Genomic DNA, 69,938 nt, shown 5'->3' with positions numbered 1-69,938 from the left:
GAAAAACAAATTATGGACCAGGCTCTTCCACTGGCATTTTGTATGTCCTCTCTATACACAGATGCACTGCCTTCAAGCTTCTGCTCAAACCTCCCCAGAGATGCTCCCCCAGAGCACCTTATTTGTAATAATGCCTCCACCCACACAGATCCACACCCTGCCTTATTTTCCTTTACAGCGTTATCAATACCTGAAAGTATCCTATATGTGTGTTTATTTTTTATAGTCTTCCCCCAACTAGACTCTATGAGGGCAGGACCCAGGTCTTGGTGTATTTTAGTGCCTGGATGACATTCATCATAGGTCCTTAATGTTGGCTCAATAAGGAATCAAATTAAAGAACTCTCTCATCATATCCTCACCAGGCATCTGTACGGTAGGCCCTAGGATCCTCATTTCATTGAAGAAACTAAGGCTTAGAGAAAGTCCCAAATCTGCCCAAGCTCACCCAGTTAGTAGGTAGTGAAGCTGGAATTTGAACCCAGGCCAACCTCCTAGCCCTGCCTTTGTTTCTAAATCTCTCCCTGCTCTGTGGCCTCCCAAATTACCTTCACAGCTACCCTGAAACTCTAGTTCTGGAAATTCCCAACTCCTCACTGAGCTGAGCTGCAGTATCATTTTTGCCAGCAGGTGTCACTTAGAGAATTCCTCAAGGCCCCAGTCGGAGGTCCAGCACTCCAGAGCATGAACCTGCCAGAGTTTATTTAATCACCTTTAAGGATACTTTCCAGTTTTGGGTCCACAAGCCAATCTGCAGCTGCATCCTTGAAACTGTGTTCATGGGCTATGAGGTGAAAATTTCTCTGAGAATGGATTCCTAGAAACGGAATTGCACAGATCAATGAAGAACTTTAAGTTATGTAGATTCCACAAACTTGCTAAGACTGGATTACAACCAAGGAATGTGAGGCACAGAGAGGGCATGTGGGTTCTCCAGGGGCACACAGTAAGCTAATACAAGGTCCAGGTTTGAGTCTGTCTCCACTGGCCATGAATTTTTCCAGTGCACTTGGAAGGTGCTTCCACCTAGGCTCAAATGCCGTCTTTGTGCATTTTTACGTTTGTGGCCTGGATCTGACTACTCTTTTCATCTTTTCAATCATCCATTTGTTCATTTAACAAATGAGTTGGTGAAATACAGGCTCAATGCTGCAAGAATGACTCAAATAATAAATGTCTTCCAGACAAGAAAATAGTTTCTTTTCCCCTTTCACATCAATCTGAATGAAAGCAGTCCAGAGTTGGATGGTAACTTTATGGTATCAGGGATCCAGACTCTTTCTATCTTATAACTCTTCTATCTTCAAACAGCAGTTTCCATCTCATGGTCTAAGATGGCTGCTCTAGCACTGCCATCACATCTACACTCCTGCCAGTTGGAAGTTTTAAAAAAGAAAGTAAAGGTCAGCCTCTTTAAGGGCACAAACCAGAATATTTTGTGCCACTTCCACTCTCATTCTATTGGCTGGAATTAGTCACATGTCCTACACTGATGCAAGAGAGGCTGGGAACAATAGTCACTAGCTAACATACCTGTGCAACCACCACGTTGTCTTCTAAAACTCAGGATTCTATTACTAATGAATACATTGTCCATTCTCTGCCACCTATACATTTTCTGAGTACCTACCATGTATGGGAGAAGGTGTAACAAACTGGAAATAGCACAGGCTTTGGAAGTTGACTCGTCTTGAGTTTGAATCTCAACTTTGCCTTTCCTAGCCATGCATCATGACCTCTCTGGGCCTCAGTTTTCTCATTTATAAAATGGAGACATTTATAAAATGGAGAACAAGTGTGCTCATCCCACATGGGGGGCTTGTGAGAGTCATGATAGAGAATCAGCACTGAACTGGTGTGCAGTTAGCACTAAGGAAATGGCAGCTGCATCAAACTCCAATGTGTATTTTGTGCTTACAGCACATCTCAGTGCAGACAAGCCACATTTCAAGTGCTCAGTAGCCACTTGTACTGTACTAGACAGCACAGGTCTAAATCATCAAATGATATATGTTTTAAAAGAAAGAAAGGAAAGAAATGACAGCTGCTTTTAAAATGAGCCAGACCCTGAGCCAGACTCCCAGGGGCCAGAGGTGACTCAGCAGAGGCCCTGCCCTTGATTCCAGTGGAAAGACATTCCAGGGCAGCCTCCTGTCAATAAAAGCCCAGAGACATGTCCACGCATAATCCCAGTGCATCAATCATGCATGAGTCAGAGCTGTTATGCCCATAAGTCATAAAGCAGCAGCTGGTCCCAGGATTCCTGGCGTCCTTCCAAGCCCATCTCCCTAACCCCATCTTCCAGAGGAGCAGAGTCGAAGGAAGAGCTGTGAGCACAGCATGACTACACTGTTTTATCAGTTTCCTCCTAACGGGGCTTGGGGGCTGGTTCCAGTTTGGAGCGATCATAAATAGACTTGGCCAGGCCTCCCTATGCCTATAGGAGTGGGGTTTTTCAGGGTAGCTGGGGATAAAGAACTGCTGGGGTGAATTGTAGATCCACAGGGTGCTCCAATTGCAACAGAGGAAGGCATCTCTCCCCAATTTACTTATAGACCACAGTTTCTCAACCTTAGCACCACTGATATTTTGGACTAGAGAATTCTCTGTAGCAGGAGCTGTTCTGTGCATGGTAGAATGTTTGACAGCATCCCTGGCCTCTACACACAAGATGCCAGTAGCATATCACCACCCTCAGCTGCGATAACGAAAAAGCCTCCAGACATCACCAAATGTTCCCTAGGGGTCACAGTCATCCCCAGTTGAGAATCACTGGTCTCAGTGTACAGAGCCTGCAAGTAGGATTTCTAAGCACAGATTCTTTAAGCAGATTTGTGGATGTTACTGATTTTCTCCTCTTTGGGCAGGGTGAATGTCCTATCTCTTTGGAAGGGGTCCATGACCTTGGTAGTCGCTAGTTTAAGAATAAGGATTTCAGGTCGTTATTGGAATAACAATGGGATTTGAATATGTACAATAAGAATGATATTATAACATTGTATCAGCTTTAAATTTCCTGATTTTGAAAACTATACAGTGGTCTTGTAAGAGACTGTCCTTGTTCTTAGAAGATGCACACTAAAGTAATTAGAAGTAAAAAAAAAAAAATTATGTCTGTAACTGCCTCTCAAATGGTTCCGAAAAATTACAAAAACAGAGAAGGAATGATAAGACAAGTGTAGCAAAGTGTTGACAATGGAGGGCTCTAAGTGAAGGAGATATGGAAGTTTACTGTACTATTCTTGCAACTTTTCTGTAAATTTGAAATTATTTTTTAGACATTATTGTTTTAAGAGGGTTTTTTAAATCACCTATGTTTTATTCTAGTTTTTAAAACATGGTTTCAATCTGTTGAAACCCGCTCCCAGAAAAAGGATGCATGCCTGTGCCCAGAATCCAGGCCCCATTCAGGTTACAGTCCCAAGAATATCCCAGAAAAGGTTCTCTTTGCGTTTATTTGCATCTGTCAAATGCCCAGAAAGGAATTCCACCCAACATTAACAGGGGTCAGTAATAGCCCCTACAGGGCCCCAGTTTTGTTCAGATGGCCACGCCTCCTCCAGGTAGCCCAGGTGCCTCAAGGAAGTGACCCCCATCTCCAGATCCTTGGAAAGGCTGACGGGTCTAGAGGGGATCTTATCTCCCTTGCCAGTGACTGGTCCAGCAATAGGCATGTGATGCAAGGGAACCCATGAGAAACAAGGAGGCTCCAGGCTGATTTTTTATTTGTTTAAATGAATAAAATGCAAGGAAGTGATTTATAAGATATCCAACCCTGGGACTCTTGGATACTGCCCCAAGAACACCATGGAAAGAAGCCAGTCTAGCCTTCTGGAAGATGAGAGGCCCCAGTCAACAAGCAGCACCCACTGCTGGACGTATGAATGAGGTCACTGTGGACCTTCCAGCACAGCTGGAAGCTGAATGACGCTGCATGAGTGAGACCAGGTGAAACCAGCAGTGGAACCATCAGCCAATCCACGGAGCTGTAAGCAGTCATAAATCAAAACGGTTGTTTTAAGCAACTGTTTGGAGGAATGATGTGAAGATTTAATGAGGCTATAACAGGACCTGGTACACAGAAAGCGCTCAGTAGATGCCGGTCATTATTGCTGACCACGTATTACTGCCCCAAACCCATGGTGATCACTCCCTCCTGTCTCTCCATCTAATGAAGCACTCCCTATCATCCTCCACCCATCTCTCCATCCTGCTTCATGTCTCCACACCATCTGTCCCGGCCTAACGTTAGATTGTTTTTTTACCTATTTATTATCGGTCCCTCTTGCAACTGGGACGGCAGGGACCACTACTCTATGGCCAGCATTTTACACAGCATCTGGCCCACAGCAGGTCTCAGTAAAGATTTGGTGAATAAATGAATGGGGCAGTCCAGCTCAACATGACTTGCAGCAAGTCATGGGGGATCCATCCCCCAGCGCTGTGGCTGACACCTTGGGGCATGTCCATGTCAGGCAGCTTTGCAGCCTGAGTCTCAACTCTAGGAGGAGCCAGAGAACAGAGAATTGAAGGAGAAGGGACCAGCCACCTGACTCTGGGGAGAGCGCACACCAGAAAGTAGGTACATTTGGGGAAAGGTTTGGCAGGATGACAGTGGGAGATGTCAGGAGATGAGGCTGGAGAGTCAGCAGGGCCTTAACTGTCAGCTAAGGATGTGGATCTCACCCTACCACGTTCACAGTCAAGTGTAACAAACAGGGGAGATAACAAACATTTCTGCAGGTTCTCCTGCCTGCCAGGTACTGCAACTGTCACTGTGCTCACTGTGAACCTGACAACGAGACTAAGAAGCATCATTCTTTCCATTTCTGGAAGGAAAATAGACCCACATTGGCTCAGAAACACAGCTGTGAGACTCCAAGCATCAAAGGTCAGGCTCCTTCCACTGCCCATCGCTGCCCTTGGCCGTCACCCCCATTTTAGTGTGTAATTCCGCCTCCTCCTTTCTGTCTTTCCTCTGGTTTGACAAGCAAAATCACATGTCATTCTCTACACCAGAAAAACTTGAAGCCCGCTTGACGTCTCTACTTGACATCCCACATGTAGCAGACCCAAAACAGAACTCCTGACCTCCCGCTCCCCAAACCTGCTCCCATCTTGTTCTTCCCCAGCTCAGTCAACGGCACCTCCATCCTTCCAGTGGTTCAGGCCAGAAACCTGGGAGCCATCCTCGACTTCTCTTTCCCTCACCCCACATTCCATCAAACATTAAGTCCTGGCTGCTCCACCTTAAAAATGCATCCGAAATCCACCATCTCTCCCACCTCCGCAGTCACCGTGGCCTGACCATCCGCTCCTACCTGGACAACTGCAGTCACCTCCCTCTGGTCTCCTGCCGCTGCACAGTCTCTGAGTCCGTCTCCCACACGTAGCCCAGGGATCCTATTAAAATGCAAAGTCAAGGTCACTGTACAATCCTTTATCAGAATTGCCCAATAGAACTTTCTGCGGTGGTAGAAATGTTCTATATCTGCACTGTCTAATTCATTGGCCATCAGCCACATATGACTGTTGAATACTTGAAATGTGCTTAGTAACTGAAGGACTGAAATTTTAGTTTTACTTATCAGCCACACTTTATTGGCAAGGCTGTGGGAAACAGGTACTCTTGAACACAGCTGATGGGAGTATAAATTAGTATATGATTCCAATGGCAATATCTACCTACCTACCTACTGATAGGTTTGTCTGTATCTACAAAAATAACAAAGTAGTTAACGCTTTTTTTTTTAAGTATAATCAGTTTACAATGTTCAGTGTCAGTTTACAGTATCAGTTTCCGGTGTACAGCATAATGTTTCAGTCATCCATATATACACATATACTCCTTTTGATATTTTTTCATTATAGGTTACTACAAGATATTGAATATAGTTCCCTGTGCTATACAGTACAAGCTTGTTGTTTATCTACTTTATATATAGTAGTTAGTATCTGCAAATTTCAAATTCCCAATTTACCCCTTCCCATCCCCCTTCCCCCATAAGATTGTTTCCTCTGTGAATCTGTTTGTTTTCGTAAATAAGTTCATTCGGGTCTTCTTTTTTTTGATTCCACGTATAAGTGATATCATATGGTATTTTTCTTTCTCTTTCTGGCTTACTTCACATAGAATGATGATCTCCAGACCCATCTACATTGCTGCAAATGGCGTTATTTTTATTTTTATGGCTGAGTAGTATTCCATTGTATATATATACCACAACTGCTTTATCCAGTCATCTGTCAATGCACATTTAGGTTGTTTCCAAGTCCTGGCTATTGTAAATAGTGCTGCTATGAACACTGGGGTGCATGTATCTTTTCAAGTTGGAGTTCCCTCCGGGTATATGCCCAGGAGTGGGATTGCTAGAGCATATGGTAAGTCTATTTGTAGTTTTTTAAGGAATCTCCATACTGTTTTCTGTAATGGCTACACCAAACTACATCCCCACCAACAGTGTAGGAGGGTTCTTTTTTCTTCACATCCTCTCCAGCAGTGATTGGTTCTGGACTTTTTAATGATGGTCATTCAACACAGTTAACAGTTGTCACAGTAATTTCACATCAATAGTGTGTCCAGTAGTATAACATCTAAAGATAGGAAATAACCCAAGTGCCCATCAATAAACAAGTAGTTAAATGAATTATGGTCCAGTCACACAGTGGAATACAATGAAGTTATATTAAAAAAAAAAAAAAAAGAATGAGGAAATATGACCCCTAAAGCACAAAGAAAAAATTAAATTCTACTTCATCAAAAGTAAAAGGATTTTTTTGTGCATCAAAGGACACTATCAAGAAAGCGAAAAGACAACTGACAGAATGAGAAAATATTCGAAATCTATATATCTGATAAGGGTCTAGTGTCCAGAATATAACAAGAACTTTTACAATTCAACAACAAAAAGAAAACCCAATTTTCAAATGGGCAAAGGATTTAAATAGACATTTCTCCAAAAATATGTACATGTGGCCAATAAGCACATGAAAGGTGCTAAACATCGTGAGTCGTTATGGAAATGTAAATCAAAACCACAATGAGATACCAGTTCACATCCATGAGGATGGTTACAACTGAAAACGCAAAATAACAAATGTTGGTGAGGATGTGGAACAGTTGGAACGCTCATACATTGCTGGTGGGGATGTAAAATGGTGCAGCTGCCATGGAATAGTTTGGCAGTTCCTTAAAAAGTTAAACAAAGTTACCATTTGACCTAGCAATTCCATTTCTAGATATATATCCAAGAAAAATGAAAACATATGTCCACACAAAAAGTTGTACAGGAGTGTTGATAGCAGCATTATTTATAACTGCCAAAAGTGGAAACAACACAAACTCCATCAATTGAATGTGTAAACAAAATGAAGACTATCCATACAATGGAATGGTAATTCTCACAGAAAAGGAATGAAGTTCTACAACACAGATGTATCTTGAAAACATGCAAAGTGAAAGAAGTGAGACCAAAAAAGGCTATGTCTTGTATGATTCCATTATATGAATACATATATAGATATATTTTCTTTAGAAGCATGTGAATGTCCTATATATTAAAAATAAATTTTAAAAATATACATAAATCAGGTCATGTAATTCCTCTATTCAAAACCCTAGATAGAAGAGACTTCCCAGATCATTTTTAGGAAAAACCAAAGACCCTCTAAATCCTTTCAAGACCCTGCTTTATCTGCCCCTCTCCCTTCCTCTCTGACCTCTCCTCCTCCCACCTCCCCACCCCCACCTAGTTCCCATCTCACTGGTCTCCTTGTTGTTCTTGGACATGGCAAGCATGTTTTTGCCTCAGGACCTTTGCACTCACTGTTCCCTTGGCTTGGAACAATTTGCCCCAGATGCTGGCATAGCTTGCTCCATCCACTTTAGGTCTTGGCTCAAGTGTCACTTTCTTGAACAGGCCTTCCCTTACCCTCACCCCCACCTCCCAAGAGACTCTGTCACGTTCCCTGCTGCTTCCCTATAACAGCCTGGGCCAGGTCGGTGCTTAATGTTATGTTAACATGTTGAGAGAATGAATGAAAAATGAACTCAGATCGTCACTAGGGGATCTCCCAGACATTAGCAGTAACCAGCCATCCCAACCTGCTTGGAGATTTGGGACACTTGCAGACACCTTGGGAGGGTGTTTCCCTGAAATCTGAGATCCAACTCCCACAAAGGCAAGCTGCCTTAAGCATCCAGATTGAAAATCAAACTGTATAAGTTAATAAAAACACAAGGCCAATTTTGCCAGAATTCACTAGGATTTGGGCTGCAACCTGTCTATACCATGGAAGCAGACTTTTCTTTTCTGGGAGGACGTATAGAAGGAAACAGGGAAGGAGCATGGGCCTGGCTGGGGATAGTGGCCACCCAGGGTGGGAACACCCAGGAAACACACCTGGGGTGGCTGGCTGGCTTTCCCTAGTAGCTGAGAAATCCAGGGCTTAACCTTTAGAGAACCAGGAGAGGATAGAGCCTCCAAAAGGCATTCTAGAAGGGATCTTACCTCCCTTCCCTGCTCCCCTTAGGCACCTCTTGGGCCCTTCCCTGGCCTCTATAACGGCTCCCATTTGGTGGCACCTTATGGAATTCAAGTGAGCAATTATTGTGTACTTTGTAGTCAGTTAGGCCTGTCATTTACTTGCTGAGGTCGTAAAGTCATTTGAGCCCTATTTAATTTGGTAAGCATTTCCTGAGATTCTATCATGTGCCCTACACTTTTCCAGAATTGGGGGTTCGGCTGTGAATCGAGCAATTCCCGCCCCTCAGGAGCTTACTTTCTGGCGGAGGAGACATAACTGTAAGTTCACTGCCTATGACAAGCACTGTGAAGACAAAACAGGGTGATGTCACAGTGACTGGAGGAGGGGGCAACTCAGTAGCGTAGTCAGGAGAGGCCTCTGAGGAGGCAACATAATTGGTTATTAAGAGTAAAAACAAAATGCCGCCGTCTAGCTCTTGGCCCGGAGCCTCACAAATTAAGCGCTCACCAAATCTTTTAGTGACTTATTAGCTTACTGTCCTCTCCCTCAGGAAGGCAGGAGCTCCTGAGGGTCAGTCAGGTTCGATGTTTCTCGTCGCCGAGAGCATAACACAAGCTGGCATACAGTAGGTGTGTGCACGGTCCTCGTAACACCTCTACATGTGGTAGGACTCGAGAAGCCAGCCTACTATTCAAAGTGCCCAACAAGCGCTGCCTCCCCGGCCCCGGCCAGGCACCTTCCACTCCAGTTCCGCGCACACAGCAGGCTCTTGACTGTGTGTGCTGAAGAAACGCCCGCTTCTGAGTCCGCCGGCGAAGAACTTCGGCCCATTGCACAGGTCGGTAAACCGAGCCGGAGGTGGGCGTCGACACAGCCCGCGTTCCCCTGTGGTTGGCGCCGAGGCCAAGGCCGTGGCCGGAGGCAGAGCGGATCCTGCCGGGCAGAGACTCGCCGCCGCCCCACGCTTCCCCGCCCAGCTGCGCCAGCTGCGGTCCTGCCTCCCGCGCGCCGCGGTTGGCTGCAGCTCGGAGGCCGCTGATTGGCCGGCGCGGCCTCGGCGCGGGTTCCGATTGGCTATGACGCTCGGCCGGGCGAGGCCCCCGCCGGCGCCGCAGCCGCGCCCGGCGCTGGGCGGTCATTGGGCGGCGTGATCTCGCCGCGGTTCCGCGGCCCTGCCGCTGCTGCCGCCGCTAGCAGAACGCACCCGGCGGGCAGGGCGAGTGGCCATGGCGGGCGCCGAGAACGATCCGGGCCAGCAGCCGGAGCTCGACGAGGATGAGGCAGCGTATTGCCGGCGCTGGGGCGCGCAGCATGCTGGGGCCCGCGAGCTGGCCGCGCTCTACTCGCCAGGTAGGACCTCCGGGGCCCCCTCCAGGCTCCCCTCCGGGCCTGCAGTCACCAGCCTAGGCAGCAGACAGAGACCCTGGATCCCCCATATCGGAACCCCAGCCTCAGGCCCAGATGCAGAACTCCAGCCGCGGCTTCTAACTTGCAAATAGCTCCCCTAACTCCCGGGACCCCACCCCAGTGCCCCTTCCAAGCTCAAGCCAGAATCCCTGCCCCGGAGCTTTCTGGATGCAAAGACAGTCCTCAGATCAAGGAACTGCCATATCAGCTCCTCCGGCAACAGACAGCTCCCATCGCACCGCCAGGTCTGGATCCTAGCCTAGGGTACCCGTGGCTGCAAAGAGCTCCTCTAAACGTAGGGACCTCCCACTCCAGGACGCAGTCCAAGCTGCAGGCAGCCCCGTAGCCACATGCAGTGCCCTCGGCTCCTTAAAAGTCACACCCTATCCCAGGTTCCCCAGGTCTGTAATTCATACTCTAGGGCCCCATCTGCTCCCAGCCAGGGCCCTGGGCTGCAAACAGTGACCTCACCCCCAAATCTGGGCAATCAGGCCCCCTGGTCTGGGAACCCCGACTCAGGGGCTCCCAGCTATCGCGTGCCCCAACGCCCTTCCTCCAGAGCCTCATCCTAGATTCAAAGCTTCAGTGCCTACAGACCACCATCCCCTTCCTGCTCCCCAACTCCAACATTAACTCTCACCCTGTATTTTGGAATCCCAGGATCCCAGGTGGTGAGGGCTCTGCAAATCCTCCAGTTTAAGCGTCTCTCATATACAAGCCTCAACTCCAGCCTTTTCCCCTCCTCCATGTATGTATATTAGCCCCTTCCATTAGGACTTAGGGGTCCCCAGACCAGACCATAACTTAGAGACCCTTACTCTAGTTCTACCGCCAGACCAAGGTTCCTGGCTTCTTCCTGCTGTGCCTACCCTTTATGCTTCGGCAAGCACCAGCCCCTACCCCCTTCTCTGACTTCCACTTGAGCCTGAAGAATCTCACTGCCAGGCCCTGAGAGGGACAAGTATCCCCAGAGGTTAAGGAAGTGCTTTTGAGAACTCCAGAGTCAGGTGACTGGGAGGCCCCTCTGCCTGGGTGTCGCCATCACATCAAGCTTTGTTTGTCAAACATTCTGACATCTCTCCGTTTGCCAGGAGGCAGCAGCCATGTACAGCCCTTGCCTGGGGTGGGTGGGAATGGGTCCACTACCACCTTTGGCTTCCTGCCCAGACTGGCCTGGGTTTGCATACCATCTCTGCCATAACTGTCTGTGTGACCTTGGGCCATTTGCTTTCTTGTTGAGTCCTAGGTCCCCAGAGGCCTTTCTGGACTTGCAATTCCCTGCTCTGGGTGTGATTTTTTTTGTACCTGCCTTGTGCACCTGTCTCATTCTGCCATGGTTTTTTCAGCCTGTTCCCCAGACACCCAGCTTCTGGACTTAAAATCTCCTGTGCTCCCTGGGGCAGGCTGGACTTCGTGTCCTGACTCTGCTTCTTAGCTGTGTAACCTGGGATAAGCCACTTTCCCTCTCTGAGGCTTAATTTCCTCACCTCTAAAATGGGGACAAGATAAAGTTTATCTGTTTTTTAATGTCCGTTGAGAAAAGGAAATGAAATTATTTACCTTGGCTCGGTGTCTGGCATATAACAGGCAATCCCTGTTATTAACCCAATATCTGATCTTGGGTCTTGGGTAAGCTGCCTCACCTCTCTGGTCCTCAGACTCACCACTTGGGAATCAAGGGTAAGGATTCAGAGGCCTCCTCCTTTGGTGTCCAGCTCTGCCCACTTGAGGAAACTCTACCTGCTTTCAACCAAATCATACCTAGGCCTTCTGAGCCTCCCCAACCATCTTCCATCTCCTCTATTCCATCATGATTGCATCTTTGCTTAGTTTCCCTAAGTGCCGCTCACTCTCTGAAGAACAGCCACACAGTCTCCTGGTGCCACAAACCTACAGCCAAGCCTCACTCCTCCTGCCCTGGTGTTGGAAGTGGGAGAGAAGAGAGAAGAAACTGGTTTATCCAGGTTCCATAGGCCTCCCTCTGCCTGCCTCTGTCCCTTCCCAGTGTGACTTTGGAGAAGAACCTTGACCTCTCTGGGCCTTACCTAGAAAATGAGGGGTTAGACTCAGTACACATTGAGCACCCTTGTCCCAGTCCTTGTTCCAGTCCCTGGGGGCAAAGCGATGCACAAAACAGGAAAATGAAGCTGGCATTTTAGTTAGCCCAGTAGCTAAGGGAAATATCTTACTTGCCCAATGGTGGCAAGCGTTATGGAACAAATAATTGGCAGAAAGGGGGGAAGTGAAATGCTGGGGACAATGACATTTTAAAGAGGGGGCAGTTAAGGCCTCACTGAGCAGGTGACATTTGAACAGAGACCAGAAGGGAGGGAGGCATGAAGATATTTGAGGAAGACCTGGTCCAGACCAGGGACACAACAAGTGCAAAGGCTCTGAGGTGGGAGCAAGCCTGGAGTATTTGCAGACCACCAGGGAGGCCTGTGGGCTGGAGCACAGTGAGCCAGGGGAGAGTAGGAAAAGTTTCTAGGCTCCAGGACTGACTTCTTGAGATTCCTGGGGCTAGAGATGGGTTGGCACTGTGACAGTCAGCAGCAATAATAGGACAGTTGACATGTTTGACCTTTATTGAGCACTGTGTACTGGGCATTGCCTTCGTTCGCTCTCTTTTCATCCTCACTACAGTTGTCTTGGGTGCACCCTGATACTAACTCCGTGTGACAGACCCCGTAGCCACCTCAGAGCTCCGCCCCCACGTGTGCTCTTCCTGCTGCTTGTCCTGCCTGAGATTAGGCTTCCACCTGCCCCCACTGGAGGGGAGGGTCAGCAAGGCCAGGGACTGCATCTCTTTGGCTTGCCTGCAGTGCCTGCACCCTGTCATTTCTGAGGCTTTGCAAAAGCGGTGACCTGCCTGCCCACTATCACACAGTTAGCAGGACCAGAACCAGAACACTGGTCGAGGGCATTCTAGGTTCCATGTTCTGAATCTTCACTCTGGAAGTGAGCCAGCCCAGGGTGGGTGTGCGGGAGGGGCGCCAGTGCTCCAGGTCAGTGGGGCAGCATGTGTGCAGGGCCAGCCGTAGAGACGGTGGGCCTAGTGTCGGTTGAGAGCTGTGAGTCATCTGATCGGGGCAGCTTGGGGTGAAGCAGCCAGAGCCTGAACCTGTGGGCCTCGGGTGTCTGGCCAAGGAGTTAGGGCCTTGGTCTGGGAACCGTGGGTCCCAGGAGCCATAGAGGGTCCACATTTGGGTTTCTCAGCACAACCCCACCCTCTGCCTGGCCTCTTGGCAGGCCTTCCCCACCCTCATGGTCAAGCCCAGAGGTGAGGCAAGTGTCCGGCTTCCCAACAGGTGCCTGAAATCTGGCTATGTGTCCCCCACCTCTCAGGTGCCTCAGCTCCGGGGGTGGATCCTGAGGGGTCACTAAGGCCAGCTGTTCACCCGCGCTGGCTCACTACAGGTGCCCCTGCCCTGTGGGACACAGGGACTCTTAGTGTGGGGTCAGGGGAAAGGTGGAAGGTGTCAGGAGTGCTGGGTGGGAGTCCTGGCGTATAGTCCCAAAGCTGAGCCTAGGTTCTGTCCCCTAAACAGGCCTCCCTGAGGCTCCTTCCCGACCAGGCCTAGTCCCTGCCACACTCCTGGCCCTGCTTTCTCTATGTCTCCCTCAATCTTGTTCTTTTTCCATTTCTTTGTCTCTCCTTCTCTCTGGTCATACTTGTTCCCTTCTTCCTCTTTGTCCATCTTTCCTTCTCTCTGTTTCTCCTCTCTGATTCTGTGTCTCTGATTCCTGTTCTGTCTCATCTCTGTCTCTCTGTCCCTCGCTGGTCCCTGCCTTCTCCCTACCTCCTGTCCCCCCATCTCCCCAAGGCCGAGGGTCTCCTAGTGGCCCAGAGCCACCAGGAGTGCAGGTTATCTAGGGCTTGTCAAACCTGATGCCAAGCCTTTGGCGGCAGCCTGCCCCCAGGAAAGCAGAGGTGGCCTCCCCTGCACCTCCCAGTCCTGCACAGCCACCACAAGCCCAGCCCCCTCCCCCGGCCAACAGGCAGGCACTGCTGTAACTCAGCCCAGACCATGGACCCTGGCCAGGCCAGGACTGGCTCAGGGAAACAAGGCTCAGTGCTCTGCCAGAGGTGGCCCAAGCTCTTCTGTCCTGAGCAGAGTCCTTCCCCTCCCTGGGTTCTCAGTCTGCCCATCTGTGAAGTGACACCATTTAGAACACCTGACCATGCAGGCCCTCCCAGGCTGACTGTCCATGCTGTGTCTTTGAGCAAGTCACTTCATCTCTCCACACCTGGTTTCTCCCTCTGAAGGATAAGTGGTCCTCAGCCCATGGCATGTGGCAAGGGCAGGTTGCCATCATCCCTGTCACTGTACCTAGCAGATAATAGGTGCTCCATGAAGGCCACTTTTTATTATAGATATGTTTTTCATGGGTCATAGTTGAAGCACTTGATCTGCAGAAGGGTCCAGCTTCCAGAGGCCAAAGAGAGTTTAGATGGGAAAATATTCAGATTTCAGGACATTCTCCACGGCATGGGGAGAGAGTTGGGCTATCTTTGGAATCGTAACAGTCTAGAACATCTAGGCTAGCATGTCCTAAGTCGAGCCTAGGCTCCAAACCCAGCTCTTCATTTACCCACTGAGCCTTATTTTCCTTGTCTAGGAAATGGGATCACACAGTTCCTCCCTGGAGAGACTAGACTTGAATGAGGGACTATGCTTCAGGCTCGAAAACTCAGATGGTTGCAGGAACCTGACCAGGACTGCCACCAAGGGAACTCATCCAGTATGAGGCCGCAGGGAGGAAGGAGGACTGGGTTTTAAGTGTAGCCAATTTTTTTTTTTAACTAAGAGCAAAATATGCCAGAGGGAGCAGGTCTGCAACCTCTTTGATGTGGGCTGCACCCTGGACCCCAGCCCATAAAAGGCCTCAGTGGATGTTAGCAGCCGTTATTTCTACTTGATTACATTGCTGTCCCTGTAGATCTCTGAGCCCCAGTCCTGGCCACAGACAGGAACCACGAAAGGGAAAGCCCTTCTGGTCTTGGTCACGGTGACCCCGGGTGGGACAACTGGGATGACAGGGCCTGTGGCCCCAGGGAAATAACCCCTGACTGCGAGGCGGGAAGTTAGGGGCTTCTGGGTCCGCTGCTGAGCAATGCTGTTGGGATCCTAGCCCTTTGTGGGCCTCAGTGACCCTGGGCATGTCCCTTCCCCACTCTGAGCCTTGGTCTTTTCCCCTGGCAGCTGTTCTGATTCTGGCTCAGGGTGCGGTCTGTTGCTATGTGGCCTGGACAAGGCCTTTTCTCTCTGCAAGCCTGTTTCCCTACCAGGAACAATGGGAAGCCTTAAATTACCTTCCCACAGTGCTTCTGGAAGGGGTGCCCAGAGACATAGCCTGGCAGTTTTTCTTTACAGTCATGGTTGGAAATTTATTCATTCCACAAGCATTTACTGAGCACTAACTGTGTGCCAAGGCCCTAGTGAGCAAGCCAAGCGTGGTCCCAGGCCTCCTGAGTTCACATTTAGGTAGGGGAAGATGGATGTTATATAGGCAGTAACGTCCCTCGTGATGGGCCCCATGTTGGGGGAGGCCAAGGGTCAAAGGAGGCATCATGGATGGCTTTCTGGAGGTAGAGATTCCAGATCAAGATTTGCAAGAGCAGGAGGGGAAGGTGTAGCTCAAATGGTAGAGCGCATGCCTAGCATGCATGAGGTCCTGGGTTCAATCCCCAGTACCTCCACTAAAAATATACATATATGATAATAATAAATAAATAGACCTAATGACCACCCCCTCATAAAAAAAAAAAAAGGATTTGCAAGAGCAGATTTGCCCTTGGGACCAGCTGTCTGGGAAAGCAGTGTTCCCAGAAGCCCTGTCACCCTTGCAGTGTTTTTATTTCCTTTTGCTTTTTTAAATTTTAATTTACAACTATGAAAAAAGATTTTTGCTGGAGTAGTACATTCACAGATTTTAAATTCAAAAGAGAATGTTTGACTATAGAGTTTTTCTTTTTTTATGTAAATGACTGTTGTTTGGCATTTTTCCATTTGCACTTGCCAGTTTGTCCTGGATGTCCCTCCACAGCCACATATGAACAGTCACCCAGGCTCTTTCCCTGGCTCCAGAGACGCCATGAACCAAATTAATTTGTCTGATTCCCCTAGCAGTGGACACTATGGTTATTTTCAATGTTTTGACTCCTCAAACAAAGCTTCAGTGAGTGACTCAGCTTGTCCGAGCTCACGTGCTATTAAAAATATGTGCCAGCGCTTAAAGAGAAGATTTCACACCCACATCCTGATTTCTGGCTTCTTTTGAGAATTTGAGGCTCTGGTCTCCCTGGGCCCACACTCCCACCTGGCAGTAGTCAGCCAGTTAGTGGCTACTGCTCTGGGAAGGGCACAATGCTGTGGTGTCCTGCTGTCCCCACCCCGCCCACCTCACTCCTTCATAGCACCTGCCTGGCCCCGGGAGACTTCAAGAGTTTGAGATCCCTCACCTGCACAGCCTCTTCTTCCCTGTGGCAGGAGCCCTAGAAGGTATAACCAAGGCCTGTTTCTCCCTGCTTGATATAAGTTGGATGGGATCTGGAATCTCTGGAACTAAAAGCTCTTTGTAGCCTCTGCCTCCAAATAATTATCTACAAAAGGGGACAGGTGATGGGATGAAGACAATTTAAAAAAGAAGCTCATTAAATTCATTAAGGTGTCTCCAGAGAGAGCCCAAAGGGGCCCAGGAGACCAGCATTCTGGTCCTGTCTGCCAAAGAATTGGCTTGTGCAAGACCAGCTTCATGGGCATGTGGCCTGTGCACAGGGGCCTGCGTTCAGAAGGGCCCCACGCTTGGTTTAATGCAACCGGCCCTGAGCGTCTGACCTTGGGAGGGCCCTTCCCCTTCTCCAGGCCTCAGTGACATCTGTGAAATGGTCAGGCAGTCTCTAAGTTCAGCCTGTGGGGAGCACCTTAGACTCATGGAATACAGTTGAAGAGTCCCCATGGGCCCAGCTCTGCCTGGCTCTGATCCTCTACCTTTTGCCACCTGCCCCACACTCAACCTCCTGCCTCCTCTCTCTGCAGGCAAGCGCTTCCAGGAGTGGTGCTGTGTGGTCCTGTGCTTCAGCCTCATCGTTCACAACATGGTCCACCTCCTACTGCTGGCCCGCTGGGAGCACATGCCCCTCGTAATGCTGGGTGTCGGTGAGTGCCCGCAAGCCCTTGCTGCCTGCCTCGGTTTCCCCCAGGGGCCAGGGACCTACCTAGTGTCTGCACCACTCTGATGGCGACTTACACACGTGCCTCTGTGCGCACGAGTTGGGTACAGGCTGTGGGAACCCTGCCTCCCATCTCACTCAGTGGCACCTGTGTCCTTCCTGTCACTTATGCCAAAAACCTGGGCCATCATCCTCAGTTTTTCTCTTTCTCTCACATTCCACATCCAAACTGCAAATACTCTTGGCTCTTTTTTCAAAATGCATCCAGAATTCATCACTCTCCACCTCCACTACGCTCACCCTAGTCCAGCACCATCCTCTCCTGCCTGGACGATGGCAGAAGCCTCCTCCCTGGTCTCCACCTTTGCCCCCTGCTGTCCATTATCCACAGGCAACTGGGAGGATCCCATTAAGTCCTCTTTGGGGTCACACCACTCGTGTGATCTCCCCTGCATACTTAGAATAAAACGCAACTCCTCCACACAGCCTGGCCCCAGCTCCTCCTTGCATCATTTCCCTCCTCTCCTCTGGCTTACCCTGCTCTGACCACACTGGCCACCTCACTGGCCACCTCACTGTGCCTCATCTGTGCTCTGTCAGATACACTCCTACCTCAGGGCCTTGGCACATGCTTTCCCTGTGCCTCAAACTCTCTTCCCACAGCCACCTGCATGCTTCACTCCCTCATCCAGGTCACCTCCTCAGGGAGGCTCTCCCTCAAAAATAGCAACCCTGACATCCCCTATCCCTCACCCCACTCTGTTATACATTCTGTTTCTTTCTTTATTATCTGTCTCCCTTCACTCAGATGTCAGCTCCCTGAGAGTAGAGATTTTTGTCTGTTCACTGTTTTGTCCCTAGCCCCAAGCACAAAGCCTCACACAGTAGGTGCTGGATAAATATTGAATCTGAATGAATGAATGAATGAATGAATGAATGAATAAGGAAGCTGCAGCATGGTAGTGCCTACCAAGCGTTTCCCATCAGTCAGCTCTCACCCATCCACAGCAGGGAGGTGATGTGCAGTTGTCATCATTTTCCAGGTGAGGAAACCGAGGCTCAGAGAAGGGACTGGCCAAAGTCACATGTCAGACCAGAAAGCACTCCAAGGTCCTGGGATGACTCAGTTTCCTTCCTCTCCACACTCTGCCCCTCTTCTCTTCCCTCTGCCTCAGGCTCTCATGCCCTCCCTGGCCTTGGGCTCCCAAGCAGGGCAGCTGTGCCCTTGGCTGCCTGGCCTGCCCTAAGTGTTCAGCTTCCACAATCTCATTAAAAGCATTCTGGTGGCCTAAGCCAATAGTACTCAGGCCAGCTAATTGAGCCATCTGAGTCTGGGGTGGGGGTGGGCATTTGCTGGGGGGCCTTTGCTAGGGGGTGGGACCAGCTGGAGGGGAGGGGATGGAGTTTAACCCATCCAGTGCTGGGGAGCCGAGGCCCCGCCCACAGGAGCCATACTCACCTCCTCTGCCCAGGGGTGAGAGGGACCTGCACCTCCAGCCTCTGCCTCGGGCAGGGGTATAGACAGTGTGAGCCCCAGTGCCCCATCTCAGAGTGGTTACAGGCAGGACCTTACAGACCTGAGTTCAAGTCCCAGCTTCACCACTTCCTGGCTGTGTGGCCTTGGGCAAGTATCATCGTATCTCTGAGCCTCATCTGCCATATCTGTAAAGTGAGACTGCTCTCAGTCCCCTCCTGGGACCATTGCAAGGGCAAATGCAGGTGTGTGTAACTGCTGAGAGGGCCAGTGACTAAATAGAGGTGAGGAGGGGACACCGCCTAACATTCCACTCACCAGGGCTCAGACCTCCCGCCTCAGTGGTCAGTTTAACAATGGATATTTCCCGAGCCTACCATGTGCCAAGCCCCATGCTGGGCTCTTTTAACTCTTGGTGGCAACTTAGTGAGGCGATTCTGATCACCATCCTCTGAGAGGCCAGGTGACTTGCCCATTGGCCCTCACCCAGGCAGCAGCAGAGTCTGGAACTGCATATCCAGAACTGCCCGACTACTGAACCATGGACTCCCTGACAAGGGTATCCAGTTGGCACTGGGAAGAGAGGGTGTTCTAGGCAGTGGGCCCAGTTTGGGCAAAGGATCAGCAGCACCAGAACCCAGTGTGTGTTGTGCGAGCCAGGACGGGTTGGGGAGCCCGGGCAGGTCACCACTTCCCTTCCCTGTTTGGGACCAGAGCTTCCTGCCTTGTGCCGAGCAGATCTCTCACCTACGTGTGGCACCAGCTCTTCTATCCCACACCTTTGCCTCTGGGCTGATAAGAGCAGACAATCCCCTGATAATGGTGTTTGCACAGTTCCTAATCGATTTAAGTAGCTGCCCTGATTTGTGTGTTGACTCGCAGAAAGTAAGGGCACCATGCCAGCCTCCAGAGCCCACCCCAGCCTAGTGCTGTCTCCCCAGAGGTTCTGGTGCCCCTGGCAGGCCCCAGAAATGACGGGAGCCAGAAGCCATGAAAAGGTGCCTAGTTAATAAACACAAACAGATGATGCAATATTGGGAAGCAAAATCAAGATAAGGGAATTGGCAGAGAAGGCTTCTGAAAAAGTGACATTTGCACAGAGACCTGAAGGAAGTGAGGGAGAGGGACAGACAGCTATCTCTGGGCCGGTCCTTCTAGGCTGAGGGAACAGCAAATGCTAAGGCCTTGAGACTGGTGTGTGCCCTTAGCATTTGGAGGATATAGAGGAAGCCAGTGTGGCTGGAAAAAGTTGGCCGAAGAAAAAGTAGTTGGTGGCAGTTCAGAGACGCAGTGGGGGCAGGTGTAGGTCCTTGAAGGCTGTGGTCTGGACTTGGAGTTTTATTCTACAGGCCGTGAGAAGCCATTGGTGGCTTTCCCACTGGGAGCTGACGTCATCTGATGCTGCAGGGAGGCAGATGAGGGCAGGGAGGGCCAGAGAGGAGGTGAAGATGGTGGCCCAGACCCAGTAGGACAGTGGAGGTGGTGAAAAGCCTTCAAATTCTGGGTGAGCTGTGAGAGGTGAGCTGCCGAGATGGAGGCAGGGGCAGAGAGAGCAGCGACTCCCAGGCTTTTGGCCTGAGTGATGGAAGGAGCAAGGTTGGGAAGAGGTTGGAGGAGCTCACTTGAGGGAGGATGCTTGAGCTGCCTCCCTGAGGACCAAGGGGAGGTGTGGAGCAGGAAATCGGAGATCTGGGTCTGGAGTTGGGAAGGCAGCTGGAGCTTGAAATCTGTGCGTCCTGGGAGTAGAGACAGTGTTTGAAGCCCAGACGCTGGCGGAGGACCCCTCACCCAAGGGACTGAGTGTGAGTAGAGAAGAGGCCCAAGGCCTCCACTGCTTCCAGGATGGGAAGAGGAGGAAGAGCCAGCCAAAGAGGCAGGTGGGGAACCCAGAGTGGTTGCAGAGGCTGAGAGGAGAATGTGTTTCCATAAGACGTGGGGTCAACTAGGAGCAGCCACGTGCAGACCAGCAAGACAGGGCAGTGACGGGCCACCGTGGAGTCATTAGAAACCTTGACAAAGACAGTGAATGAGTAACAGGTGAATGGCCCTGGGAGCCCTGAGCTGTTTGTTGCACTTGTGGAAAGTAGAGGAAAGTGTGGGGGCTTGTGAGCTGGGGCTTTAAGGAGTGAGTAGGAGTTTTCTGGCCAACAGAGGGGACAGTGTTCCAGGCTGGTGAATGGAAAGGTCAGCAATGAGGTCAGCAGTCACAGGGCCTTAGGTGATGGCCATCCCCTGGGTCAGGTGCAGGAGTCTCCATGGGATTTGAGCTAGAAGGTGGTAAAGACAGCATTTGGCCTCAGGAAGGTATGGACCAGCCCTCAGCAGTGTCTACTTCTGCCTCAGCCACTCTGTCTCCACACCAGGCCTTGAGGTAGGCACGGGCCAGGAAGTCCCAGCTGGATGACCTATGGGGAAATGGAGGCCCCAAGGGGCCCAGAGGCTGTATAAAGTCACCTGGTGAGTCATCCACCATCTCCCACCCATTCCCGGTTTCCTGCAGACAGTGTGGTAACCAGGCCCAAGCTGCCCACCCCCAGGGTGAGCCAGCCACAAGCACTGGGACAAAGAAGCTTCTGTGTGCTCGCCTCTGCCACCCCACCCCCATTAAGGAGGCCACGGGCCGCAGGCCTGGAGTCCAGCAGGCCTGGAGTCGCTGCTCTAGAACCAGCTCCCTTGGCCCATAGAGGCCAGAGGAGCAAAGAGCCATTTCCTCCCGGAGGGAGGGGGAGGGCTACTTCTCTCCAAAATAATTCCTGACATCTGCCTAAAGCCCACGCCCCTCCCTGCTTGGCAGCCTGAAAAGGCCAGGGGCTGGTCATTTGAGGGGTGACATGGCTGAGGCTCAGAGAGGGGAGTAATATTTAAACTAACTAACTAACTACATTTGAGGAACACTTACTATGTATGTCCCAAGGACCTGCATTTATTGACCCATTGTATCAACTGACTGTAGTTAAGTCAGGTAAGTACTATTCATATCCCCATTTCCCAGACCTGGATGTGAAGGCACAGCGTCACCATGAACAGCCCTCACCGTGGTCACGGTGGCCAGCAGCCCGCACTGCCCCAGCCACTTTCTACCCTGGGCAGTCCTTACCCTCCCGGTCTCACTTCCTCCTCCAGAAAGTGGCATGTGGTGGGGCCTCTCACAACAGATGTGAAGTGAAATAATATACATTTTTTAAAAACAGACTTTATTTTTTAGAACAGTTATAGATTTATAGAAAACAGTAAGATAGTGCAGAGAGTTCCCATATACCCCCCGCCCCCGATTTCCCCTATTATTAACATCTTATATTAGTATCATGCCTTTGTTACAGTCCACGCACCAGCATGGATACATTATTATATTACATATACATAGTTTATTCAGATGTCCTTAGTTTTTACCAAATGTCCTTTTTCTGTTCCAGGATCCCATCCAGGATTCCAAATCACATTTAGTTGTCATGTCCTTCAGGCCTCTTGGCTGTGACAGTTTCTCAGATTTTCCTTGTATTCAGTGGTCTTGACAGTTTTGGGGACAGTTTTGCTGGTATTCTGTGAGATGCCCTCTACTGGAATTTGTCTAGTGTTTTTTTTAGTTACATGTCTTGGGGAGGAAGAGGTCAGAAGTCAAGTGCCATTTCCATCAAGTATAGCAGGGGTATGTGCTGTCATCATGACTTAGCACTATGATGTTGACCTTGACCCCCTGGCCAAAGTGGTATTTGTCGGGTTTCTCCACTATAAAGTTACTGTCCTCCCCCTTTCCATACTGTATTCTCTTTGGAAGGAAGTCACTGTGGACAGCCCATATTTAAGGTATGGGGAGTTTTACTCCTCGATAATGCACTTTTTAACACCTTTAACAAAGCACCCAGCACACAGGAAGCACTCCAGTGCTAACGTGATCACCAATATTGTTTTTGTAATGTTTTTTATTATCATTGTTATCATCTGTAAGGATTAAATGCTTAGGACGATTAAGGAGATAAGATGTGTAACCAGCTTAGGACTGGCCTTGGTACAGTTTAGGGATTAAGAGAGATAAAACATTTAAGGTGCAGGCACAGGGCCTGGTAGCTATAAGTGCTCAATAAATATCAAGTAAAAATAAGTAAGTAGCCAACATCTTTACCCAGAGAAGATGAGGGCTTATGTCTCTACACAGGCTTGTAAATGAATGATCACAGGAGCCTGAGTCGTAACAGCCCCAGCCTATTAACAGCCTAGTTGTCCAACAGTGAAACAGATCAGTGTACTGTGGTACATCCAGACAATGGAATACTACTTGCCAATTAAAAGGACAAACTCCTGATAAACAACTGTCACATGGGTGACTCTAGAAGCATTATGCCACTGAAGGACGCTAGACCCCAAAAAGCAAGAATCCATTTGTGTGAAGTTCTAGAATCAGCAAAACCAACCTATAATTATGGGAAGCAGATATAATTTTGGGAAGTTGTGGGATCGGGGTGGTGGTTCAACTTCTCTGAGCCGTGCTCCTCATCCTAGGAGTGGGGAAAATAAATGAGGCCATCTCAGATGGTGACAAGTACTGTGAAAGTAATAAAGCAGGGAGATGTGACCAAGAGCATCTGCCTGGGAGGATGGCTTTAGTCAGGGGTGTTGGGTGACATTTGCCTGAGTTAGAAGGCTGAGGAGGAGCCAGCCACTCAGGGATCTTCAGCGGGGAGTTGGGGAGTGAGGTGTCAGGTAAAGGAACAGCAAGTGCAAAAGCCCTAGGCTTCTGTCTCCCTAGTCTTCCCCGGTCCTTTCCTCAGCCCAGGTTCACTCTCGCAGCACTGTCACTAAGGAACACAAATGCCCAGCCCCAGGCAAGGCCCTGTATACACGGACCTTTGAGCCCTGCTGAGCCTTGACCTCTTCCCAGCCCAGCCACCCATGCGGTGTCAGCCCCTTTCCCGATCTGTCCTTTGGCCTTTGCCTGTCTCCACCAGCCCACCCACCCCTGTCACCAGGAACTTGTAGGTGCCTGTGTGCAGCTGTAAGTCCCTGCCCCCACCATCTGTCCCATGTTTGGCATATGTAGGGGGGCTGCTCCAGGACCTCTGGAAAGCCTTTATTCATGGTTTAGCACCAGGTGCCAGAACTGCACGTTCAGTGACCCCACACACACACACACTCTTCCCCTCTCCTGGTGAGTCCTGCTCTCCAGGGAGGCATCTAGAGGCTTTTCTCAGCCTCCACAGTGCCCCAGGGCCCTGGTCAGCTGTCATCAAGGGGCTCAGGGCCCCTACAAAACTTGAAGAGCCCTTACATGGCCCAGTTGGACCTTGGACAGCCAGTTCACACTGAGAAACTAAATCTGGGGAGGGGGAGCGTTTGCCTCAAGTCACATAACCCAGTGGACTAATTTGTTTTCTGCATTTGTTTGCAGCTTCCCCGCCTCGTTGCCCCAGTAGACATGAGCTCAATGTCTGACTCTAGAGCTTGGGACACAGTAGGTCCTCACAGAATGTTGCTTGATAGACTAAATGACTGAATAACAATAACAACAACAATAATATGTGTTGGGGACTCACTATGTGGCAAGCATTGTACTTAGTGCTTTCCACTGATGAATTCAGCAAATGTTTACCCAACCATATTATGTGCTAGGAACTGGGATGCAGCCATATACAAAAGACTAAAATCCCTAATTTTGTAGAGCTGACATTCTTGTGGGGGAGACAGTAAATAAAAATGAAGTCCAGGATGATAGGTGCTTGGAGAAGAAGACAGGAGGTAGGAAACACTGGAAGACGCAAGTGGTTACAATTTTAGATCAGGTGTCCCCAGAGGACCTTTGAGGTAAAGATCTGAAGGAAGTGAGGGAGTGAGCTGTATTAACATCTTGGGAAAGAATGTTCCAGGCACAGTGAACTGCAAAAGCTGAGACCCAGAGGTGTGTAAGGGTGTGCAAGGGAAAGAGAATAAATGTTTTTTAGTCACCATCATTCTCATCCATCTAGAAGAAACTGGGGCACAGAGAGGTTAAGTAACATGCCCAGTGTCACACAGCTAGTAAGTGGCAGCTGGAATTTTGAGGCCAGATGTAGCAGCACTTAACCTCTGTATTCCACTGAACCCTCAAGTGAGCGAATAGTTTGGGGGACTTTGAGGGCATCCCACTCCAGTTCTGAACAAATTCAGAACAAAGACAAGGAAAAGGCTGATGGAGGCCAAATTATCACATTTATTGTTGATAAAAACTAGGCTGTCTGGACCTAAGGTATTTCCTGATACCAAACCCCAGGAGGACATTTCCATCCACTGGCAGCACTGGAGCAGGGTGGGCCTCCCTGTGTGGTTCAGAGAGAAGGGGAGAGGCAGCCCCTCATAGGGAAAGGTTGGGCTGATCTGAGCATGCCCGGTTTATTCTCTCCAGACTCACCAAGCGAATGAAGGCTTGCATCTCCCGCAGGGAAGAGCAAGTAAAGGGCCAGATTGAGGCCAGGAATGTTGTACCTGAGACTCCATTCACAGAGAAGAAAGTGTCCCAAGTAGAGAAGGGACACCCTCTCCCCTAACAGATGAGTGAGTGAGCAAGCAAGCGAGTGAATGGCTTCCTGATTTGGGGTGAGGAGTGGGCGGGGATGTCCCTGTTGTCACCCCACTCCTGGCTCACCCTCCTCTTGCCCACAGTTGCAGGGGCGCTCATTGCTGACTTCTTGTCCGGCCTGGTGCACTGGGGAGCTGACACCTGGGGCTCCGTGGAGCTGCCCATCGTGGGGAAGGTGCGTATGTAGACCCATCCCCGAAGCCCAGCCTGTCTCCTCCAGGAGGGGGTCAGGTGGTCTGACCTCAGGTGAGTCCCATTTCCTCTCTGAGCCTCTGCTTCCCTGTCTGAAAGATGGAAACCATCATTCCAGCTGGCTCTCCATGCTTCTCCTCCAGGACTGGAACAAGAATCCCCTGGGATCTTTCTGGAAGCAAAAGCATCAGGCTTGGGACAGTCAGAGAACTTTGATGTGTGTCCACCTTCTTGGAACCCCTTGAATCTGGGGGCCACACCGTGTCTTGTTCTTCTTTGCCTGCCCTGCTGCACCTCACTGTTCATTTGTTTGAACTGAACTTTATTTTGTGTCATTCAGACTTTTTTGGTTGGGATAGAAAGTCCAGTACAAACTTAACCAAAGAAAGGTACTGATTCGTGTACTGAAAGTTTTAGAAGTGGAGCCAAATTAAGGCCTGGCTGGGTCCAGTAGGCTGGACAGACCATATAGTCCTTCTCCATGCCTGTGTCTGCCTTCCTCTCTGCAGTTCCGCTCTCATGTAGGCTTTCCCCGGGTAGGGTGGCCAAGGTGGCTTTGCTGCCGAGACTTCCATCCTCCCAGCTCAGTGCTGAGTGCTCAGATTTATCCCCCTTCCCGTCCCCCTACCCCACCCAGGCTTTCATCCGACCATTCCGGGAGCATCACATCGACCCAACAGCCATTACGAGGCACGACTTCATTGAGACCAATGGGGACAACTGCCTGGTGACACTGCTGCCATTGTTAAACATGGCCTACAAGTTCTGTACCCAGAGCCCAGGTAAGTATGCCAGCTGGTGGTCGGCCTCCAGGGCGACTCTGGGGCCGGGCACACACACACACACACCCCTCCCGTGGGCCTCCTGTGGGTGCGGTGGTGCCCTGCCCATATCCTCTTCCCCATCGGGTGCACCCTTCCCCCGGATGCTGTGAGGGCACTCCCAGCTGCTCCTTCTGAGAACTGCCTGTCTTTCCTCTTGGAATAAGCCTCAAGGTGGTGACAAGAAAAGCGTACAGAAGACCAGCCCCCTTGCCTCTGAGTTGGACCAGCTCTGTGGAGTCATTGACGTTTCAGACAACCCCTCTTTCCACAATGAGGCTGAGACAAGACTCCTCCCACCCCATTTTTGCTTCACTCTTCCCCTGCCCAGTCCTGCTTTCCTCACTCCCTCAAATGTTTCTCCAAAAGAGAGGATCCCCCCATCAGATAAATCACTGGCACGTAAATCCTCATCTCAGGCTCTACTTCAGGGGAACCTGGACAAAGACTTATTCCCATTTTATTGATAAGGAAATTGAGACTCTAAAAGGCAGAGTTGCTGACCCAAGTTCAAATAGTCAAAAAACGTCAGAGCAGGGATCTGGACCCAGCTCTGCCTCACTCTAGAGCCCACATTCTTAACTACTGCTTATGCTTGATTCCATGATCTGCCCACTGAGCAGAAGGGGAGACTGAGGCCCAGAGGGGAGTCTGAGCTTGCCTGAGGCCATACAGGGGGTTGGAAAGAGACCTGGGTGCTGTTCTGGGAAGGGAGCTGCCCAGAGGTGAGTGGTGAGGTCCATGCTGGTGGTGGGCCCCACCCTGTGTGACTGCTGTCTGGGGCCTATGAGTACCCACCCTCTCCCCACCCTGCAGAAGCCCTGGAGCAGCTGTATCCCTGGGAATGCTTCGTCTTCTGCCTGATTATCTTCAGCACCTTCACCAACCAGATCCACAAGTGGTCACACACATACTTTGGGTTGCCACGCTGGGTCACCCTCCTGCAGGACTGGCATGTCATCCTGCCTCGTAAACACCATCGCATCCACCACGTCTCACCCCACGAGACATACTTCTGCATCACCACAGGTGCGACTACAGGATAGTATGGAATAGGCGCCGCCACTCTGTAGCTCGATCCTTAGGTTCAGAAGGGCAGAGGTCACAGTGAAAGGTCATGCAGGCCTTACCCTGCAGGAGCGTTCTCTTAGAACACGTTTCTTGAGCCCCTACTATGTGCCAGGCACTTGGTAATGAGGACACAGCAGTAAACAAGATAAACACACAAACACATACCTCCTCCATAGAGTTGTGATTCCAACCACCTCCATCCAGCAAATATTTACTACCTGCTATGTGCCAAGCACTGTTCTGGGCTTAGGACACAGCATTGAACAAAACAGGCAAAAATCCGTGTCTTCGTAGCATTCACATTCTAACAGGGGATGTTCCAGACTGAAAAAATAAGTACTACATCTGATGGTGTTAACTACTATGGAGGAAAATAACGCAGTGGGTAGGAGAAGGAAATGGGAGGGGCTTCACCCTTACGGTGGTCAGGGAAGGTCTCACTGAGAAGGTGACATCTGAACTAAGGGAAAAAGTCATGCAAATCTAGAGGAAAAACACTCCAGGCAGAAGCGGCAGTATGTGCAAAGGCCCTGAGACAAACACACATGCCTGGTTGATTTGAGGAGCAGCAAGGAGTAGTGAGGGGTGTGAGGGATAGAATGTTAGGAGAGATGAAAAAGTCCAGGTGTGAGAAGTGTCATGGGGGGAAACAAAGCAGGATGAAGGGCAGAGACTCACTAGGGGAGGGAGGTGCAGCTGTTTATATAAGGAGGTCAGAAATCTGAAAAAAGTTTGGGTGTGGTCCTGCAGATAAATAGGGACAGATCAGTCCAGGCAGAGGGAACAGCAAGTACAAAGGCCCTGAGGCAGGAACATGCCTGTTGTGAGCAAGGAATAGTAAGGAGGCCTATATGCCATAGGTAGTTAATGGGCCAGTGCCAAAGGGGTGAAGTAAGGTGAGCAGGTTTTCTGGGGCCAGCTGGGTGTCTTTTTAAGGTTAAGTATACCGCAGATGCCATCAAGTCAGGCCAACTTGGGTTAAACTATCAGTTCCTCCACATGTGCCTTTCAGAGGTTCACAGCCTCCCTGAATATCATTTTTCTTATCCACAAGATGGGGCTACAGCCACCTCCTTCATGTACCAGCCTCCCAGGGCTGCAGTGTGAATGGTGAGATGGCAGATGCAAAGTGCTTGGCACATAGTAGGTACTTGATAAGCTACAGCTACTGGTTTGGGGGTTCAGGGTTTTTTTGTTTGGTTGGTTTTTCCTTTCTGGAAGCAGAACTGAGAGCCACAAAAAGTATTTTTTGTACATCCTAAAGTCAGGCTTTTTAGAGGCAGGTGGAGGGGTTAGAATTTAGGCTGTTTAGTAGATCACTTAAATGGTCAGCCAGGACTGGGATCAATCTTGGTTTAGCCATGTACTAACTGAGAAACTCCCCTCCAAGCCTCAGTCTTCTCACGTTGAAAATGATACTAATAATAGTACCTACCTCATGGTTCAGGTGAGAGGCTGTGATACAGATTAAATAAGATTATGAGCAATATTCATTGAGCACCTACTTTGTGCCAGGCATTCTAGGCACTGGGATCAACAGTGAAAGAACATGGGGTTTTGCTTTGAAACTGACATTCTAGTTGAGAGCTGGGGAGAGAAACTAACACAAAACAGGGAAATGGTGAATTAACGAGAATAGTTACAGGTTATCATAAAGGCTGTAAAGAAATTTAAAAAGGGTGGCGTGACAGGTCTGAAGTACTGCTTAGGCAGTAATCAGAGAAGGCTTCCTGGAAAAGGTGGCATTAGAGTCATTTGATAAGAAACACTGCCTCCGTGCCTGGCATGTACTAAGCACTCAATAGGAAAGTGAGTGAGGGGATGAAGGCATGTCTGCATAGCCCCAAAGATCAAGCCCACTGGTGGTAAGCACCTGTCCCCAGACTCCTTGGTCAGTCCTTGTCCCCTCCCCTCTGCAAACTTACTCCCAGTTCTTCTGCTGTCCCATATAACCCCTCCCCACACCCCGCTGCCCTATTTCCATTGCAGGCTGGCTCAACTACCCTCTGGAGAAGATAGGTTTCTGGCGACGCCTAGAGGACATTATCCAGGGCCTGACTGGTGAGAAGCCTCGGGCAGATGACATGAAATGGGCACAGAAGATCAAATAACTCCTCCGAGCTGCCACCTCATTGCCAACCTTCCCCAGCTCCCCAAAACCGAAGCCATCTGCCAAATTCCAGCCTCCTTGTGCTGGCCCCTTCAGGTGGAGAGGACACCTCCTGGGCTGGGCCCAGGCACCCCCAGCCCACCCCTTGTGACAGAATACTTGAGCCACTGATTTTTCATTTCCTTTTTTTCATTTTCTTTCCTTGGCCCCTCCCCAGCCACCTGAGCTGCTCTGCCAAGCCTGACTCTGCAAAAAAAAAAAACAGGAGCCCCGCCCTCCTAGCCATCCCTTGGGTTGAGGAGAAGCTCACCCACTCTGCACACTCCTACTGCCCCTTTTCCCCCTGGGGAGCCCTTCAGCATAGCTGGTATTGGGGCCACTGAGTCGTCTTATCTGTTTCTCTTTGTCTGCCCCCAGTGGTCTTAGGAGCCCCCAGGCACACCTAAGTGTCCCTGGAGCATTACCCTGCCATGGCCCTGCAAACTGACCCTGAAGGCCTGGACGGGTAGACAGCCCCAGTCACAACTTCAGCCTAGCTTGTCCACCAAGGATGGCAAACTACAGCAAGGGTCTGGGGGCAGTGGCCAGAAGAGACCAGAATTTCCTGCCCAGTCTGGACCCCCGTCCTCCCCCACCCATCCCCCATTTGCCCACGTGATTCAGCCAGAGCTGACATTTCTAATCAAAGGGCACAGCCTCTGCAAAGGGTCTTGGTCATCTGGAAGGGGACAGTGTTCCCCCTGGCCAGAGGTATGTCAGAGAAGGAAGAGTGGGGCTTTTTTGTTTGGGTTTTTTTTTTTAAAGGTGCTTGCTTGTTTAATGTAAATAATAGAAAGCCTTAATATCTTTTCTGTAACATGGAGTAATATTTTAATGTCATGTTTTGGATGTACATAATATATTTATAACAAAGCAGCAAGAGTCTACTTAACCTTGGCTGCCTCGTGTTTCCTGGTTGGCTGGGGGAGGGGAAGTAAGGAGCCTGGAGGATGAGACCCCACCCCTACCCCATTCCCAGCTCCCACACAACCCTGGGCTCAGGATGGGAGCTTTGTCACCTAAGACAGTGGATTAATGTTGACATCTCCAAATGCTTTTGTAGAGGACCCACAATTTTATAAGGAATGATCTTCATGCAGGAGATCATGGTGATAGAGTAATGAAGGCTGATCCCTATTGGTGAATTCCTTCAGAAAATGTTTATTAGCAACTGGTATGTGCCAGGCTCTGGCCTGGACACTGGGACACAGAAATGAACAAACAAACAAGGACTTACCCTGGTGAAGTGGACCTCCTGGGGAGAGAGACAATAAACACAAATAAATGCACATGGACATTCAGATGGTGATTTGTAAAGAAAATCAAACAGCTTGGAACTGTATCAGAAAAGTAGGGTGGGGCTGCTTTGGCAGGGTGGTCATGGAGGGCTTCTCTGAGGAGGTGACATTTAGGCTGAGATCTAGAGGAGATGGAGCCAGGCGGAGAAAGAACTAGGGCAGAAGTCCTCCTGGTTGGACAAGTACAAAGGCCCTGAGGTAGGAACAAGCCTGGGGTTTTTAAGAGATAGGCTGGAGTGGACTGGAGTGAGCAGAGGAAAAGTAGATGAGGTTTGAACTTGTTATGTGGAACCTCACAGATGGAGGCAAGTGGGGAGACTAGACATTTTAAATAAATTAGTTTCTTGTTCATTTATTCATTGAACAAATAATTATAAGGCACCTCCTATGTGCCAGGCACTGGGATTCAGTGGTGGTCATGACAAGCATTACAATCAGTATTACAATCTAGTCGGCTAGACAGTTTCTACAGTATTAGCCAGAAAAAGACAAAAAGCCTGCTGGGGATAGAGAAGTGACAAAAGACTTTAGAGCAGTCACAGATAAAGTATGTATTTTAATGTAAACCCTAACTTCATTTTCCTTAAAATTTGCCCAACGCTAGACTTGTGATTTGTGGTTGTCTGAGGAAACCAAAAAATGAAGGGATATTAGAATTCATCAACTCTAAGTGACAGAAACTAACTTATGCAAAAATTAATAGCCAAAGTAATCTTATTAGCTCATATAACTGAAAAGTTCAGAGGTGTTTCTGACTTAAGATTTGGCAGGACCCAAGAGCTCACATGACTCATCAGAACTTGGTCTCTGTCTAGTTGTTTCACTCTTGAGTTGAGACTTGACATTGGACCAGCCCAGAATCTCTGTAGAAAAAGTCTCCCTTCTCAGTAGATGCAGCAGAAGCCCCAGGGCAGTCTCTTATTGGCCTGGATGGGTCATGTGCCTACCCTGAACCAACCATCTTGGGGTTGAGGAAGGGTGGTGAAGTGTTCTGATTGGCCAGGGCTGAGATGTCCACCTGAAGTTGCAGGAGTAGAATCAACACCTTCCAAACTACTGAATGAGAGGAGGAAGAGATGGTTCCCAAAACAAAAATTAAGGTATTACCAAAAGAAGTCTACAGCCGGTGGAGCAGACAGCCAAACCTTTCAGAGGAACCAGATGAGCAGCCTTGGGGCTACAGGGGTTGCTTTCCTGTTCCCAGCCCCTACTAGGGGTATTTTCCAGGCCCTACCAACATGTTAGTTCCCCAGAAGCCAGCAAGAAAAAACAGCTTGAATCCACAGAAGTGAAATGACTCACCCAAGGTCACACAGCTATTAAGGCAGAGCCAGGCTTCACACTCAGACTGTCTCCCTGCCTCCTGAATCCCAAGGGCTGGAAAAATAACTTCTCAAACCAGAGAGAGGGGGGAAGAGAGTATAGCTCAGTCCTGGGTTCAATCCCTGGTACCTCCACTAAATACAATAAACCTAATTACTTCCCCTCCAAAAGTAATAAAAACCTGCTTTGTGTCAAGTCTGGGAGTGTTCCAAAAAGTGCCTATTGAGGGCCAGGCAGTGGGAAACGCTAATACCTACTGAACACTTACCACGTGCCAGACTGTGGAGAGCTCTGTGCATGGGTCCCATCCAGCAGTCCCTGCAGCTCTGAGAGGTGAGTACACTTAGCCTCATTTGCAGATGAGGAAACTGAGGCATGGAGGTCAAATAACATACCAAGTGTCACATAGCTGGTAGGTGGCGTGTCTGGAATCAGAGCCCTTGCAGCTTTCACACTTGTATGCAGCCCCAGTGGAGGGAGGGAGGTGAGGAGGCAGGTGTCGGATGAGAAACATCTCCTGTCTCCAATGAGAAAGCAGCAACATAGTAGGATGAGAAACCGCAGCTAATGTTGAGGACTGAGATGCCCTGGAGACGTCAGGCCCCAAACGGCAGCTGCTACTCACATCAGCCAATTAAAGAGGGGCCAGATATCCAGATTTTTCAAATGCTGGCTCTGATTTTTAAACATCATGAACAAAATAAAACAGGTGTATAGGCCGACGTCCGCCCACAACTTCCCACAGGAGCGGGGATGGCCTGCTTTTAGGTGGATTTATGCTGCTGTCTGGTGGTGGGGTGGGGTAGGCAGCAGTGCAGAGCAATAGGTGGGTTTCCACTTCCACGAGGATATGTCATACTCCCCTTCTATGCTGACTTCTCCTTAGAGGGGTCCTGGGCAGGGCGCCTGCCCCCAACTTTAACCCAAACCCCTTTGATAAATCTAAACATTTCTAGCTACCCTTTTAAACATTATTTTGTAATAGATAATGTATCCATAAAGTAAAGGAAAATAAACAATACAGGGGAAAGCTGACTGGGACCAGTGAGCCAAATCCAGCCTGCCTGTTTTTCTATGGCCCCCATGAGCAGTTTTTTCTTTTTTGGTTTTTGTTTTGATGGTTAGGGGAAGAAAGAGTATTTCCTAACACATGACATTCAACCATCAGCGTTAGTCGTGTTTTATTGAAACACAGCCTCGCCCAGTTATTTGCATATTGTCTGTGGCTGCTTTTGCAATACAGCAGCAGAGTCAAGGGACCAAATGGCTTACAAGACCTAAAATATTTACTATCTGGCCCTTCACAGAAAAAATTTATTAACTCCTGGTCTAGAGTGAAGAGTAAATTGCTCCCCACTCATGTTCCCCCAAGCCCTCAGTTCTTCTCCCCAGAGGCCATCACTTCCACAAGACACTTGCAAGTCCCTGATGAAGGCACAGAGGCATATCTGTCCCTGCTCTTTTCACACAACAGGTAGAATATTACATACACAGTTCTGAGACAGTGTTATATCAATGCTTCCTTATTCCGTTTTACAGCTGTATAGCATTCCGACTTTAGGATGGATCTTTCTTTTATAACTCACTGAACATTGAGGTCATTTTCAGTTCAGGGTAGTACAAACTGCATCAGAGAACTTAAGCCTTTACTCATAGGGGCCAGCAGCCCTGAGGGGTCAATTCCCAAGAATCGAATTGCTGGGTCAGGGGTGTCTGTGTGTTACATTTGATAGCTCATGCCAAAATTGCCTTCCACCAAGGCCATGCCCATTTAAACTCTCAGAACTTTTGAGAGTGCCAGTTTCCCCCACTCTTGCCAACACAGAGTGTTATCAAGTGTTTTGTTCTTTGCCAATCTGATAGGTGGTTTTAATTTGCGTTTCTCTTACTGTATTTCATTGAATCTAAGATACCATTGATTGCAGGATGCATCCTGATTTCAGAGATGTTTGAACGTAAAAATTTGCATCTTAGAATCACTGAAATACAATACGTTGAATGAGACTGGGTATCTTATCCCATTTCCTTACTCAGTACATGGTCCTTTTCCTATTTTTCTTGGGAGACAGGACAGTAGTGGTTAAGAGCTTGGGGTTCAAATCCCAGCTCTGCCACTTACAAGCATGTGACTTTGGGCAAGTTAATTAATCTTTCTGTGTCTCAGTCTCCTCATCAGTAAGATGAGTACCTATCTCATAGGGTAGTTGTGAAGATTAAATGAATTAATATATGAAAAACCCTATGTTCCTGGAACATACTAAATGCTCCACTAATGTTTGCTATGGTTATCATCTTTCCTTTGGGATCTTTTTTCTTAATGAGTTGCAAGGGCTCTTTATAAATTATGGAAATGACATCCTTTTCGTTTCCACCTACCCCAAACCCCTGGTTTTTATTCCTTTTTCCTTGACCACAAAAGTAGCAAATGATACAAAATTCAGACATTACAGTTATAAATTGTATAGGAAGAAGCCAATGGAAATGACCCAGATGTCCATCAGTATAGGAGTAAACGAATTGTACCATTACCCACTACCCACACAGCCCCATCACTTTTTGGCTGTGTATTTTAGCAACTACATCAAACATTAAATCTCTTAATGCTATACTTCAGACACACTCCAGGGGGACATAACTCCCTGTATGTGCCATGAAGTGCCACTAGCAAATGTGTCACACACCCCATCCACCACAGACCCCTTCCAGGGATTCCCTGTCTTTTGGGTGCCTGTGACCCTTCCTGTCAACACTTCATCCCCTTTACTTTCTGTAGTTGGTATTATAAAAGCTGTAGCATGAGGTTGGGGTTTTTTCTTAACTATAAACTGGAAATACAAACATAAAACTGTAGAACGTCATCCACAACCTTGCTACTCAAAGTGTGGTCTGTGCATTGGCATCAGCACCACCAAGAGGCTGTTAGAAATGCAGACTCTCAGCACTCCTCACCCCCACAGAATAGAATCTGCATTTAAACAAGATTCCTAGTGATTTACGTGCACACTAGAGTTTGAGAAGTATTGCTCTAAAAAAATTATACTGTAGGTCTTGTAAAGTATATTGCATTTTTTAGATTTTAAATATACTTTTTCAAATTATTCTTGCCTTTCACCTCCCAGAAAGTCCAAAACTGCCTGGATGTTTTCCCACATTTTTGAGAACGGTGTGTTTGAGTGAATGCTATGGAGCAGTCCAAATCCATATATCTCTTTCCTGGCACACTATGCCAGCTTATTCAGCTGCAGATAACAAAAAATTACCTTTAAGAGCAGCTTAAGCAATAAAGATACTTATTACAGAATACTCAGCCATAAAAAGATTGAAATAATGCCATTTGCGGCAACATGGATGGACCCAGAGATTATCATACTAAGTGAAGTAAGTCAGAGAAAGACAAATATCATATGATATTACTTACATGTGGAATATTAAAAAATGATACAAATGAATTTATTTACAAAACAGAAACAGACTCACCTACATATAAAACAAACTTTTGGTTACCAAGGGGGAAAAGTGGAGGGAGGGATAAATTAGGAGTTTGGGATTTGCAGATACTACTATATATAAAAAGGTCCTACTGTATAGCACAGGGAATTATATTCAATAGCTTGTATACTATTGTATAGTAACCTATACTGAAAAGGAATATGAAAAAGAATATTTATAAGTGAATCACTATGTTGTACACCAGAAAATAACACAACATTGTAAATCAACTATACTTCAATAAAAGAAAAAAAAAGATACTTATTATCTCATGTCTCAAGAAGCCCAACACACCACCTCTCTGGACTCCTCACCTGCAGTCTTGCTGCCGCCCAATTCAATTTTCTCCAGGTAGCCAGGCTGCACTTTGTAAAAATGCAAACCCGTCCACGTTTTGCTTAAAACCTCCCAGGCTCCAGCCCCTTCACCACAGAGGAAACAGCAAGTACCCCAGAGTTAAAAGAACTAGATTCCAAACCTGACTTACTCCTTTCTTGTTTTGAAACCCTGGGAAAGCCATCTTACTCCTCCGAGCCTCAGTGTCCACATCTGACAAATGGAGATAACAGCTACTTTGCAAGGGTCTTTGAGAGCATCAGCATTGTCAAAACAATAATGGCAGCAGCAGCTAATACTTATACAGCCCTCGCTCTGTGCCAAGACTTTTTCTGAATTCTTTAGTTCTACTAGTCATTTAAATCTTCCCACCAATCCAATAAAACAGGACTCTCCTTCCGCATCAGCTGAAGCTACCAGCTCAAGCGCAGAGAGGGGACGCGGGGCAGGAGCCAGAGGAATTCTGTACTGGCTGTGACCTCTGGGGAGAGGCGGAGCCTCTCTGAGAGAGAGCTTCAGAGCGGGGAGAACTACAACTCCCAGCAGGCTCCGCGACGCCTCTGGACTATAATAACCAGCCTGTCCTGGGTTGTCGCGTTGATCCCAGTCCTCCGGCGAAGCGCGCAGCCCAGGAATTCGCTTTATTGTCAATTTTACCGCCAGAAATCCCCAAAGAGAACCAAGGAATCTATGCAAGTAAACATTTGTGAGCATTGTAGATAAGAGGCTTGTGTTTTCATCCTCACTCCTCCACCTGTTAGCTCCAAGTCTTTTTTTTCTCATCTCTAAAATGGGGATATTCCTAGGAGTTGTCTCATTGAGTTTGAGGCTTAAAAGCTGGATATGATGGCTTGGTAAATGCCTGCTCGTCTAGTGTCCCCTCCTCCCTTGGTATCAAAGCCTTTGTCAATGCATTTTATCTCCACAGCAACCCTATGAGGTTGATACTATCACACACATACACACCCTTTTCAAAAGGGAAAACTGATGCCAGGAAGGTTCAAGTTTCTTGCATGAAGTCATACGGCAAAATGAGTGGTGAAGGAGGACTCGAACCCAGAAAGTTTCACTCCAGAGGTGAATTCACCTTAGGAGCCCAACTTCTTCCCTCTTGCTACCTGACATTTTGCAGTGACCCAAAGTCCACCCAAATAATTTCTGTGCTCTTCAAGGTAAACTTGAATCACATGTTACGCAGAATAGGATCAAGATGCTTGCGTGTGTCCAGGGCCAGGAAGAAGTTGCATGTGGCACTTGGAAAGCTGAATTTCACCTGGTTGGAGAAATCTGGGAAAGCTTCCCTGAGGGAGATCTGAGAACTGGAGTGGGTACAGCAAAGGCCCTGAGGAAGGAGAGGACGTGTGTTCCAGAGGACTTGAAAAGGACCAGTGTAGCTGAAAAGGTACAGCAAGTCTCAGAGGTTCGGGTAGTGCCAGGGTCAGGGGACAGTGAGGTGCCCCAGTGCACCCCTTGAGTGGTGGTGCAAGCGCGGAGTCAGGATCTGAGAGTGAAAGCCTCTGTAAATTTAGCCGCATCCTAGTCCTGGCTGTAGGTTCAGGGCCTTGTGGGCAGGATGGCTAACGATTCTGGTTTGCCCTACCTACAGAGTCCTGATTCTGCCTGTTGTCTCAGAAAGATTATACAAGGCCCCCTTTCAATCTGATGATTGTCGCTGTTGGATAATAATTCTGTGGCCACTCAACTTGTAGAGTCTGTATTTTTATCCAATGGGAATGGACAGCCACTGGAAGTTTTAGCTGGAGGGTGTCTTGAGCAGACTCTGGCTGACATGTGGAGAATGGAATACGGGGGCTGCTGGGGTCATCCAAGTGGAAGACAAGGGGAGCCTAGGAGAAGTGGATGGAGTAGAGAGATGCTTGGGAGACATTACTGTCAGAACAAGGTGATGAGTTGGATGCACTAGGTGAGGGCTTCCAGCTCTCTTGTTCCTCTACTGAAAGTCATGATCCTTTCTATGCTAGTGTTTAGCTGTGTCACCTTGAGGCAATTCTTTGACCTCTCTCAGCCTCAGTTTCCACATCCATATAAGGGCTTCTCAGACCATTAGAAGAGGAGGAGTCACTTCTTGGATTTAACATTTGCAGATATATGTCCCCAGGGCCTTTGCACATGCTGTTCCCGCTACCTCCTTCTCATCATTCAGGTCTCTGTTGAAATGAGACTACCTTAGGAGGCCCTCTCTGACCACCCCTTCCCTGGTTTACTCTTTCATAGTTATGTTCTTCCTTATTTGTTTACTTGCATTCTATCTTTGACAAGAATGTAAGCCTATGAGAAAAGGGACTTGCTTCTTCAAGGATGATCCATCCCCAGCACCTGTCACAGAGTCTGGCACATAGTAGCTGCTTGGAAAATATCTGATTGAATGAATGGATTGAGTGAATAAGTGAACAAATGAATGAGTGAATGCTTTCCCTACCACCGTAATGCCCCCAAATCATTTAGCTGCACATCACCAAAGCCTCCTCCTGCCTGGGAGCATTGATCTTGGAAGCAGTACATCTGGCCTGGGTTCAAATTCTGACTCAGCCACTTAACAGCTGAGTTTAGATAAATCGTTTAACCTCTCTCGGCTTCATTTTTCACTTTAATCTCGACCTGGCAGAAATGTTGTGGGGATCCAACTAGATAGGAAAATGCCTGAGTGAAAAACGCTGTTTTTTAAAAATACATTATAAATCTGCATCTATTTATTTATTTTTTTAATTGAAGTATAGTTGATTTACAATATTGTGTTAGTTTCAGGTGTCTATCATAGTGATTCAGTTTTGTTGTTGTTTTTTTTTTTTTTCAAATTACATTCCATTATAGGTTATTACAATAGGAACTTTTTTTAAAGCTTTCCTTTCTTTTTCTTTCACAGTCACACCCTTCCAAGTCTTATCACCCTTGTCCTTCTCACCAAACACCTCAATACCTCCCTTGCACCCAAGTCTGGAGGGCCTTGCAGGTTGCTGGGCCCTCACGCAAGCAAATATTTCCTCTCTAAAACGGCAGAAAAAAAACCTTCCCGACAACGGGTCGCGCGGTCCGCGGAGCGGGCGTCAGCGCGTGCGCGCACGCATGCGCAGAAAGGCCCGGGGAACGGGCGGGGGGTGAAGAAGGGGCCGGCCTTTGAGCGACAGCGACGCAAGATGGCAGCCACCACGGGCTCGGGTGAGCAGGGGCGCCGGGCCCAGCCGGCCGAAGGGGCAGGGGCTTGGGTCGGGGGCCGGGGACCCGCAAAGGCCCTTGCTGCGGGGCCAGAGCCTCTGCACTGCCTCTGTCCGCTGAGCTTCGTGGCGGCGACCCGGGCGGCCTGAGTGGGGAGGAGGAGCAGGCGGTGGCCGGAAGCACGGGCGGGGGCCTGACGGGCCTGTGGGCGGCGCGGCGAGGCCCAGAGGCTCCCCCGGGCGGCATGAGGGCCCCGCTGAGAGGAAGGGCCGGGCCCTGCGGCGCTGCTGAGCTGCCCGAGCGGGCGAGGGGCGAGCCCAGAGACATTCCCGAGGAGACTGGGGCTGATGGTTCTGTGGGGGAGATCGAGGGGTCCCCTAGAGGAAAAGGAGGCGCCCCAACACAGATGGAAGTCCTTTATTGGGTGCTGGGTGTCCGGGCGAGGGGAGGAGCCTTGGGATGTCCGTTTGGCGGGGACTTAAGAGAAGCCCCTCAGGATGGATGGAAGAAGGAAGATGGGATCCTGGGGGATGACTGAGAGAATTCCCCATTGATTAAGGGAACAGCTCCAGCGTTAGTTTTGGAAATGGGATTAGCTGAGGAAATTTCTATGTTAATTAGAAAGGGGGAGTCTGGGGGTGGCTGCTTTTGGAGGGGATTAGGGGCATCTCCACAGGATACATGAGAAGGGGAAAAAGATTTCTCAGATTCCAGAGGGATTTTATTGGAGCAGCCGATAGTGAAATGACCCCGTCGTTACCAGGCCCGTATTGAGGAGATAGATGTTAGTTGTAGGAGGCAAGCTCTGAGTAGGGCAGTTGGTGGAAGCTTGCGATATAGGGTGTAGAACAGACGTATTGGGAGCCCTGGAGGTGTCTGTTTGGGGGACAGCTGAGGGAAGCCCCATGCAGCGGATGACTGTGGAAAGGTCAGGTTTCAGAAATGTTTCTCTTCAAGAAGAAAAATCTCCTTTATTGGGTGATGGAAGCATACACTAGGAGTGTCTTTTTTGGAGACTGTCATTCCCTTCCACTCTTTTGGATATTTGTAACAGATATGTGGGTTCAGCTCAGAAGTTCCCCATTGGCTGGATGGTCATGGGGAAAGGAGCAAATAAAATGGAAACCCTTGGGTGACTGGAGAAGAAGGCTGAGCAAACCCCCACTCCTCTGGGATGGGCAAGAGAGAATCAGAGGGCTACACTTCGGGCCAGGGGGAGTTCTTCTAGTCTCTGGTAGGTTAAGGGAAGCAACATTTCTTTTGAGACTGGATTCCCTGTTCTGTGCTCCTAAGATGTGCCAGAGGATCCAATCCTGAAGGGTCTGTTTTAGAGTTAACACTTGCAGTTGGTCATCAGGGGGTGAACACAGATGGCCTTCTGGAGGAAGCAAGGTGAGGATTGGCAGGGAAAGTCCCCCAAAGGACTGATGAGGCAAGAGAGTCTGATCCTGAAGTGCGGAGTATCTCCCTTTTGGTGAGGAAGTTGTTCCCTGAGGTGCTTGGCAGTAAAGTTGGCCAATGAAGTCCTCCCAGATGAGGTGACAACGGGTAGCCTCTGATGGAGGAAGCAAACAGGCCCACCCGCCGGGGTACTGAAATCCTCTGGCTATTTAAGGCCACAGCAACAGCTCTGTTAGGAGAGGGTTGGTGACCTAAAGTGAACAGGGTGAGAAGAGTCTCCAGGATGCTGCTCCTCTAGTATCCCAAGGAGCCATCTTTGATTGTTAGAGTGGGAATAGAAGGAACTGGAAGTAGGAGCTCTGACTGAAGTCACCTACCACAAGCTGCCTTGTACACTCAGAGCAATGGGGTCTTGCTGGAGGACAGAGGAAACCACACATCCTTTTCCTAGATTTTGTTTCTAATTGGAGCAGTGCTGAGTCAATTCAGTTACCAAGAGACTGCCACAGACATTCTCAGCAGAGAGAGGCTGAGTCAGGCCAGACTGCTGTGGGAAACCTCTTCAGTGGAGTAACCCCCCTGCCAGGTTGCCATGAACTGGGGGGTACAATGTGCCCATAGCAGCCAGTGTTATGGTAGTATTGCAACTCAGCCATGTTGGCAATCACTTGAGATTGGCTACCTATAATCTGGTTTAACAGCTACTTAATTCTAACTTCTTGAGGCCTTGCCAACTGAAGAGTGCTTCATAGATGCCATGGTGGCCAGATAAACATCATCAGCTGCTGTCTAGTGGCATACAAGAGCATTTGGCATGGTTTAGAGAACGTGGAACTGGTTTTGAGTTGCCCTAAATGGGCTTCCTAGAACTCCTTGTCTGTTTATTCAACAGGTATTTATTAAGGGTTGCTGTGTCCCGTTGTGAACAGTGAACAAGATGGACATAGCCCCTGTCCTGGAGGAGCTTCTATTTGAGGCAGGAAGAAGTCCATTAAAAGAGAAAATAATTAAGAAGATTTGAGATAACAGTAAATGCTTTGAAGGAAATTGTGTGATGTGATAGAGTCTGGAGAGGGGGTCAGGGAAGACTTCTCCAAGAGGGAGCATTTGGACTGAGACAAACGATGGAAGGAGCCAACCATGCAGTGTGCGTCACAGGTGGGGGCTGGGAGGGGTGGTGGAGTGAGTACAAAGGCCGTGTGGCAGGATCGAGCTTGGCATGTTGAAAGAACAAAATAAAAGCCTTGGTGTGCAAAGGAGGCTTGTTAAATAAATGAGTTAGAGAGGTACTGCTTTACATTTTACTCATTGTGGAGGGAAGCCATTGAATAAGTACCTGGTCTAAAGTAGGCATTCAGTTAAGTATTTGTTGAATGAATGAATGAATGAATGAGAGTCTTAAAAAGAGGGGAATGACAAAACCTGACCTGTGCTCGCAGGCAGTGAGAGGCATGCAGAGTGCTAAGTGTGGAAGCAGAAAGATCTTATTTGGGTTAAACTAAAATGAGTGTACAGGCCTTTCTGCTTTCTAACCCTGGGAAGTCTTTCAGGTGTGGTCAGGGGCCCTGAGGCCTTCCTTAGTCAGGTTTAGAATAAGCCTCTTGATTAGTCTGTGCCCTGGTTGCCAGGAAACAGCTTTGAAGCCTTTGAGTTCCTGTAAGGGCTGAACTTAGTTTTTTGTGGTCACTGCTTTCAACACTTGGTGACAACACCTTCCCACCTCCCTTAGTTCTGCAATGTGTGATTTGTGCATAGATCTTGGAGGGTGAAGTGTGGAAAGCCCACCAGAATCCTCAGGTTGCCCATGCTCTGACAGGTGACTTCCTCCTGCCTTGGCCGGGACTGCAGGATCTTAAATAGTAACCCTTGACTGCCAGGTCTTTCCTCTCACCCAGCATCCCACAGGCTTCCCTGACAGTTAACCCGAAATTGAGTGCCAGAAGAGTAAGCCTTTTACATTTTAAATTTTCATGCGTTGGGAGTGCTGTATACACACACACACTCCACTTATGAACATTTAACCAAATGGGCAGTGGACGTTACGTAGTCTTCCATTCCACTCAAAGATGGAGCTGGAGCTGGGAGGCGAGAACCTGTAGTCTTAGCTGGTCTCGTTCCCGTAGGTCTCCCTTTGTGAGTGTCCTACTGTGCCAGCTGTAGCTAAGTGCCTCTTATACAACATGAGCCCTGCATTGGAGAGAACTTCTTCTTGTATGCTCAGCTGAAGAAACAGCAGTCTGCTCCAGTGATGGAGGGGAAACTCTGTTGGGCCAGTACAACCTCTTGCTCCTCTTAGGGATTGCCAAGGTTAATTTTGATGGTCGTGATTTTCCCCTTCATGACATCTATAAAACCACCCTCTTCCTCCCACCATATTCTTTTCCTCTCTCTCCCTCTCTGTCTCACCTGAAGGGTAGGCAGCTCTACAGTAGTTTGATAAAAGCAGAGTAGAAAATGTAAAGTAAGAAATCTTCTTTAATTCTGAAAGGTCCCAGGGAAGTACAGAGCAGCACATCTGGTGAAGCAGAGATGTTAACACTATTACCTTTATATTATGTATAGTGCTTAAGAGTTCTCCAAGTATTTTGACTTACCTGTTATGACATCTCATCCAACTCTTCATAACCTGGTGAGCTAACCAGGGGAGGCGTTGGCCCCACAGTATTCCTGAGGGACATTGGTGGCTGGCTGAGGAATGGTGACACTCAGATTAGAGCCCAGGAGTTTTTGACTCCAGTTCCCTCCGCAACGTGCTCCAGTACCTTAGGAAGGGAATGGAAGGGCATGGATTTGGGCACATGCTCTTTCTCAGCCTTGGCATGTTTAATCTTGGTGAGAGAACAGGCTTTAATGAGAAGCTTCTGCCACCTGTAGCAGGAACTCTTTACAGGAGCCCTGGCCACTTTTTATCCCATTCTGGGTAGTGTGCTACCACTCTTTTACGAGAGTGAAGTCATTTCTAAGGAAGCTCTTGCTTATACCTTATACTCATAACTTGCACTCATTGGGCTTAGTCTCCCTTCATAGCATGTACAAAGTAAGTTATTGTCTTCATTTACGTGCGACCCCTTCAGACTTCTTTTCAAGCTGCGCTTCTTGGGCTTACTATATGCTAGATGCTGTATTAAATACATCATCTTGTTTCTGACAGCAGCTCTTTGAAGCAGGTATCTGTTATAAGGCTGGGGAAACTGAGGCCCAAAGAGGAGAAATGACTTGCCTGAGGCTAAGAGCCAGTGACTTGCAAACCAGGGTACAGAACCAGCACAGTTCTGCTTCAGGACATATGCTCTGGGCCATATTACCATTTTTCCAGCCCCCATTGCCTGTTCTCCAGCTAGGCATCTCAAGTTCCTTCAGCCATTGGCAGGTCTGTTGACATTCCTGCCTTGGCAGATTAGTCCTTTTGTGGGTAGCTAGTAATGATTGCCAGGTAGGAGTCTTTCTTCATAGTAACATTCACCCCGTCACAAGTCCAGTAGGTGTAACCCCAAAATAGATGCTAAATCCTCCGTCTCTCCATCTCCATTCTTGTCATTCTTGTCCTACCAGAACTGTCTTTCTCTTGCCTAGAAGGCTGAGAAAGACAGTTCCATTCTCCATAGAAGAGGCAGAACGATCTCTTACAGACAGAAAACAGAAACTGCCACTCACCTGCAGACAGCCTTTCCCACTGCACTTAGAATAAAATCCATCTCTTTTCTGTGACCCACGAGGCCTTCTGTGGTCTTGGCCTTACCTACCCCAGACCTCCTGTAATATGCACCTCTGCTCTTGCTCTGCCTGCTTCTTCTTCAGGCCTCAGCTCTCCAGAAAGGCCATCCCTGCCCCTACCCCTTTCAGTATAGTCTTCTCACTCATTATCACATCCCTATTCTGTTCTCCACTAAAGTGCTTAACCTTGTCTGAAGGTTTCTTGTTTGTTTTCTTGCCTATTTTCTGTACCTTTCCAGTAGGGCAGAATTCTGTCTTGTTCTCTGCTATGTCCCTAGCACCCAGCATAGTTGCTGACATATAGAAGATGCTCAATAAATATTGACTGTTGGAATGAATTCATCCAGGGTCTCATCTTAATGTAGCCAAATATATAAATTTGACATATTTGGAGAAACAATGTATCTGATAGAGCAGAAGCAAAAGTGCCTGTTCAGCCTTTCAAAAAGGAAAGCTCCTGTCCTGATTAGTTGATATTTATAGAGGGACTTGAGCAGAGAATTAACTCTGTCCTCTCCTTCCCTATCTGTCCTGACACACTTACCATATCTTATTCTTTGACTCCATCCCCGTCAGAGAAAATTTGATCTTTGGCCTTAGTCATTCTAGCAGCAGAGAAATACAGGGTCTTGCATTTTGTCACCAGCTGTTTGTTGTCACATTGTCTGGACTGTAAAGAATAATGGATTGCCACTGTTTCTTCCCCCTAGCAGTGATTCTCAAGCTAGTGTGCATCAGAACCTGGAGGGCCCGTTAGATTGCTAGGCTCCACCCTCAGTTTCAGATTTGATAGTTCTATGGTGTAGTTAGTATTCTGGTGTGTGGCCTGAGAATTTACATTTCTAGCAAGTTCCCAGGTGATGTGCAGGCTGCAGTTCTGGGGACCATACCTGGAGAAGCACTGCTATAGAGAAGGAGAGAAGAAATATGCTCTTCTGGGCAGGCACTAACTAGGCAGCCAGACTGCACTTGCCAGTCAGTTGCTCAGACATAAGAGTTAACTGCCCCTAACTGTCTATCCACTTTTCAAGAACACTGAATCAGATGTATCACCTTCTAGGCCTCCTTATTTTCCAGAATGGTAGCAGCACCAGACTCCCAGCTTAGTTCAATGTCTTCCCTGAATGGGCAACCAAAACAGTTTCAACTAGCAGCTTTCTTTCCAGGAAAACCTGTGAGGCTCTGCCATTTTAAATCAGGACCCAGGCCAGGCCAGGGTTTTCAAAGATTGGCATATTATGATAGCTGCTGCTTTGTGGCCATGATTTTCCCAAAAAGATGTTTTAAAGGGCTTCAAAATCCCTTTGTACCACAAATATTTTCGTATGTTGCTGTGTTTCAAATTACTGCATTAAATGCTTTACTGTGACGTGGTGTAAAACCCTATCAAGTATTCATGTTTTTTCAACTTGGTTGTCGTATTTTCTTTGTAATATCCTACAGCTGCTGGCTTTTCAGTTTATATTTAGCTAAGAGAATAACTGGCTGACTTTTGATACTGACACAGATCCAGGAAAAATTCTTCTGGAAAGAAGAATTCTGAAGTAGCAGGAACAAATGTTTTCTTTTTAAAAATCTTGGATTTCTGTGATATTTTAGCACCTTGGTGAAATTATCTTAACATTTTCATAGTTAACTTTTTAATAGTTACAGTTTATTAAGATTAACAAGAGTCCATTTTTATATCCTCTGGATTGTCACTTGAAGCTGTTTCTCCAGCTGTCTTTTAGGTGTCAGGTTCACACAGAAATTTTAGGAATCTTAAAATGTAGGTTGATTCAGTGGATTAAAGTGCCATAGGAAGAAAACATGTTAGAGTATTACTGAGTTTTTCTGATCTATTATGGTTTCTGACATATGTGGATTTAATTTTTTAATGCATTCACTGAAATCTTTTGTTCAAATTAATGTATCATGACTTTGAGCTTATTCTCTCCATTTGGGATGGGATGAAATTCTCACTGTGACTGCTACACTCGTAAGGTCTACAGGATCGCTGAATTCCACCAATATTTAGATTTACGTCACTGGAGTAGCCCCTGAGGTTCTAAAGCAAGGGTGTGGTCAGGTCATTTGGAGCTAAATGCTCTTGCTTTGTAGATAATATTAATGTATTAATTTTGTATACAGTTTCTAAATGGCTTGTAATATCAGTAATATTCTCTCATATATATTTTATGAAACAAAGTTTAATTTGTAGTGAAGAATCCTTGTGTGGTTTGAGCAAAAAAACCAGTTGTCCCTCATTAAAAACAAAAAAAGTAAGTTTCCCTAAAAGTCTCAATCACATTTCATTTAAAAATAAAACTACTTATCAAATCTTAATTATCTCAAAATAAAAACCTTAGGTGTCTCAGTTATATGGTATCACTGTCCAATATTTTGGCCACAATAGACTATATTAGAGTTTACAGTAGGAAAGGAAGAGATACTGCTTTTTCTTCAATCAGGAAACATTTATCAAGTATTATTACTTGCCAGGCAGCACACCAGATTCTGGAGAGGTAGGACTGAATGAGTCACAACTGCAACTTGAGAAGCTTCAAGAGTGAGTCAGACAAAAAAAGAAAATGAAATTTAAAGAAGAAGAAAATGTACAGCGGAGACATTATGTGAAGGTGAAGGAACATTGTGGCAGGGAGGATCCTGAGAGGACCTCTGCAGACCGCCCCGCTCCTAATTGAGGATAAGTGTTTCTTCTTAAAATCATCACATTCAGAATGTAATGTATAACTTTCCTTGGGCTATTTAAAATCCATGCTAAGCCCCTTTGATAATCTTTATAATATTAGAGTCCCTTTTAATAGTGCTGTGAATGTTTCCCTGCTGTATTTCCAGAAATAAACCAGAGTTAGAATTTTGAGCATTATTCATTCTGAAAAAATATCCCTAGCTAACACCCAGCCACCCATTCATTCATTCAGCAAGTATTTGAGTGCATGCTCTGGCAAAGCCCTCTTTTAGGTGTTGGAAATTCAGCAGTGAACAAAATAGATGAAGTTTTACTCTCATGGAGCTTGTGTTCAGATGGGAGAACAGACAGTAAACAGCTAATGAAGTGAACATGAATACTGTACATTTAAAATGTCAAGTGGTAATGATGCTGTGAAGAAAAATAAAGCAAGATAAAGGAATGGGAAGTTAGACCTTAGGTGAAGAATAAGGGAGCCAGCCAGCCATTCCCAGCTCTAGGACAGAAAATTCCTGGGTGAGGAAACAGCAAGTGCGAAGGCAAAAAATCAGGTTGCATTTTCAAGAACTTCAGGAAGGCTGGTATGGCTGAAGGAGGGTGAGGGAAGGAGGGTGAGGGAGCAAGGGAAAGGGTGGCAGGAAATGATTGGGGAAGCACGTGGTGCTCTGTACTGAGGTAAGGAGTTTGGATGCTAGTTGTAAGGGGAAGCCAGTGGAGGGCTTTGAGAAGGGGAGTGATGGGAGCTAACTTATCTTTAAAAGGCTCGCTCTGGAGAATAGACGGTAGGTGGAAACCAGGTAAGACCAAGAAACTGGTCAGGAATCTGAGGCGGCATGGACTACAGTGATCACAGTGGGGATGGTGAAAATAATCATATTTGGGATATATTTGGAAATGGGTTGGATGTGGGGTGTAAGGAAAAGATAAGAATTCTTATCATGACTCCCAAGATTTCTAGCCAGAGAAACCTGTGCCATATACTGAGATTGAGGAGTGGGTAGTTTCTGTTTTTTGAAGAGTGCAGGGGAGTTTTGTTTGGGGTGGTTTTAACTGTGTTTGGAGGTCAGGAAGGTGAGGCCAATCAGACAGTGAAGTGGGGACAGAACCTGAGGCTGAGGAAAGAAAGAGTTAAAGGAGGGTGCTACCGAGAGTTCCAAGAACTTGGGGTGGTGGCTGAGAATTGACCATATGAGGGATGTGGCTAGAGGGTGCTGCTTGGTGTCCCTGACAAAAGCAGTTTTGGTGAGTGACTACGTGAAAAAGCCTGATTAGAGTAGGTGTGAGTAGGGTGAAGAACTACAGACAAGGAGTCTAGACAGCCCTTGAAGTTTTTTTGCTAAAAAGCAACAAAGAAATGAGATGGTAGCTAAGAGGAGATACGGGATCAAGTAAGGGATTTTTATTTTTTATTTTATGATGGATATACAGTGTGCTGATGAAGGTGATTACTACTCTGTCAGGTATTTCGCAAAGTGCTTTACAAGTTTCACTTCATTTATTCTCCCTCATTGACACTTGAGAGGGCAGGGAGTGTTGGGATCGTGGTTTTGGTGAGGTTCAATGTAACTTGCAGTCACACAGCTAGATTACTGGAAAGTTGTGGAATAAGGACTTGGTCCTAGGTCTGTGCTCTCAATCCTCTGCTAAAAAATTATAGAATTTTCTCTACAGTGTACTCTGATTCTTATTTGTGGAAGATAACCAAGCCATTACTCCGACCAGCCTTTTTAAAATAGAGTGGTCAGCCAGGTATCCTTACATTCTTGATTCTGCTTCCGTGTCATCGAAAGATCATTTATGTGAGTGCACACACCCAGGGAAGTGTGGTTGACTTTATCTTTCATAAAATGGAATGTGCATACCTTTTTATCCTTTGCTCAATTTTTTGATTTTTTAGCAAATATTTATCCAAAGCCTACCAGGTAAAGGCCACATGTTTGTGTGTGTGTGTGTGTGTGTGTTTCTGAAAATGGGAACCATCACCACAGTTGTGCAAAGTAGTATGTGCTGCCTTAAGTCTCTTAGCATTCCTTATTTCCCACCTTTCTCAGCCTATAAGAAGTTCAGTAATGTGTTGTGTCGTCACATCATTTGCTATAAGCAAATGCTTCTGGCTTTGTATCCTGAGATGTTAGTAGTAATACATCCTAACCTGGCCTCTAATCCTTCAGCCTAGCCTGAACATTACCCAGTAGATTTGCCTTATCTCTTGTCCTGTTGCAGCTCCCCACTAATTAGCCTTAGGATAAAGTCCAGTCCCTCTAAGTAGCACGCACCTCTTTAGCTTTCATCAAATTCAGAGGGGTCTGTGACCCCCCCTCAAAGATTAAGAATCATTGTCCTCTGATTATATTTCTCTCATACGTTTTGATACTGTTTTGTTTTATTGAACTTTGTATACAGTGTATATCTTGTTTCCAGGGTGAGACTTATACTCTGATTGGGAGGCTCCTGGTTTTTTTTTCATAGCACCTATAAGGTCTAACATGGTGTTGAGTAAATGTTTGATAATCATTATACTGAAAGGAGATGTGTGTACATATTTGTTACTGACAAATCTGCGGGTAGGGAAGTTTTGACAACCAGGTAAAGAGCTTAGCTAACTTTTTAAAAAACTGCAGTCCTGAAATGTGTGGATTTTTGCTTGTAAATGTGAGAGGAGCTCAATTTTTTACACATGAAACATGGTGAACCCTACCTAGATGGTTCCTTACCAGATAGAGTTCAGTATACCAGCTAATCGGGTGCTAATCAGTCACTTCTGTTTAAATATCAGAAAAAGCTAAGTGAATCACTGCACAATTTGTAAATTTTTGCAGTTCCTGATTTTTGCTGGCTGTTATTATTCCCCATACTTCACTTTTAATCAATTTTGAGTGAAAATAGAAGTTTATAGCTTAGGAAAAAAATGAATTAAAATATAAGTCCTCTTTAAAAGCTATCCACTTTGTGGACTTCTATTCTTCAAGATTTAGTTACATAAAGATGAACAGTGTGCTTAACTGTCAGATGCCAGATTAGCGCGTTTATCAATCTTTTCTTACCCTCTGACAGAAGAAAGGGTTTAAAATATCCTCTGAGCTAAACCTAGGGTGTTAGGGCGCAAACGGATTTTTGAGAACAATTAAGTGACCTCAAATGTTGTAAAATGATGGTCCATAGCACAATCTGACCCACAGACATTTGGTCAGAGCAAAGGATTGACTGTTCCCTTTAGGCAGGATGTGTATTCTCCAGCTCACCTCGGTTCTTAACACTCCCTGTTGTTGTTGTTGTTGTTGTTGTTGTTGTTGTTGTTGTTGTTGTTTTATTGAGTTATAGTCAGTTTACAATGTTGTGTCAATTTCTGGTGTAACTACCTGTTGTTTTGAACCAGACATTAAAGACATTTGCAGAGCCATACCACTCTCCTCACTGTGTTCTTCGGAACATACGTTATCTTAAAATGTAATGGTTTGTTGTGGCTAGTCTTAAATGAATGAAATATTTTTATAATTTGTCAGTTTTAATTTCTAATTTGGTAAATATCAGTAGCTATCTCCCACAATAAACAAATCTCTTTGACATCTTCAGTAATTTTTAAAAGTGTAAAAGGGTCTTGAGATCAAAAAAAGCTGAGAACTGCTGGTCAAATGGAATAAATGCTTATTGTCATTAATCAGTACATAGTACAACTATTCTGATAGTTATATGTATGTTCCAACTCTTGCTTGGAATATTTCTAGACTGCCCAACAGATATGGCCAATCCAAAGTTTTTCACTTAATTAAGCTGTTTTGATGCCTGTTTTATAGTTGAATCAAATTGAATCATCCTATATGGTCAGTATAGAAGTAACAACAAAAAGCTGATTTTGTCTTCTGTGGTGCTCAGTTACTATTCTAAATACTAACCTAAAGTAAGTTTAACTGACTCATTTTTTGTTGTTCAGTTGTATATATGGGCTTTGCACACTTTGTTTTTAAGTAATTGAATGTCTAATCCAATGGAAATACCTGTTGGAAGTACAGGATTCATTTCTAATATATTTTCCCTACTTCACAATTAAAAAAATCAAACATCAGAAAAATGTAACTTGAATTCACTCCCTGTTTTGAAACTAATACCAATGAGCTTGTGATATTTGGATTAAGATTTCTTAAGCAGACCTGTTTGTTAGATGAAGAGGGAACATTTCCAGCCATAAGGATGTTCTTTGCTAAGGTCTACAAAAGCAACAGTTACACCAGGAGTAATTAATCCAGCCTGGCTTAAAGATCACTCTCTTCTCTCTTCTCTCTTCTCCTCTCTCTCTCTCCTCTCTCCTCCACTCTCTCTCTCTATCTCTCTCTCTCTCTCTCTCTCTCTCTCTCACACACACACACACACACACACAACCACACAATGTTTTTTATGAAATAGAGGTCACACGTGTAACTTCATTCAACAAGAAGGGCTCAGCCATGGGAGCTGTTGTTCATTTGACTTGAACAAGTTTTGGTAACAATAAAAAACATGGACCACTTAAAAGTTAGTCACTTAAGGAATACAATTAAGTGAGATCCCCACTCTCAGAGAATCCTTGATCCTTTAATCAGGTGTCATATAACGGAAGCCCTGAGAAGGAGAGAGTATGACTGATGTAACTTACCTGGGGGAAGAGGGTTCCAGGCAGAAGGAAAGAGTTTTGTTGATCAAATAACACAAGATCATGGTTTAAAAAAAAAAGTCAAAACATAGAAAGGGGGTTGGAATCACCCATAATCTTTGCACCCAGAGATAACTGCTATTACCATCTTAATCTCTATCCTTTCCAAGTTTCTTAAGATGTCACTTAGCATCTGTATTAGTTCACTAGGGTTGCCATAACAAAATCCCACAGCCTGGGTGGCTTAAACAATCAAAGTTTATTTGCTCGGAGTTCTGGAGGCTAGAAGTCCAAGATCAAGGTATCAGCAAGTTTGGTTTCTTTTGAGACCTCTCCTGTTGGCTTGCAAGTGGCTGCCTTCTCGCCATGTCCTCACGTGGTCTTTACTCCAAGCATGTTTGCACCTGTGCTGTCTCCTTTGTACGTCTGAGTTTCCTCTTTATAAGGACACCAGTCAGATTGGATTAGGGCCCACCCTGATGGCCTCATTTTAATGTAATCATCTCTGCAAAGGCTCTGTTTCTAAATACAGTCACATTCTGAGATGCTGGGAGTTAGGACTTCAAGATGTGAACTTGAGGGGGTACAACTCAGCCCATTACACCTTCTTGAACAGGTACCTCAGATATTGGTCAGTCTTCCTATCAGTATGATTCTGTGCTCTTTGGATATTCATTTTTATTAGTTCAGACTTATAAATTAACCAATAGTAACAGCAATAGTAATTCACAGTGGGTTTTTTTTTTCTTCCTCTAAGCCACATTAGTTAGGATTATTAAAGATTTAGATTTAACTCTTTCTGAATGAAAGGCATTGTATTATCTGGCTTTTTGCTTATAATGTCACAAACATCCTTCAATTTTTTGTTTGCTGGAGGAGACTCAGTCCAGTATAGCTGAATAATACAGTTGGCCATTCTGTGGATAAAAAATGCCAGTGTTTTCCAAATGGACCATTCAGGAATGCTTTCAGGTTTTTTTCTGTTTCCTTTCAAGTACCATCTGTACTATTTAATATTATTTTTCAATCAGCTGACTTTTTTGCTTATATTTATTTTAAAAAGAAACTTTTACCATCATTGTAAGTGGAAAATTAGTATAATATTACTTGCCGTAAGTAAGTTGTTCTTAAAAATAAATACATGACCGTAAAATGAAGTGTTTACTCATGTACCACCTAAAATCATCTAATGCACCACTAGCAACTCCATCCTTCTAGTTGCTTAGATGAAATGCCTGGGAGCCATAGTTGACTTCTCTTTCACCGGCAGCTTGACAGCAAATCTTACCAGCTTAGACCTCTAAAATTATGCTGCTTCTCACCACCTTCACTGCTGTCACCATGGTCCGAGCCAGTATGCTCTTTTGCTTGAGTAATTGCAGTAGCCTCGTAGCTTTTTTTGCCCTAGCTGCTTTTACTGTATTCTTCACACAGCAGGCAGGGGGATCTTACTAAAAACTAGTCAGATCCTGTCATTCTTCTGTTCAGGACTCCAGTAGCTTTTTGTGTCACTCAGTAATAGCTGGTGTCCCCAAATTGCCTACTGTACTTTGATCTCACTGACTTGGTTTTAACCAAATTAACATCTTTGCTGTTCTTTGACACTCTGGACAAGATCCTGCTTCAGAGCCTTTGCACTTGCTGTTTCCTCTGCTTGGAAGATGCTCCCTTCAGCAACCATAAGTTATGCTCCCCCTTCTTCACATCTTTAGTCATAACATTTGTTTGCAATAGAGCTTTGCTTGATCACCCTATTTAAAATTGTAACTTCCCCCACCATTGCTCTACTTCAGAACACCACCATCTGTCATACTACGTAATTTGCATAATTTGTATATGTTTCCTGCTAGAATGTAAGCCCTATGAGGGCAGGTATTTTTGGTTTGTTCACTGCTTATCTCCCAGTGCCTGGAAAAGTACCTGACATAAAGTAGATGCTCAGGTATTTATTCCAGTTGAATTAATAGTAGCATGTGTCCTACACTTTGGGAAATAATGAGGATATTCTGGGAACACCTCTCAGTCTTGAGTCTCTCCACTTGGTCTTTCTTCATAGTCATATGTTAAGTGCTGCTTGGCTCCCAGAGTCTGGCCAGCTGGGGGCTCAGTGTTTAACTTGCCTGGATCCTTGGTGTTTTCCAGAGGAAACAGTCTAAATGCTGGGAGAAGAGGGGAGTGGGGGGAGAAGTAGACAGGACCGATTGGGAGAGCAACGTTCCTATCTGGCCCCAGTACCTAGATTCTTCTGAAAGACACCCAGAAACGGTGCAAGCCTCTCCCTGAACTTGGGGTATAGTGGCATAAACCTGTGAGCTGTGTTTGTGTGCTGGCTTCCATGAGCTACTTGCCAGGCTGTGGGGTCTTTGGGAACAAGTAAAGTAGAAAACTGGTTGCCTTCTTTTAGCTTTTTCACAAGTTGAGAGAAGCTATGGCTTAAATACTTAAAGATTTTCATCCTTGCCACCTTCCGTTGATTCTGAGTTGATCAAGAGGACACTGTTGTTACGTGATACAGCAGGGGCGTCTGTTCCTCCTAAGGAACTTTGGGAGTCAGTCCAATAAATGAGCACGCTCTTAGCCTCAGAAATGTGTAGTAAGAACAAAACAAAAGAAATAGCCTCTTTTCTTCCAAGGCACTTTTGTTAGTACTTGGTATTGATGGTTTTCATCACTAGTGGGCCCAAATGAATCAACATTTCGACATGTAAACCCTTTATGAAGTTTGTCAAAACTGTGGGGATGGGGGTGGGGTGTCTTCCTAGGTTTGGTCATCTGGGCCTGGTTTAGTCGCCACTTCACCTGTGACAAACCATGTGTCCTTCCTTCTGGTTGTGCTGGTCAATACAGATAGCTTTGAAAGCAGTAAGCTTGAGGTATGACAGCTTTCAGCAGTTTTTTGCATGTAAGCATCTTTATTCTCAGGTAGTGATAATGAGCAGCTAGCTCTAGGCTTACAAGTTTCCCTGGAGTTGCTAGTATCTTGAATTTCTTTCCATTTATTTTAGGAGTAAAAGTCCCTCGCAATTTCCGACTGTTGGAAGAACTCGAAGAAGGCCAGAAAGGAGTAGGAGATGGCACAGTTAGCTGGGGTCTAGAAGATGACGAAGACATGACACTTACAAGATGGACAGGGATGATAATTGGGCCTCCAAGAGTAAGCGTCGAGCTACGGCTATAAATGTCAATGTCTTAAATTACTGTGCCTCCTTTTAAAAAGTATTAGCCTTATCATGGAAAAAGCTCACCATTGGTATATTTTCTGAAATGTGGCTATTCTTTTTTGACCAGTTTCAGTTTATGTATTTGAACCTCTTCTGATGCTGTTTAATCCCTCTAAATGGTAAGCAAAAACCTGTTTAGACTCATAGTGTGAATTTACATGACAATGTAGACAGTGAGGTTTGAGGTAATTATACCCTCAGATGTAGTTTAGAACAAACTCTTGGGCTCATCAAATAACAAGACCAACATTCCTGAAGACAAAATGTCCAGATGAACTTTGGAAAGCCTTCATGGTTGTGGTTTTTATTCATTGTTTCCCAGTCTGGCCATGCATCTGTATCCTAATTCATTGAGCCATTTGTCAAGGGGTTATTGCCTGCCTGGTTTGCTCTGGTCTGTTCTAGGCACTGTTAGGCCAAGAGGCCTTTGCAAAGAAGACGAAGACAATGGGGATGAGGAATGTGACCTCTCTTTTAGAGCTTCATGATTTGTGAGAGTTCCCAGTCTTCATAACGCCAGCTAACCTTTTTTTATGGCATGTAGTAGACCCCCCGGAAATGCCACTTAAGTCTCACAAAAACCTGTTGTTAGGTGCTGCTGTTGTGTAGTTGCATTCCATCTTACAGATGAGGAGACGGACTCAAAGAAGTAAAATTACTCTCACAGTCACACAGCTGATAATTCCAAACCTGATCTGACTCCGAAAGCCTTTGCTCTTAACCATATGTTGTATTGTCTCCTTGCTGTTTATATTTTGAGTTTTCATCCGTTCACATTATAGAGTTATCTAGAGTGTTAAGTAGTAATTTGATGTTAGGAGTGAAGAGAAAGATTCCAATAATGTGACGCTTGTTTCAGACAAGTAGAGATTCTGCCTGAATGTAGTGGGACCCCTCCTGTGTCTGCTTGTGGTTAAGGATGATGATGTTCATTCATTGTTTTCACCTTGTACAAGGCTCTGCACTAGCTCTGTGGAAGATAGACACGTGGGGTGTGGCCCCGGCTGAAACAAGGAAGAGTGTGGTGCTCGCTGTTGGACAATCTAATGTTCATCTTAGACTGTCATAAACACTCATGCTGAATCACTGGCTTTACCATTTAATGTTACTTTTTGAGTCATTTTTGTGACCCTATAGATTTATTTTGGGTTTTTCAAAAAAAATACTCAGTCTGTTTTTAATTCATTTCTTGATCTTTTGTTAATCTCTGAAAACCAGGATTTTCTAAATCTGTTGAATATTGGGAAAAACCTGATCTAGAAAGCTTGTTTCTTCATGGAGATCATTTCTTGCTGTCTCTGAAAGTCCATTGTATAGTGCTGGCTTCCTTCACTTCATTTCTTCTCTTCCTAAGGATAACTTAGGTTTTTTGAGGATGAAAACTATTGTTCCCTCCTCCTTACTCTTCAGAGCACCTAGAAATGACTCAGAATAGGGTAGTTGTTCAATAGATTTGTTAATTAACAGACTGATTTTCAGATTCTAACAAATTAGGAATGAACCAGTGTACAACATTGGGGATAAACTAGACACCACTGAATTATACACTTAAATAAATGAATAAATAAAATGAACCACTGGGTTCTGTTGAAAATATTCCATTCTACCTAAAACACCTAAGATTACCTTGAGTTTTAGTTTACCTCTTTCCAAAGGGGGCTGACTTTTAATGAGTAGCTACAGTATATAAGGTATGTATGCTTTCCATACATCCTTTTTTAAAAAATTGAGATATAATTAACAAATTATAGAGTTCACTTACCATAGAATATACTTTTAAAATGTACAGTTCAGTACTTATTAAGAATTGTGCAACTATCACTAATTTCAGAACACTTTCATTACCCCAAAAAGAAACCCCGTACCCATCAGCTGTCACTCCCATTCTGCACCCCACTCCCTCACCCCTCACCATTGACAATCACTAATTTACTTTCTATATCTATGAATTTGCCTGTTCTGGACTTTCATATAGTTGAAATCAATACGTGTGGTCTTTTGCAACTAGCTTCTACTTAACAATGTTTTCAAGATTCATCCACATTATAGCACTTAATCAGTAGTTCATTACTTTTTATGGCTGAATAATATTTTTACATTTGGATATACCATACTTTATTTAGCCATTAATTAGTTGATGGATATTTGGACTTTTCTACTTTTTGCCTATTATAATACTTGTATGAACATTTGTGCCCAGGTTTTTATGTGGATAAAAGCTTTCAGTTCTCTCAAGTATACATAGGAGTGGAATTATTGGATTGCACAATAACTCTGTTTAACATTTTAAAGAACTGCCAAACTGTTTTCCAAAGTGGCTGTACCGTTTTATACTCCCACCAGCGATGCACAAGGTTGTCAATTTATTGCCCTGCTCCCCAAAGTTAAAAGCAAAGTCATAAAAGGAACTGTTTGCTTCTGGGTGCTCCCCGTAACCAGTCTGTTTTACAGTTTGTGCTATGCATCTGGAATATCAACATAAATATTAAGGCATCTAAGGAGAATACTGAGTATCTCATCTCCCTATTATATTTTTGTTATTGTATTACTCAGAAGAAGATCATCCACCAATATTTACAAGGCATATACCATATGATCCAGCAATTCTACTAGGAATTTACTCAGCTCTCCTTGAATGTGTTGTTCTAAAGCCTATATGTACAAAATTATTTTATACATATAGTGTTTTCAATAGTATTAAAATATTGGGAAGCACCTCAGTGTCTTTCAGTAGGCAGAGACAGAAATTGCCCTGGTCGAGAAGCACTTATACCCCTGGGGTTCTCCAAGATAGTGTTTTTATGTGTGAGCTAGAGCCTGGGTGTGTGTTTATACACATACTAATCTAAAAGTACTGTATGCATGCTTAATAACAAACAGGATTTCAGGAGTGTGTGAAGTAAAAGGAAAGCGATCCTTTCCCCATTTCATTATACTCCCCACAGAATGAAAACTGGTCAGTTGGTGTATGGTATGTTTCTACTGGCATTTGCTTTGGATACACAAACATAAATATGTATCCTTTTTAATAAAAATGAGACCTTGCTATGCTTAACGTTTTGCAACTTTATTTTTTTCCCATAACAGATGGTAGACATCTTTTCATATCAGTGCATATTGACCTCTTTTTAAAAAGTTTTAAGTTACATGTCTGATAAATGAATTCATGTTCTCATAAATTTTTTTAAACAGTACAGAGTATGCAGAGTAGGTTGACTTTGTTCCCCTTACTTCTTTGTGTCAGTCAGGAAAAGAGAAATCATACTAGATATTTCAACAGAGAGAATTTAGTATAGGGAGTTGATCAAATAGATGTTCAACTGAAAAAAGCAAAAAGGGCACGCTGTGGGAACACAAAGATAACACAGAAAACAGTAACCACTGCTTGGAGGCTGGGAGGCTGTGGGGGAGGCTGAGCCCATCAGAACCTAACACTTGAAAGACAGGTACCCTCTGCTGCTAATCCCTGTGGGGGCCAGCAAAGGTGGTTGAAGAAGCACTGAAAGACCAGAAGCTGGAGACTAGACAGAAAGCAGATGGGAAGGAGCAAGTACCTCCTTTCTCCTTTTTATTTTCTGTTAAGATTGTGTGGTTAACTCAGCAAAATGGTCTTTAAGTTTGTAGATATTCAGGTGGCACTAGGATTGAATTAGAGAAATGAATAATTAATATCGCCTTCAGATGGGTCCCATGGCTCACTCAGAAGGATATGCTGACTGGTGGAAAGAGTTTTTGTACAGAGGAAAATTGTTTTGTCACTGTCTGGAGGGGTGTGTGCAGCTGCTGGTTACTAAGCTCCAAACCCACCTTTCCCTGCTCTGCTTTGGATACTGGGCTGGCACTCTGCAAACTACATTTTTCCTTTGTCAGTTGGTTTCCTGTTAGGTTCCACCAGTCAGGACACAGGAGAGAGCCTGAAAGGCAGAGAGAAGAGACTTGTTTCTTCCTGTTTGCCTCTTGGTTTGCCTGTGCTGTTGTGGGAATCGCCCTTTATCCTGGCATCAGCAGTGGGTTCCAGCTTTCAGCTTTTGGGGGCACCCCCAGCATCAGCCTCACAGCACATCCTCCTCAGAGATCTGGGTTCAATTCTGGAGCCTTCTTCTGCTAAGCCTCTAGATCTGATCAACTCTAGCTTTGTTCCTTTGTTCCCCCAGTCTCAAGGGAGAATAAAGGGAAGCAGCCTGAGCTAACACAAGGGTGATACCTGCTCCCTGCAGTTATTACCTCTGTGTTAGTTCAGGTTCCTCTTTTAAAGCTTTTTGCAGTCCAGTGATACTTGTTCAACTGATTCCTTATATTAAATTCTCTGTTAAAATACCTCATGTGGTGACTTTTTTCCCCAGCTTTTCCCTAACTTCCCAATCACCAGTTTCCTCCCTATATTAACTACGAGCAGTAGTTTGGTGCATGTCCTCTCACACCTCTTCCTCTGCATCTACTAATCTGTCCATGTCCTGGGCTCCTGAGATCTTCTCGGTCTCTGCCTATCTCCCTTCTTTCTAATACAGCGTGTACCCACATTGTACATTAAACATACTTTTTAGATAACTACTTAGGATTTGCACCGAGTAGCAGTTGACTAGTTCACCTAATGTCACCTTTTTGTATATATTAATTTAGATTTTGTGCTTTTCTTTGTGTATTTTTGGAGCCAATCCCTTTTTTCTTTTCTCATATCTCATACATCTTAAAAATACATTCTAAAAGGATGAAATTTTGCCATTTGCAACAACATGGATGGACCTGGAGAATATTGTGCTTAGTGAAATTAGTTAGAGAAAGAAAAATACTGTATGTTACCACTTATATGTGGAATCTAAAAAATAAAATAAATGAATAAATGTAACAAAACAGAAGCAGACTCACAGATACAGAGCACAAACTAGTGGTTACCTGGTGGGATAGGGAAGGGGGAAGAGGCAAAATAGGAGTAAGGGGCTAAGAGGTACAAACTACTATGTATAAAATAAATAAGCTACAAGGATATATTGTGTAGCACAGGGAATGTAGCCAGTATTTTATAATAACTTTTAAGTGGAGTATAATCTACAAAAATATTGAACCGTTATGTTGTACACCTGAAACTAATATAATATTGTAAATCAACTACACTTCAATATAAATAAACATTCATTCATTTTATAGTACTTTCATTTTTGTTGAAAAATTGCAAAGGTGGTGTAGAAAGTTTCCGTATACACTCACCCGCACCAGTTTCCCCTATATTTAAACATATTAGCATACAGTACATTTGTCAGGACCAGTGAACCAATATTGGTGCATTATTATTAACTAAAGTCCATTATTTATTCAGATGTTCTTAGTTTTTAACCTTATGTCTACTTTCTGTTCCAGAGTCCTATCCAAGTTACCACATATTTTATCATCATGTCCTGGGCTTCTTGTGTCTAACAGTTTCAGATTTTTCTTGGTTTTGTTGCCTATGAGTCTTGAGGAATACTGGTCAAGTATTTTGTAGAATGGCTCCCTGTTGGAATTCCTATGATGTTTCCTCATGTCTAGTATGGGATTATCTCACATACATATTTTAGGCCCAGGAAAAGTTTATAATCTCTAGGCTCTGGGTGTGTAGTGACTGATAGATGAAAAAGCCTGTGTGCACATACATACACCCAGAGTTGGAGAGAGGTGTCTGTCTGCTTTTAGAGGTTGTACATAATTTGCAACTTGCTGGCTATCCCTTTGGCTATACCTTGACAGCCTTTACATGTATATGTGCATGCGTGTGTGGGTGTGTGCGTGTGTATGTCTGGGCCTCAGCCTTCAAAAAGGCTACAGAAGATCCAATTATATGAATATGCTTTACTGGGTTAGTCAGTCCTTTGCAGGTGGACATTTGGGTTGCCTGCAGTAGCAAAAATAACTCAACAGCGCTTCACGTTTTTGTGCAAGTATGAGTCCATCTGTAGAAAATTCCTAGAAATAGTCTTGCTGATCTGAGCATGACTGTTTCACATGTTGATAAGCACTGCCAAATTGCCCCGTGAAGGTCAAACCATATCATTAGTTCTGTGATCAAATAATGAATCCTAAGAGCAGTGTTCCTCGGAGAGACAGAATGTTCCAGCAGTTCTCCCTCGGGCACATTTCCTTTCTTCAAGGAAACTTAGCATATCCCTGGAGCACTCATAAACAAAACGGAAGAAAAACAGAACCTTGTTTTCTTTAAAAGTCTTACTTGGACTTTTTGATGATTCTTCAGGTGTCTCTGCTCACTTGACTTGAGGCAGTTTTTATTGTGTTCCAGTGAAATTGAACATCAGTGGTCAGAAATTTAATATTTCTCTTTCTAAGAAGTTAGTCATAGCATGGATTTTTTAAAATGGACTTCTTTCAGAAGTGTCAAGGGTAAGGTCAAGATTTAATCTATGTAATAATCAGAATCCTATTGCTAAGCTGCCCACCATCTTAAACATACTGACACTATTGCTAATAGAATGGTCAGTGACCTCTTACCAACACTGATAAGCCACAAAACATGCCAGCAGCTGAATAAATTTGTGCATCAGAGCCTCCAAAAGGTGGTATCAAATATTTCAAACGACTTTGTGATTTTGGTATTTACCACGAGCCCCTAGGGACTTTTTTGTGTAAGAAATTTTGTCTTTGAATTGTGTGACAGAACCATTGGGCATGAATGCAGAATACACCGAGAGATGAATTTGGGATCCATGCAGTCAGCAGGTGTTGCGGAAAAATGTGTTACAGCTCGGTGTTATAGCTCGGTGTTACAGCTCAGTTGTGACAGCAACCTGGATCCCAGCAAGAGACCAAGCAGCACTCAGAGAGTTGGAGAACTCAGGTTTATTATGCCAGCAGGCCCAGAGGCGTTAACACTCCAAGCTTTGGACCCTGTCTGTAGGTTTACACAGGCCTTTATAGGCTGCCAGTTTGACACTGCAACATCATATGAAAATAAAGTATAACAGAAGTTGACCAACCAGGAACAAGCTTTGTAGAAATGGACCAATTAGGAGTGAGAGAAGTAACCAGTCAGGAGTGAGGGGAATGGGCCAATCAGGAGTGAGGGGAATGGACCAATCAGGAGTGAGGGGAATAGCCAATCAGAAGTGAGCTCAGGGAACCAATAGAATTTTAGGGTAACTAAGCCATTTCAGAGGCAAAAAGTGACAGCTCCTGGGCCAGGGAACCGGATGGTGCCAGCACGAGAGTAGTGGCCCTGCTTGGGGGTCCTGCTGGTCTTTTTATGGGGCTTCCCGCCTCACAGGTACTTGCTGAGTGTGATGTTGCTGGTGGAGACTGCTAGGTGCTGAGGCTAGACCTTTTATCCTACTTTCCATAAAGCTGTGTGGAAACCATGCCCGTGTGCTTCCTGCCTGTTATGTTTACTGAATTTTTTTTCCTCTAATGAAACTCCTTAATTGCAACAAGGTGTTTGTTTTATGAAGGCTTGAAGAGCAACATTCATTCATTCAGCAAACATCTGAGTATCAGTTCTGTTGAGGCCCCTGCCTCCTTGCTGAGTTTCAGTGAGGGACGTCTTGAGTTTTAGTGAGGGATGTCTGAGACTGGGCCTTAGTCTTCAGATGAGGGATCAGGAAGACTCTGAGAGGAAAGTGCACTTGAGCTGAAGAGCTGAGGATGCAAAGGTATCAGGGCCTTGAGACAGAAACTGGTGTGTTTGAAGAGTAAAAAGAAGCAGGCCAGAGGGGTTGGACGAGGAAGGAGAAGAATAAAAGGAGAGGGAGGCAAGGGTGCACAGGGGCCGATCCAGGAACTTGGCTTCCTTTCTCAGGTCACCAGGAAGCCATTGGAGGGGTTAAGCCACAGGGACAGATTCCAGTTTTAAAAGGTCAGCCAGACTGCTGTGTGGGGAGCAGATGGTAGAGGAGCGAGAGAGAAGGCAGAGACTTGGGGTGATTCAGATGAGGTATGGTGGTAGAAGAAGGTGGGATAAAAGCTAAGACCTTTTGATGATTGGAAGGTAAGGGGTGAGGGAACAGGGAATCATGGCTGACTGCTAAGTTTTTGCTTTAACTGCTAGGTGATGGAGCTACTTATGAGGGGAGAGGGAAGGATGAGCAAGCTGAGGGTGGGTGGAAATCCAGAATTGAGTTTTGATTTTGTTATAGTTTGGGGTACCTGTTAGGTGGATATGAAAGGTTTCTAACGGTGTATTATGACTGCCTTCTGAATATTAAAATATATGTTTCAGTTTTTAAATAGGGACTGGCCACTGTGTAGACATATTTTCAAGGATTTAAATCACATCTTCTTTAGTTTATACCCCCTCCAAAAACCACTAGGTGTCGCTGTTCACACAGGAGCCATTTCTTGTACTACACGTGCAGAGGAAGGGACACTGGTGCCTAAGAGGGAAACCCAAAGGAGGGTGGTCCTGCCCTTGAAGGGGCCGGTCTAATGGGGAGACGTCACCCTTTGGTGTGTTCTTCAGATACACAAGTGGTAATAATGCAGCTTCACATAAGACAGAAGCTATGGACTAGCCTTTTATATGGTGTTTGAACTGGGTGTTAAAGTTGTGAGGTAGTTCAGGTTGGGGTAGAGCACTCTAGGCAGAAGGAACAGCCTGGCAAAGGCAGACAGTCGGCTGCTAGTTGGATGGAAGTTAAAGGGAAGAAGTTCATTGGCATGGGGGATCGGACTTTTCCATTGATTCTCAACAGAGGCACAGTTGGTGTTTGAAGGACTATTGTTTCCTATGCAGGCCTGGCACCCTTGGCTCCCCCACTCCCCCACTAGATACCAGTCATTCTCTCAGGTCATCATAAAGACAGCAGGGAGAGGTGGTACAAACGGTTGAGATCCCTTGCACAGAGCACAACCCCAAAGTGATGGTGAAGTAGGGAAGCATCTGGTCCCCCACCCCCAACCTCATACTGAATTTTGAAGTTCTCTAAACTGTTTTGTGCTTTGTACACAGTGGTATTTAATGCATTGGCTGATCATCCTAGTATGAGTAGACATTTAGTTTGGCTTCCCAGAATAAAGAATGCCTCTTACACATCATTCCCCAGAGTGTAGAGAAATAACCACGAAAATAGTTTCCTCTGATTGGACTTAATACTGCTAACTTAAAACTTCAGTGATACCAGCTTAAATTTTCTATCTTTTTATTCCCCTGAGGCCGGAATTCATACACACTAATGTAGAGACTAGTTACTGCTAACTTATCAAATGACAGTTGACTTTGTAATGGAAGCAGATGCACCAATTCTCAGTCGGGAATAAAGGGGTTTCAGAAGTTCTCCCTTTTTGAATTCTTTGTTTGTAATTGCCTGACATCTCTACCCTTTTTTTTCCAGACAATTTATGAAAACCGAATATACAGCCTTAAAATAGAATGTGGACCCAAATACCCAGAAGCACCCCCCTTTGTAAGATTTGTAACAAAAATTAATATGAATGGAGTTAATAGTTCTAATGGAGTGGTAAGTTGTTTTTTCTGCCCCTGCTTGTTCCTCAGGGTTGAGAAATACCTTGTACTTTAATATTAGGGACACTTTGGGCCTTATTCCATATGTTCCTTTTTTATTTGATGATAAGATGTAGTACGAACATGTACAGATTTGGGGCGAGAGTCTGTTTCCCAGTTGTGTTTAACCATCAGTCATATGGCACTTACCCTGGCCTCTATTACTCAGCACTGTGCTGGTCACTTTGAGATAAGAGCTTAAAGAGCTTATTCCGTCCTCCTGATATACTCCATGAGGTAGAGGTGAGGAAACTGAGGCACAGAAGTAAAAGATCTTGCCCAAGATCACACTTTTACCTCATGGCCTTACTTGTGGACCACTGGTACATAGTATTTTTTTCCTTTATTGGCCTTCTTCGTCCTTTCTTCCTTTCTTTCTTCCTTCCTTCCTTCCTTCCTTCCTTTCTTTTTTAATTATTTATTTTCTTAAGCTGTTTTTTGGGTGGAGGGAGGTAATTAGGTTTATTGTTTATTTAGTTAGTTATTTTAATGGAGGTACTGGGAATTGAACCCAGGACCTTGTGCATGTTAAGCACACACTCTACCACTGATCTATACCCTCCTCCCCACCTGGCCTTGCTTTTTTAACTTTATTTTACCTCTGTTTTCACTACCATAAATGGAAACCAGTCTCACTTGTAAGGAGGCAGTAATGGCAACAATAAAGATTACAAAAACAAAGCAGAGTTAATAAATTCTTCCTCCATATGTTGCTTGCCAAAGGCTTTTGAGCCTCTGAAGCCTGCTGTCTTATTCAAAGGGGAGATGGGCAAGTATGAAAGGGTGCTACACATTAGTGTCACACGAGCTAGTAATAATAAGCCTTCTGTTTTGAGGTACTCAGAAGACTTGAAAGAAAATTGAGAAGAGATGAGCCTTGTTACTATGTTCAGTGTTTTAGTGTTGTCTCTGAGTTCCACCTGAAGTCCTAAACCCAGGACTCAACTCACACTTTGGGAAATATCTTTTGGGAAATGCCGCACTAACTTGAGAGGGCGTGACTCTGAGGCAGGCCCCTGTCACTGGCGCCTGGGTCCAGGCCACCCATCGCCTGTGCTCTCCCTACTGCCCTGCACATCTTCATCGTCTGCCACCTGGACGTAGAGTCCAGAAAGGACAGGCCCTGAGGAGGGGCAGCAGCTGGGCCAGGAGCAGGTCAGGCCCTTATTCTAAAGCCAGTTGGGTTGAGTCTCACCAAATGTCAGGGCCATTTCTCTAAAGGTGACTTGACTTAGCCATAATTTCGTTCTCCCAAACAGTGGGGGTTTGGGACACAAAAAGAAGAAAACAGACTGACTGGAGGGAGGGAATCCTGTGGGTATTCTGCATGTCAGAAACCATTGTGTGAACAGCATGTTCAACTTGAAAAATGCATTTTACTCATGTTTCTGCTATAGCTCAACTCCAGCATACAGCTCTTCTTTTGTTTGAGAGCCTCACAGTAATTTGTTTTTTATTTGCTTTTTTGTAGGTGGACCCAAGAGCCATATCAGTGCTAGCAAAATGGCAGAATTCATATAGCATCAAAGTCGTCCTGCAGGAGCTTCGGCGCCTCATGATGTCTAAAGAAAACATGAAACTCCCTCAGCCACCTGAAGGACAGTGTTACAGCAATTAATCACAGAGAAACCACAGGCCCTCCCCTTCCCCTCATTCGATTTAAGCAGTCTTCATTTTCCACAGTAGTAAATTTTCTAGATACGTCTTGTAGACCTCAAAGTACTGGAAAGGAAGCTCCCATTCAAAGGCAGTTTATCTTAAGATACTGTAAATGATACTAATTTTTTGTCCATTTGAAATATATAAGTTGTGCTATAACAAATCATCCTGTCAAGTGTAACCACTGTCCACATAGTTGAACTTCTGGGATCAAGAAAGTATATTTAAATTGATTCCCATCATAACCGGTGGGGCACATCTAACTCAACTGTGAAAAGACACATCACACAATCACCTTGCTGCTGATTACATGGCCTGGGGTCTCTGCCTTCTCCCCCTCCCCCTGCTTCCCTCCCTCCCTGCAACAGCCCTCCAGCTTGGGGTGGCTTCTTAGAGTAGATGTGAAGGTTTCAGGTCACAGCCTGTGGGACTACTGCTGGGTGTATGGGGGCACTTTGCACCCCTAGTTTCTTTAAGTCTTAAATGATGCCCCCCTTCCAAGCCATCATCCTTTCCCACTCTCCACTACCACCCTTGGCCGAAGCATAGATTGTAACCCCCTCTGCTCCCCTCTGAAATTGGCCTTTGGTGAGGAATTCAGGGCTTTCCCCATATCTTCTCCCCCCACCTTAATCGAGGGGTGCTGCTTTTCCTTCCTCTTCAAGTCCCTTTTTGCACCGTCACCACCCAACACATTCTTTCCATGACACTTCCTTGCTTTGGCCAGAAGCCATCAGGTAAGGTTGGAAAGAGTCTCTGACCTCCCTCATTTAGTTTTGGAACCACATTTATTTACTCTCCACCAGCCTGGGAAACACATATTGGGTCCTCGGCCCTGCCCCCCTCTGCTGTCATCATCAGCTGATGCTTTTTTTTAGCTCAGGTTTTGATAAGGTGACAAGAGCAGTCACCAGGGCTGCTCAGACCTGCCAGCTCTCAAAGTCCTTGGTGGTAAAACGTGGAGAAAGGCCACAGAAGACACCTGTGAGCACACACAATCCCTGAGAATGAATTGTTTTCTTTTCCTGTAATTGCTTTTGCTTTTAAAAATTGAAGAAGTTTAAAACAGGGCTCTCATTTGGTCATCCTTGAAGTCCATTTGGGTCTAGTTTGGAATCTGACAACTGGAACAAAAAGAACCTTGAATTCGGTGCATACTTTGGTTTTGGTGCTGCTGCTTCTCACGGTCCTCAGCAGGGATTAAGAACGAACTCGGTGTGCACGGCAGATCCCCAAAATTGGCAGGCTTGACCTCCTGGCAAATTGCTGCGTTTTTCCACTTTTCCGTTCAGGACCACTAAATGCTGAGATGTGGATGCATACCGAAATAAAAGCAATTCATTGTATTCTAAGGTTTTTTTTTTTTAATTTAGCATTTGTGTAAAACCACCTTTTGAAGCAGCAACTATCAAGTCTGAAAAGCAATTGATGTTTCCATTAATCTTTTTCTGGGGAAAACCTTAGTTCTAAGGATTTAACATCCTGTAAGTAAAGTTTAACATAACAGTATTCCATAAGCAGCCTTTTTATTGTCAGACCATTGCCTGATTTTAATATAATAAAAAAGAAGTGTGCGTTAATATTTAAGAAACTGTGCTCTTCTTCCTCTTGGCATATAATTTCCTCAGGAACAATTTAAAGTCTTCGATTCTTTGGGATTCAGTTTGACCTCCTAAAGGAGGGGTCAGCAAGCTTTTTCTACAGTGGGCCCTAGTTAGTAAATATTTAGGCTTTGTTGGCCAAGAGGCAAAATCAAGGAAATTATGTAAGTATATAACAGAAAAAAAAAACTTCCACAGTTTTTTTAATTGATGAAATTAAAAACATAATAGAGTACAGTTTTTTTGTAAGTTACAGATCTGAGAAGAGTGGAATGCTTTTTTGGAGCCGGGGATAACATTTTACTTAATTGGGATTCAAAGTTAGTAACCACTGTTGCCAAATCAATTGCAAGTGTTCCATCTATAAAAATTGTTCTTCATTTGAGGAGCCATACAGAAACAGGCAGTGGGTCAGATTTGGCCCATGGAGCAGTTTGCCAACCCCTGTCCTAAAAGATTGAGTTAAAGGGTGTGGGGAGTGGAAGTCTTTCCTTTGATTTAAGTAGCTCTGTGGGACTCTAGCTGTTTAAAATCTCCACTAGTGCCTACTTATTGGCTGGATTTAGTATGTTGCAAGGAAAAGCAAATAGAATTTTCCCATGAATTTCTGGTGTTTGAAACAAGAATTTTGATCTGATGACTGACAATTTTTCTCCCAGTTACTGTGTGAGGAGTGGAAACACGTCTGCTGTTTTTGCTTGGGATTTGAACTTCTGCTATGATCCCAACCACCAACAGGCACGATCTTGGTGTCCTATTGCAGGAGTCAGGCCATTCCTTGTGGCTGTTGGGGCCAGCTCAGGTGTCAGAACCTGGCTGCATGGAGGGAGTCCAGTTGTTCCTAACAGGCCACCCTTCAGAAAGCACTGCCTGAATTTCTGCCGAATGGGCCTTATGAGTCAGTCCTCTGCTGCCTTTCAAGTTCCCCTGAAAGGGGATCAGGCCAGGGACGATTTGTGGGCTCTTCACCCTCAGCCAATTCTCTCAAGGGAGAGAGAAGATGGGATATTCTAAAAGTATTTCAAAATACTGCTGGAAAGCCCCAAGGCATATTCAGGGCTAAATCTAAAAGTGGCAGGTGTTCTGTGCGGTGACCTCCAGAGAGGAAACGAGGCCTGTCTAAAACCCTAGACTCCACCTCCTACCTTCTCAGTGGGCTACAGGGAACTGGGCCTGGAGATTCGGGAACTCAGCTGGAACCTTGTGTGACTATAGTCTGAATCTGTGATCTGTAGTTATGTCCCACTGTGATTTGCTCTTCATTGTCGCTCATGGTTTTCAGGTGGTCTTAAGTTCATGGCCTAAACTTAGGGCAGAGAAGCACTCGTCTGAGGTGCAGAGAGCACGTCTTTGGCCAAGTGGTCTCTGATCCCCGGCTCCTGCCAGATCTGCTCTTGAGAGAAGCTGCTTCCACTGTTAGTTTTCACTGTGTAGACGTGCAGGGATGCAGGGAGGTCTTCAGAGCGACCTGACGAGGGTGAGGAGGAAGCACCAGCGAGGGGTCTTCTCTGCCCGGTGACCTCTGACCACAACCTTGGAGTGAGGGCAGGGCCCTTGAGCTGCCTCTGCTGAGAAAGTTCCTGGGCCCTTCGGGTGGAGGCACCACTGACGCACTGCTGCCCGTAGTGTGATGCAGCAACGTGGATGATGTCAAATGAACGGCTCCTCTGGCTTCCCGCCGGGCCCTGCTCGGCCTCTTGCCCTTCCCCCGCACGGCGAGTGGACACTCAGTCATGTTCCCTGTGCATGTTCCACATCGTTCCCTCATCACAGAACCCCAGGAAGGACTCGGGACGTGGCATCAGGGATTTCAGCACAGGAGAAAATTCCAAGGAAGGGCAGCTTGTGAAAGAATCTCTTCTTTCCATCTGAGAGAGAGAAGATGCCGGGGATGGCCGTAGGGACTGCACATAGCTCTGAGCCACAGGGCTGACAGCTAGACGTACCTCAGAGGCTTTCCCAGGATTACATGAAGTCACCTGCTGTTTTTTAGATCTATTGGCACATTGGCTGGAGGTGGTGTCGGAAGAGGAGAGGTCTTAGTGCTAGAGCCGGTCTTGCTGCCGGCCCTGTCACTGAGAAGGCACTGGCCACATCTTTGGGGTCCCGGTGTGTGTCTGATGAAGGTGCCACTCAGTGCTGAGACGTGGGCTCAGTGAATGCCGGAGCTGTTTTTAATTGAACTATAGTTGATTTGCAATATTATATTAGTTTCAGGTGTACGCTTTCTGATGCAGATTTTTATGTGAAATCTACCAACAGTGTGTCAAACTGACAAACTTTTTTCATTCCCCATGTAGAACAAAGTGCCATCGCAGCTTGCAGGCCTCAGTTGAAGCCTCTGAACGTAAAGCTCTGTCACCAGCTGTACCTTGTTCTTCCAAGATTGTCATCATAGTGGCCTTTGACATCTGGGAGGCCTGCAGTCCTGGAAGCTCTGCCCAGGGATGTGCAGTGGGTCCTCAGAGTGTGGGCAACACCACCTGTGGCACAGGTGGAAGGCGCCAGGTAACAGAGTTGCCACAGAATCCACGGGAAACAGATCTACATTTCAGTGAGTCTGAGATGCTGTCCGCTATGAGATGCACCATTATTTTATGTAC

At 46.0% G+C, this 69,938-nt stretch overlaps 2 protein-coding genes and 1 non-coding gene across 4 annotated transcripts; 2 read left to right on the top strand and 1 right to left on the bottom strand.

Annotated features, from left to right (window-relative positions):
- Positions 1-9,606: 9,606 nt before the first annotated feature.
- Positions 9,607-30,214, top strand: LOC102516656 (transmembrane protein 189). The gene is made up of 6 exons (XM_032461361.1): positions 9,607-9,837; positions 16,935-17,054; positions 25,173-25,264; positions 25,919-26,063; positions 26,919-27,131; positions 29,163-30,214. The coding sequence occupies exons 1-6, from the start codon at positions 9,714-9,716 to the stop codon at positions 29,282-29,284; spliced, it is 816 nt and encodes a 271-aa protein (XP_032317252.1). The 5' UTR covers positions 9,607-9,713; the 3' UTR covers positions 29,285-30,214.
- An 8,648-nt stretch (positions 30,215-38,862) lies between these two features.
- On the top strand, positions 38,863-67,321 carry UBE2V1 (ubiquitin conjugating enzyme E2 V1). Of its 2 annotated transcripts, none has more exons than XM_032461362.1 (4): positions 38,863-38,945; positions 54,382-54,530; positions 63,906-64,031; positions 65,547-67,321. In XM_032461362.1, the coding sequence occupies exons 1-4, from the start codon at positions 38,924-38,926 to the stop codon at positions 65,691-65,693; spliced, it is 444 nt and encodes a 147-aa protein (XP_032317253.1). In that variant the 5' UTR covers positions 38,863-38,923; the 3' UTR covers positions 65,694-67,321. The 2 variants fall into 2 exon arrangements, with proteins under 2 accessions (XP_032317253.1, XP_032317254.1); XM_032461363.1 differs by lacking the exon at positions 38,863-38,945 and adding an exon at positions 54,665-54,716 and having other exon boundaries at positions 54,405-54,530; positions 65,547-67,316.
- On the bottom strand, positions 64,566-64,637 carry TRNAV-AAC. Its single transcript has one exon. It is a non-coding gene; the product is annotated as a tRNA-Val (tRNA).
- Positions 67,322-69,938: the final 2,617 nt, after the last annotated feature.

This window comes from Camelus ferus, chromosome 19, assembly GCF_009834535.1.
Source record: "Camelus ferus isolate YT-003-E chromosome 19, BCGSAC_Cfer_1.0, whole genome shotgun sequence".
In the NCBI taxonomy this organism is placed as follows: Eukaryota; Metazoa; Chordata; class Mammalia; order Artiodactyla; family Camelidae; genus Camelus; species Camelus ferus.
Note: the sequence above shows the minus strand (reverse complement) of the source record. Positions and strands in the feature narration are given on the sequence as shown.

What these genes read in the sequence shown, in the direction of transcription:
- LOC102516656 (XM_032461361.1), top strand. Translation starts at nt 9,714, where the DNA reads ATGGCGGGCGCCGAGAACGATCCGGGCCAGCAGCCGGAGCTCGACGAG. An exon ending in AGCTGCCCATCGTGGGGAAG is followed by an intron (nt 25,265 to 25,918) that starts GTGCGTATGTAG and finishes TACCCCACCCAG; the next exon opens with GCTTTCATCCGACCATTCCG. An exon ending in GTTCTGTACCCAGAGCCCAG is followed by an intron (nt 26,064 to 26,918) that starts GTAAGTATGCCA and finishes CCCACCCTGCAG; the next exon opens with AAGCCCTGGAGCAGCTGTAT.
- UBE2V1 (XM_032461362.1), top strand. Translation starts at nt 38,924, where the DNA reads ATGGCAGCCACCACGGGCTCGG. An exon ending in GGCAGCCACCACGGGCTCGG is followed by an intron (nt 38,946 to 54,381) that starts GTGAGCAGGGGC and finishes CATTTATTTTAG; the next exon opens with GAGTAAAAGTCCCTCGCAAT. An exon ending in TTAATAGTTCTAATGGAGTG is followed by an intron (nt 64,032 to 65,546) that starts GTAAGTTGTTTT and finishes GCTTTTTTGTAG; the next exon opens with GTGGACCCAAGAGCCATATC.